Raw genomic sequence first — 72,089 nt, forward strand, 5'->3', positions numbered from 1 at the left:
ACGGCTTAACACATAACTTATTGTCTATAAGTCAATTAGCTGACAAGGGTTATGATGTTATATTCAATCAAAAGTCCTGCCGGGCTGTAAGTCAGATCGATGGCTCTGTTCTGTTTAACAACAAGAGGAAGAACAACATTTATAAGATCAGATTATCTGAGTTGGAGGCTCAGAATGTGAAGTGCCTTCTGTCTGTTAATGAAGAGCAGTGGGTATGGCATAGACGGTTAGGGCATGCCAGTATGAGAAAGATTTCTCAGCTGAGCAAGCTAAGCCTTGTCAGGGGCTTACCCAATCTGAAGTTCGCTTCAGACGCTCTTTGTGAAGCATGTCAGAAAGGCAAATTCACAAAAGTCCCTTTCAAGGCAAAGAATGTTGTCTCAACCTCAAGGCCGTTAGAACTTCTGCATATCGACCTGTTTGGACCAGTGAAAACTGAGTCTATAGGTGGCAAGATATATGGGATGGTTATCGTTGATGACTATAGCCGCTGGACATGGGTAAAGTTTCTAACCCGCAAGGATGAGTCTCATGCTGTGTTCTCTACCTTCATTGCTCAAGTGCAAAACGAGAAGGCTTGTAGGATTGTGCGTGTCAGAAGTGACCATGGTGGAGAGTTTGAGAATGACAAGTTTGAGAGTCTGTTTGATTCCTATGGAATTGCACATGATTTCTCTTGTCCCAGAACTCCTCAACAAAATGGTGTTGTTAAGAGGAAGAACAGAACTCTTCAGGAGATGGCTAGAACCATGCTCCAAGAAACTGGCATGGCTAAGCACTTTTGGGCAGAGGCAGTAAATACAGCATGTTACATTCAGAACAGAATCTCTGTGAGACCAATTCTGAATAAGACTCCTTATGAATTGTGGAAGAACATAAAACCCAACATTTCTTATTTTCATCCTTTTGGCTGTGTTTGTTATGTTCTCAATACTAAGGATAGATTGCATAAATTTGATGCTAAGTCTTCTAAGTGTCTATTACTTGGTTATTCTGATAGATCTAAAGGTTTTAGATTTTATAATACTGATGCTAAGACTATTGAAGAATCTATTCATGTTAGATTTGATGATAAGCTTGACTCTGACCAGTCAAAGCTAGTTGAAAAGTTTGCAGATTTAAGCATTAATGTTTCTGACAAAGGCAAAGCTCCAGAGGAAGTTGAGCCAGAGGAAGATGAACCAGAGGAAGAAGCTGGTCCCTCTAACTCACAAACTCTGAAGAAGAGCAGAATCACTGCAGCTCACCCTAAGGAATTGATTCTGGGCAACAAAGATGAACCAGTCAGAACCAGATCTGCCTTCAGACCCTCTGAAGAGACCTTGCTGAGTCTGAAAGGATTGGTGTCCTTAATTGAACCCAAGTCCATAGATGAAGCTCTTCAGGACAAGGATTGGATTCTGGCCATGGAAGAAGAATTGAATCAATTTTCCAAGAACGATGTTTGGAGCTTAGTGAAAAAGCCTGAGAATGTTCATGTTATTGGAACGAAATGGGTATTCAGAAACAAGCTAAATGAGAAAGGAGATGTAGTCAGAAACAAGGCAAGGCTAGTTGCTCAAGGCTACAGCCAGCAGGAAGGAATAGACTACACTGAAACATTTGCTTCGGTAGCAAGACTGGAGGCAATTAGACTGTTGATCTCCTTCTCAGTAAATCACAACATAGTTCTACATCAGATGGACGTAAAGAGTGCCTTCCTAAATGGTTATATCTCAGAGGAAGTCTATGTTCATCAACCCCCAGGTTTTGAAGATGAAAAGAAACCAGACCATGTGTTCAAATTGAAGAAATCACTCTACGGTCTGAAGCAAGCTCCCAGAGCATGGTATGAGAGACTTAGCTCATTCCTTCTGGAGAATGAGTTTGTAAGGGGTAAAGTAGATACAACTCTTTTTTGCAAGGCTTATAAAGATGATATCTTAATTGTGCAAATTTATGTTGATGATATTATATTTGGTTCTGCTAATCAATCTCTATGCAAAGAATTTTCTGAGATGATGCAGGCTGAATTTGAGATGAGTATGATGGGAGAATTAAAGTACTTTCTGGGAATACAAGTTGATCAAACACCAGAAGGAACATATATCCATCAGAGCAAGTACACTAAAGAACTTCTGAAGAAGTTCAATATGCTGGAATCTACAGTGGCCAAGACTCCAATGCATCCTACATGCATTCTGGAGAAAGAAGATAAAAGTGGTAAAGTATGTCAGAAGCTCTATCGTGGCATGATAGGTTCACTTCTATACTTAACTGCATCTAGGCCAGACATACTATTTAGTGTTCACTTATGTGCTCGTTTCCAATCAGATCCAAGGGAAACCCACTTAACTGCTGTTAAGAGGATCCTAAGGTATCTGAAAGGCACCACTAACCTTGGCTTGATGTATAAGAAGACATCAGAGTATAAGCTTTCAGGTTATTGTGATGCTGATTATGCTGGAGATAGAACAGAGAGAAAAAGTACTTCTGGAAATTGTCAATTTCTGGGAAGCAATCTAGTCTCATGGGCAAGCAAGAGGCAATCAACCATTGCACTATCAACTGCAGAGGCAGAATATATCTCAGCAGCAATATGCAGCACTCAGATGCTCTGGATGAAACATCAGCTGGAGGATTATCAGATCCTTGAGAGCAATATCCCAATCTATTGTGATAACACTGCTGCAATCTCATTGAGTAAGAATCCTATCTTGCATTCAAGGGCAAAGCACATTGAGGTAAAGTATCACTTTATTAGAGATTATGTACAGAAGGGCGTACTTCTTCTGAAGTTTGTTGATACTGACCATCAATGGGCAGATATCTTTACAAAGCCCTTAGCAGAGGATAGATTTAATTTTATTCTGAAAAATCTAAACATGGACTTTTGTCCAGAGTGAAGATGGATCAGAACCTCTGACTATGATACTTCTTGATCAGAAGATGTCTAGTCCAGAAGGTAACTCAATCAGAGTGTGTGTGCCCACTGGTACTGACTCTGAAGCTGAGACAACAACACGTGTGTCAGAATTTCTGATGCATAATTCCTTGTGCCCGTGTGACAGTCTGTTATGATTGCGTGTAGATATGCTTATCTCCTGTGTGTGATTGTGTATTTTACTGTTACTATCTATCTTTAATTTTCAACCGTTGATCTTAAAGTGCTTTTTGAATCAACAACGGTTATTTGATAAAACCCACTATACACACACGTTCTCGTTCACTTCCGGTTTTCACTCTCGCACTCTCTGCTTTTCAAAACCGCCTCTTTCTTGATTTCTCTCTCGATCTCTCTTCATCCTTCAAACTTCATCTTCTACCTCAAACCTTCAACCTCTTCAAAATGGTGAGACAAACCAGAAGATCTACTGCAGATGCACCTCAGTTCCCTCACATGGTAGTTGGTTTGGCAACGGGTCAAAGGGGCTCTGAGAACCCGGCACAAGAACAAGTTCAAGCTCAAGAGCAGATTGTTCCAATTGCAGAACGGGGCTGTGCCGTTCACTGCGTATTTGCTCCTGAGGAACTCCAAGTCCTGGCAGAATGGAGATTCGACCTCGACAACCTGGCTGCAAATGGGTTTGATCTTCGTCCTGAAGTCCAAGCTCAAGGTTGGGGAAACTACTTCAATCGACTTCGAGGACCGGTGTATGAGAAACTGGTAAAGGAATTCTGGAAGCACGCCGACTGCGATGATACTCAGGTGGTCTCTCACATTCTTGGCAGGAAGATCATCATCACTGAGAAGTCATTCGTGAATCTGCTAGGAGTAGAAACTGCTTATGGGTATCGGTTCCAACTGACGGAATCGAAGCTGAAACCCAGCACCAAAGACAAAGTCAACCAGGCCCTGTACACCACTTTCAAACCGGGCAAGACGAGTTACAAAGTGATGGATCTTCACCCCAAACTCAGAATCTGGCACAAGATCCTGCTCAACTGCATCAATCAGAGACCGAAGGGCAGTTCCCCAGATTACATCAACTTCAACCAGAAGGCGATGCTGTTCTTCATTCAAGACAAGGAGAAGATCTGCCTTCCCTACTTCCTGTTCTCCTACTTAAAGGAATGCATCCGGAAGTCTCGCACCACCGCCTCCATCAAGTCTGCAATCAAATATATCCCTTTTGGGAGGCTGCTCTCAGACTTTCTCATTGAAAGCAACTTGGTGCAAGATTTGATCAATGCTGGTTGCACAGAGGATTTGAGCACTGTTCTGGGAATGAACATTGAAGAGAGGCATAGTACCTAGAGGTAGAGGGATTGTGCCAAGAGAGAATGAGAGTGAGAGAGAGTGCTGAATTTCAAGTGTTATTTCATCAAATGAGCCAAAAGTCCCTTACAATTGATAACTACCTCCTATTTATAGAGCTTGAGTACTACCTATTGGGCCAATTGGGCCTCCAAGATCAAGGCCCATCTGAAGTCCAGGGCCCCGCCTCAGGGCGGGATACATGCTGGGCGTTGCCCCTCTAGGGGCTCGCCCAGTCCACTAGTCCACAAGACACCGAGCTCGAGGTACGAGAGCTAAGGGTGTCTTTTAAATGCAATTGGGCCTCCGAGATCAAGGCCCATCTGAAGGCCAGGGCCCCGCCTCAGGGCGGGATACATGCTGGGCGTTGCCACTCTAGGGGCTCGCCCAGTCCACTAGTCCACAAGACACCGAGCTCGAGGTACGAGAGCTAAGGGTGTCTTTTAAATGCTTTTACATATGTCCTACAGTACACCAGAATCTGCACTGCCAACATGGCTTAAGAAAAAAGAGGTAAACTATATCGCCAACACGGCGTGAGCAAAAGGAAACTTGCATTTTCAGTTACCCAGTCCACTGACTTGACGAGCAACCCGAGCTGGCAAGTCCACTAGTCCACAAGCGGCGAGAACGATTACTTCGTATTGGCGATAAGTTGGAGCAGGTGTATGATCGCTCGCCGGCGGGAAAGGTGACAGGCATGGGTCATGTGCCGATCATTCAATCATTGACTGGCGGTGACCCCGGCGAGCGACTGAACTTTGTTGTTGGTGTCACCCGTCAGGCGATGGTGTTTGATCCTTATGGTGGCGAAGCTTTTCGCGCTTTCCCTTATTTTAGAACCCTTTCAAATCTCTATCTGCCTCACGTGGCTGCCCCACGTGATGTGTTGGTTACATCAATTTCCCTCTTTCTCCGGAACCGTCACTTCTCCTTTCATAACCGTCCCATCGTGCGCAGTAACTCCCCATTGCACGCGACCCACCTCCCCAAAACCATCATGACTTCCAACCTTCCACACGCGTCCAACACGCGTCACCCCTCCAGCTTCTCCCCTTCTCCTATAAAAACCCTTCTTCCCCACTGTCATCCCTTTCCGAGACCCCTCTTTACTTCCCTAATCGCTTACCAAACTCCCTCTGTCCACTTCCGCTCCGGAGCCGTCGCTTATCACCCTTTCCGCTACCCACTCTTCACATCCTACTCCGGTGAGTCCCCTTGTCTTTATCTTTACATCGCACACATACTGATCTTTTCCTTTCTTTCACTTCACTGTCTTCAAAAAATGGCTTCAAACCCTACCTCCCCTAATCACTCTTCTTCCTCCTCCGAAAGCGACCCTGACTCCACCGCTGCCGGCGGCCTCCGTTTAGAGGTTCCGGAGATCCCAGCTCACCGACTACAAACCTACGCCACTCTGCCCCTTCCAGTCCAAGTAGCCCCCAAACACGAAGCTATAGATCAACCTTCCATCTTCCAAGATAGCGATCCCATTGTGCAATTCGTGAACTCCCTGGGTGGCTTGTCCAATGACGATGAGTTTAACGCCAAACTCAGGATCTGGGTTTGCAGTCCCGGGGATCGCCCCTGGCTTCACAAGCCAGACGGCGACGTAAAGAGATCCCATTTTTTCTTTGCATACGAATACATGTTTAGCGAGCTTGGAATCAGGCTTCCTTTCTCGCCCTTTGTCCAAACCGTCCTCCGCGACATCAACGCGGCTCCCTGTCAACTTCACCCTAACGCCTGGGCCTTCATTCGATGTTTTGAAATCCTAAGCGCCGCTGTCGGCATCGCCCCATCCCCCACCAGTTTCTTCTACCTTTACGACGTCGACCCCAAGTCCATCAAAAACAAAGGATGGATTTCCTTGAAGGCCCGAGCCGGCCGGAAGTGTTTGCATCCCCACAAAAGTAACGCGAAGTCCTCTTTCGCACGAAAGTACTTCCGTGTGGCGGTTCATCCCGCCTACCCAGAAGCATTCACCCTCAGAGACGGGACCGCCCTCTTTCCTCTTTACTGGACAGAGAAGCCCAACGGGATCACCGATCCTTCAGAGGATTCCTTGTCCGCCAACGATAAAGCCTTTCTTAATCTCCTTGCCCCACTTCCCATCCTTGACTGCACAACAGTCCTTGAGGGCGCTGACCTCTCAAGAACTCCCAAATACTTAGGTTGCCCATAGCTCACTTTTATTATTGACATTTCCTTTCTCGACTCCTATGTTATCACTGATCGTTTTTTTTTATTGTTACAGAAGATATGAATTTCACGAACGCCGAGCTCCTGAAGGCCCGCGAGAGGAGAATGGCTCGCTTTTCCCCAAAATTCAACACTGAGGGCGACGCGAAAAAACGGGGCGGTGCTGAGAACCAAGCCGAGAGCACCAAAGCTCCCAAGAGGAGAAGATTGACCAAAGCCTCCTCCAACGCCGGCACATCCAACCCTGGCGCTCAGCCCACCACTGCTGCTGCGCCTAAAGGCAAAAATGTCGCTGAAGCCTCTGTCGCCGCAGCTACCGAGCCAACCGCCGTACCGGCTTCTTCTCCTGCCTCCGCCGGTGCGACCGCTGCTTCTGCCGCTGAGTCCTCTATTGGCGCCACAGTCGCCTCCGCCGGCGTTAACGCCACAAAAGCTGCTGCATCTTCCGACACTCCTATTGGAGATAAGGAAAAAGAAAATGAAACCCCAAAGTCTCCTCCTCGCCAAGATGCGCCTCCTAGCCCGCCCTCAACACATGATGCGGGCTCCATGCCTTCCCCGCCTCATCAAGGGGAAAAATCCTGTCCCGCCGCTGCCACTACCTCTGAAGCAGCTCAAATTGAACAAGCCCCTGCTCCTGAGGTCGGTTCTTCAAGCTACTATAATATGCTCCCCAACGCCATTGAACCCTCAGAATTATTACTTGCTGGTCTCAATCGTGACGTTATAGAAAAAGAAGTTTTGAGTCAGGGCCTGAATGTCACCAAGGAGGAGACTCTTGCTTGCCTCCTACGCGCTGGGTGCATCTTTGCTCACACGTTTGAGAAGTTCAATGCCGCCAACGTTGAAGCTGAGCGGTTGAAGGCCGAAAGTGCTAAGCATCAAGAAGCCGCCGCTGCTTGGGAAAAACGTTTCGACAAACTGGCGACGCAGGCAGGAAAAGACAAAGTCTATGCCGACAAGATGATTGGCACGGCGGGGATTAAAATCGGCGAGCTGGAGGATCAGCTGGCGCTGATGAAGGAAGAAGCAGATGAGCTTGATGCAAGCCTTCAAGCTTGCAAGAAGGAAAAAGAGCAAGCTGAGAAGGACTTGATCGCCCGAGGCGAGGCGCTGATTGCTAAGGAGTCAGAGCTTGCCATACTGTGCGCTGAGCTGGAGTTAGTGAAAAAGGCGTTGGCAGAGCAAGAGAAAAAGTCTGCGGAGTCCTTGGCCTTGGCGAAATCTGACATGGAGGCGGTGATGCAGGCTACGTCCGAGGAGATCAAGAAAGCGACCGAAACTCATGCCGAGGCCCTCGCCACGAAAGATGCTGAAATTGCTTCCCAACTAGCAAAGATCAAAAGTCTAGAGGACGAGCTGGCGACGGAGAAGGCCAGAGCCATTGAGGCGAGGGAACAAGCCGCTGACATCGCCCTTGACAACCGCGAGCGCGGTTTCTACCTCGCCAAAGACCAGGCCCAACATTTGTACCCGAACTTTGACTTTAGCGCCATGGGAGTAATGAAAGAGATAACCGCCGCAGGACTGGTTGGTCCCGACGATCCTCCCCTGATTGACCAAAACCTCTGGACAGCGACTGAAGAAGAAGAGGAAGAAGAAGAACAGGAGAAAGAAAATAATGAATAATGTAATTTTTAACATTACTTTTATCTTTTACTGTCACCTTGTAGTGTATTTTTCCGCCATTCGTCTATGTTTAAGCAACCTTTCGCCATAGCTTTTTATATCGCCGTTGGATATGTTGTAAGTCATAATGGAATGCTTTCGCCGTACACTACTCGCCTCGCCTTCCCCCCTATTCATTCGCCGACCTTATATCTTGCGCTATTTTTCACGCGTCATATGATTGAATTACGCCTAACGATTTCGTGCGTTAATTTTAACTAGGACTTGTTGCTTGGTATTCCACCACCAAGACTTTAGACGTTTTTTCCCTAATAGGAAGAAACGGCCTCCATTCTCGAGGACTTCGCCCGGGGCTTTGCCCGCTCGGGGCTTACAATGCTTGGATCCCAATGGCCATTTGGGGGTCCCAAGACTTTTGCCTAGTTAACGGCGCTCGTCGTATTCTGGCGAGGCTTACCCAGCACATCGTTTACGGGACCGGCGATCACGTCAGACTTTCCGGAGGGTGATTCCCAGGCGTCAAAGGCCATTTGTGGAATCGCCACAACCTTCAGGGTTCCAGCAAGCCCCTTTGGGGATCAAGCTTGTCCCACTTAGTGATCGCCGTAATTCTTTATGTCGATCGGCAATTCCGATCGTCAGGGAATCCCTGGAATTTTTTTGGACACGAATTTCGTGAATTTTCGTCTTATTTTATTGATTTGTCGTTGCAGTACATTGGACAATTTGAAAAACACTTCGGAAAATCTTAAAGATATCTGGCTCCGGCGATTCCGACTTGTTCACTTTCTCGCCTGCAATCAACTATAAAAGTAGCGCAAGCTATAAGGTCGGCGAATGAATAGGGGGTGGGCTTAATCCAGAAGAAGATTGCTCCTGCTCATGAAGACACATCTTCTGAGATCAGAGGAAGAAGAATGCCTCTGAATGACTACCCTCTGTGGACTCAAGCGGACAATCCTGACGCCATCAGATGCTATATTGAAGACCTCAGGGCTCAAGGATTCGAGATTGACCTTGATGATTTCGTCAGCAGACTACCGCCAGCTCCAGAGTTTCCTTCTCCTCCCAAGAGGAAAGCTCAGAGGAAGATGGTTCTGGAAGAATCCTCTGAAGAATCTGATGTCCCTCTGGTTAAGAAGACAAAGAGAAAGCCTGATGATGGTGATGATAGTGATAGTGAGGATGGTCCTCCAAAGAAGAAGCAGAAAAAGGTCAGAATCATGGTGAAGCCTACTCGGGTGGAACCAGCTGCTGTAGTGGTCAGAAGGACTGAACCTCCTGCCAGAGTGACTCGATCATCAGCACATTCAAGTAAGCCTGCACTTGCTTCTGATGATGATTTGAATTTATTTGATGCACTCCCTATTTCTGCCTTGCTCCAACACTCCTCAAATCCCCTCACTCCTACTCCTGAATCCCAGCCAGCCGAACAAACCACCTCTCCACCACATTCCCCAAGATCTTCCTTCTTTCAACCTTCTCCTACTGAAGCACCCCTCTGGAATTTGCTTCAGAATCAACCCTCTAGGTCAGAAGAACCAACATCTCTCCTCACCATTCCATACGACCCATTATCCTCTGAACCAATCATCCATGAACAACCCGAGCCCAACCAAACAGAACCACAACCCAGAACGTCTGATCACTCTGCTCCCAGAGCATCAGCACGTCCTGCTGCCAGAACCACGGATACAGACTCTTCAACAGCCTTCACACCTGTATCCTTCCCAATCAATGTTATTGACTCTCCTCCCTCCAATACCTCTGAATCAATTAGAAAATTCATGGAGGTTAGAAAAGAAAAGGTATCTGCCTTGGAAGAGTATTACCTTACCTGTCCAAGCCCTAGGAGATATCCTGGCCCTAGACCTGAACGTCTAGTTGACCCAGATGAACCTATCTTGGCCAATCCTATCCAAGAGGCAGATCCCTTAGTTCAACAAGCTCACCCTGTCCCTGACCAACAAGAGCCCATTCAACCAGACCCTGAACCTGAACAATCAGTGTCTAACCAATCCTCGGTTAGATCACCTCACCCTCTGGTTGACACTTCAGACCCTCACCTTGGAACCTCTGAACCCAATGCTCCCATGATTAACATTGGTTCTCCACAAGGTGCCTCTGAAGCCCATAGCAGCAATCACCCAGCCTCTCCTGAACCCAACCTCTCCATAATTCCCTATACTCACCTTCAACCCACATCTCTCTCTGAGTGCATCAATATCTTCTATCATGAAGCCTCTTTGAGGCTCCGCAATGTGCACGGTCAGACTGATCTCAGTGAGAATGCTGAAAATGTGGCTGATGAGTGGAACAATCTGAGCACTTGGCTAGTGGCTCAAGTTCCAATTATGATGCAGCTCCTGCATGCAGAGGGCAGTCAGAGCATTGAGGCTGCAAAGCAAAGGCTTGCTAGGAGGGTGGCTCTTCACGAACTAGAACAGAGAAATAAGCTTCTTGAAGCTATTGAAGAAGCCAAGAGAAAGAAAGAACAAGCAGAAGAAGCTGCACGTCAAGCAGCAGCTCAGGCTGAACAAACCAGACTTGAGGCAGAGCGTCTTGAAGCTGAGGCTGAAGCTCTTAGATGCCAAGCACTTGCACCAGTTGTGTTTACTCCTGCTGCTTCTGCTTCCATTCCAGATCCTCAAGCTGCTCAGAATGTTCCTTCCAGTTCTTCTCAGCCAAGCTCTTCCAGACTCGACATCATGGAACAACGTCTTGACACTCATGAATCCATGCTGATTGAGATGAAGCAAATGATGATGGAACTTCTGAGACGCACTGACAAACCTTAGTTTTTAGGCTCTCTTCTTTTTCTTCTTTTTCGTTAACTTTGTTTTCCTTTTGTTAAACTCTGTTTCTTTTTATTTATTTATTCTCTTTTGTTCGTTTGTGATTATATATGCATATATATCTATATACTTATGTCACATATGTTTGCTAAACTCGTTTTATTCATAATTGTTCTATGTTTACATCATATTTCTTTACATCATATAATCTAGAATGGAGGATCCCTCCTCATTCTTCTGCACTCCTGGCGCTGCTCTGACCTATCCTTCTCCAGACGCTCCAGTACATGCTGGATGTTGCTGAGCCTGATCTTTAGCTCATCCCTCTCCAGAATCTCTTCTGAAGTCTTGAGCTTCTCGTCCAAACTCTCTTTCTCTTCCAGCAGCTTGAGTTCAAGCCGGCTGAGTTCTTGCACCTCCTCCACGAAGGCAAGAAATTCCTTCAGGTCTCTCTCCAACTCTGGACGCAGGTCCTCTTCCAGCAGTGTCCGTGTCAGCTCCGCGATGGTAGTTGCACCCTCTGGATGCCTGATGTTCAGGAACAAGTCCTCTTCAAAGGCCTTCTTCCTCAGCTCTTCTAGTGCTACGTTGTATGATGCCATTCTTTTTTAATGAAACTTGTTCGAGGTGTGAAGCTTACCTTTCTCTTCAACGCTTTATATAGTCTTCACTTTCTCTCTGAAAGTTAATGCTCTTACGGTTTCTCGAGGTTAAGTTCTTGGTAACTGACCCTTCTATTTACTCACTTGACCGGTGGTAAACGTTCATCCCTTGCATTAACTCTTTTTTTTTTTATCTCACCTGACTCTGATTCTTACATCATTTTCATTTTCTTTAAACTTAGACCTTCTCTAAGGGGGAGTCCCTTGTACTTCTAGCTAAGTTTTTCACACCCCAGGCTTTTTGCTTATGACAAAAAGGGGGAGTAAACCCAGTTTTTTGATGTGTAAGATGTGTTAGTGTGATTTATTTTTCTTTTGGAGAATTTAAGAGTTCCACCTTCATGACCATAGATGTGTCACTGGGCAAATACAAGGAATACATTTCACTTCTTCTGAAGTGATTATAAGTTGACTCTGATACCCAAGACTCTGATACCTTGTCCATGACTCTGATCACTTATGCGCTCTGATTATTCGTTTTTCATCTATGTCATAAGTTTTTCACTCTGAACTCTTACATCATTTAGCTCAGAATCTAGACTTTACTAACGTTTTCATCAAGTATTAGATTCAGGGGGAGCTAAGCTCAGAATCAAGCAGTGACTTGAATTCAGAATGAGCAAGATAAACTATTCACATCAGGATAAGTATTATTCTATATCTCTAAACTCTGAGTGAATTCAGTTTAATGTTTAAGAATTGTTCATCAAAAATCTTAGTTTTGTCATCATCAAAAAGGGGGAGATTGTAAGATCAAGTTTTGATCTAGTAGTACAACTCTATGTTTTGATGATTACAAGTTAACCTTTTGATATGAACAATTGTGGTACTCTAACGTGTTTTTCTGAGTGTGCTATTTACAGGCTCTGACCTCAACTCAATCTCACACAAATCAGAAGCACTGTGTATAAAGAGTGACCCAAGCAACGCTTTCGCATTCACCATGTTCAGTATGAACAGTGGAAAAGCTTCAGAAGTTCTGAAGCTATACAAACTCTGATGTGGACTCAGTCGCTAGAAGCTCTGAAGATCCAGAAGTTCTGATAACCAAGAAACACTGAAGGTTCAGATGTTCTGATGGTGTAGAAGACTCTGAAGATCCAGAAGCTGAATAGTGGAAACTCTGAAGTCCAGAAGCAAGAAACTCTGAAGGCCATGTTCTTCCCTCTGAGTTCAGAATCAGAAGATACAATGGTCAGAGGATCTGTGCTTTCCCTCTGACTCTGATCAACCGGCTTCACAAGTTCCAATATGAAGTATTCCCCTGATCAGAAGTCTCCTAGGTTAAAAGGTCAAGTCGCTATCCAAGTACAAAAGCAAGTGTACCTTCCTGACGACCTACCTAACGTTCTCAGCCACAGCAGAAGCTGGATTTTCCAGAACTGCCCTCCAACGGTAGCATTTCCCATGCAACGCTCAACCCTAATCCTTGGAGTATATATAGAGGCTGAAGATTGAAAGAAGCGGCTAGAAGCAATACACACGCGCAAGACATATTCAAAATATTCTAAGCTTTCTTTCATCTGAAATTCATTGTGTTTACTATTAGCTTTTTAGAAGCAAATCTCTTGTAAACAATTCTTTGATAAACAGTTTGTTTAGTTCCTTTAGGAGATCAAGGTTGATCGGATCCTAGAGAAGACTAAGAGAGTGAATCTTAGTGTGAGCTAAGTCAGTGTAATTGTTAGTCACTTGTAGGTTTCAAGTGCAGTTGTAACTCTTACCTGATTAGTGGATTGCCTTCATTCTAAGAAGGAAGAAATCACCTTAACGGGTGGACTGGAGTAGCTTGAGTGATTTATCAAGTGAACCAGGATAAAATTCTTGTGTGCTTTTCTATCTCTTATCTTTAGCACTTAAGTTCTCGAAAGATTTGTCAAAATCTTTAAGGTGGAAGTTTTGTTCTGAAAACGTTATTCAAACCCCCCCTTTCTACCGTTTTTCATACCTTCACTCAGGTCTTTAATTTTCTAAATGATTTAATTGAATCATAAGTTGATCAACAATTTAGCCTAAAATAATGCATGGCGAGTAAAGTATTTATAAAATTAGCATTTGAGGTTACATAATTAGATCATTAAATAAAATGTCAAAGTTTTTGAATTCAAAGATGAAATTATTATATGAGTACTTGGTATGTAATTGGTTTTGGTCAATTTTTTTAATAAAAGTAAAAGCAATTAATAAAAAGTAACTAACAACTCATTTCCTATGACTCTAATTAATACAAAAGGCCGGAGTTATTAATATGAGAAATTCTTGTGTGAATATATTAAAAAGAAAAGAAAACACAAATTGTAATTAGATTTTTTTTTGTGAGCCTAAGGTATCAACCACCGACAACAATGACTAATCTACTCACTACGGGTGCTCGCACTAAATGGTAAACTACTGGCCACAATATTCCTCGCATTCCCATAGATGGGGATCGAACCCTCAACCTCATGATTAAGGGACGAAGTGAGCTAACATTTATGCCACGCCTTATTTGTTTGTAATATGAGTTTTTGAACTGAGTAAGAATTGCTCGAGAAACTACTAGTATAATTTATCTTTGTTGGTGAAAACCAATTTTAATTTTTTCTTCTTCTTTAGCCTTTGTCACAAAGGATGCAATGTGAATAATTTTATTCCCAAGTAATATTTTTGATATTTTCTCTGCCATGTACATCTAAGATTCAATGCTAGAAACCCAAAAACCGATGATTCATCATCTTTTTGTTTCGATGAGTAAAATTAACTAAGGCTACTGAGTCAGAAGATGCTTTATACAGACACACGTCATTTAAACAGTAACACTATGAAAACATGTGTGGTTCTAGTATTCTCCGCATATATTATCTCTATCGTCACTCTTATTTGCTACATTCATTCTCCCTTTCTTCATCTTTCTTTCTTTCTTTCTTCTTTTTCTTTCTTACTGTCTTTCTTTTCTTTTTCTTTCAGCAACTGCTTTCTTATAGGTCAAAGAGGCTCATCAACAATGATCTAAGAAACATGTGGCCCTCGTTGTTGATGGAATTGCATCTTTAAGTCCTCACTAACTGCACAATATTTTAAAAATATTTTCAGGTATGACTAATCTTGTTGTTTATATTTTGCACATTCATTTTTCTATACCAAATGTTGCAGTTTTCTAAATATTTTATGAATGCATGTTCATATTAAGCATATATTGCATAAAAAAATCCTTAGATTTTAAGAAATTTAAGGCTTCAATAGGAAAAGGTAAAGCCAAGTGAGAAAAATACCCCATTTCTAGCATTCCCCACTGATCACCACCCCTCTTTCTTAAGGAATTGAATGCAAACCCTGATTTGGTGTGTCTGTCATCTTCAGATGGTAATGTTGTTGTGGATGATGATCATTACTCTCTCAAGTAAAAAAGTTGTGATTTTGATTCAGAGAATGGCAAGGTGGTTGTGGGAAGGACCGATTCTCACTGCACTAGAATTCTTGGCCTTGTAATTGGGAAAAAGGTCCTTGAAGGGGAAAGTTGAAATGACCCTCAACCGAGAACCCACGAAAACCCAGAATACCACCACCGAGCCTCCTCCTCCATAAAGAACCATCACGAATCGCAACCTCTACCTTATTCTCCCTCTTCTGTTTGAGGCTATTGTACCCACGTAGTTAGGGTTTCTGGATTTGTGGATCTTGATTCTGAGTTTTTTTTCTCACTAATAGTAGATCCTCCGGATCTGCGAAGTGCAACCCCAACCTTCTTCTCTTTGTCTATTGTACCCACAGGTTTGGGGAGCCTGACTTAGTTTTTTTTCTAGAGAGGGAAATGAGAAAGATAAATGGGAAAATAGGTGAAGAGGAGACGATTGAATGTTTTGGGTCGGGAGGGAGATCGAAGGTGTTGACGTTGCCCACGGGTGCGTTGCCGTATTTTTGGCGTGACAAGTGTTATTTGGTTTGGCAGATTTTTTTAGGTTTGAAGATTCTGGGTTGTTTGAGGGTCTGAGTGAACATCGTCTCTTATCTGGGTTTGAATTTATTAGTTTTATCACTTCCACAACAATGATCAAGTTTTAGATAAAGGGGTAATAAGACATAATGTTTCTAGTGTATTTTAGAAAGAATACTGCAAAAATTTCAATAGATTACAAATATATATGTTCGATTGGACTAAATAGCAAAGGAAGCGCATTGAGAAGCAAAGTTTATCATATGAGTCAGGAATGAGAAAGCAAGAAAAATAAAATGGAAATTGGGGCGGTGCATGGTTCTGGTTTAATTGGGTTTTTGGGTTTGAATGTTTCTGAATTTGAAAGAGTTTTGAGGTTTGAATGTTTTCTAGGTCTTACTGAGTTTATGGGTTTGAAAGAGATTTTCTAGTGAGAGCGGGTGAGGTGGTTTCCGCTTGTTAAATCTAATATTTAGAAGGATGAAAAACTGAATTGAGCTATATCACAAGTAAAAATTTCACAACAAGGATTTAAAAAGTGAGATTTTGGGAGGATGAAATATGAACTTTTATTTTTAGGGATGAAAAAAAAGAAATAGGGTATTTTGGCTGGATCGAAAAGTTTCTTAAGCCAAAATTTAATGTGTCTTTTCCATTTGAAAGACCATAAGAAAAATGAAAAAATGGAAGATGATTGATTTTGAACATGCAAAGAGGTTAATTCTCACCAAATCTGTGTCAAAGATGGATTTTTTTCATGTTAAAACTTATCTTGTAAAATTTTATAAAAACTGTATATGAGAAAATATGTGTAAGACTTTGTTATGTTAAATCAGGATTGTAGTTCTTGTTGTTGTCGTCGTCGTCGCCATTGTTGTTGTTGTTGTTGGTTATTATTATTATTATTATTATTGTTATTATAATTATTGTTATTATAATTATTATTTTAGGACTTAACATGAGAAGAGATAATACTCTCAAAAGAATAGACAAGAAAGTTTTCTGAGTTTCAATGTTTAAAGCAAAGGGCTTCAAACATAATTAATGTTATATCAAAAATACTGTCAAACCAATTTTAATGTTTATGAGTTTATTTAAAATCTTAATTATGAACTAATGTCTCGTGCTTTTTCAAGAAAATAAAGATAAACAAAATATTGAAAATTTTGTTTGACAATAAATGCAAACTTCGGTTGATGCCCTTGCCATTAGTATTTATAACTTAATTTTATGTACGTCACTCATTTGACTTATTTTTTCTCTTCATTATTATACGTTATAATTGAAAGAACTACTTTTTATCTTCTAGACTTCTCTCTGACGTGGTTTTGTCGCTTCTATTTACTATGAATAAATGAAAAGAAAGTGAAATCTTTGATGTAAATAAGTAAATATTTGAATAATTGTTTGTTGTACTTAATTTTTAAAATTTTGAAGTCACATACAGAAATTTCTTCCCACATCAGTTATTATATCTCTTTCTTATTATTCTCTCTTTGATTATTAATAGTTTGTTGTCTCCTTTATCCTTATAAAACTATAATTTCAATGAACTAGTTCGTATCTCTCTCCATTTAAATACTGAACAATAGTTGATTAACGAATACATCTATAACTATTATAAGGATGATAAATTTTTATGATAAATAATATTAAAGCTAAACTTAATAGTTATCATTGATTATAAATATCATGCATCTTTGGACACGAAATATTGTTTTTAATGTAAAATTTTATGGAAGATTTTAACTCTAGTTTTTTCAGTTATTTAAGATATCTTATACTCAAGTACACACTTGACATATAGTCTTTTATCCTTCATCATTATAGGCTCTAAAATGTCCAGTTCACTTCTAGTACAATTTTGTTTATAAGAAAATCATTTGTTCTTCTTTTCTTATCTTTTTTTAATATTTTCAGAAAGTCAATCCTGCATGCATCAAGTGATCATGGAAGACCAAATCAGTGAAGATCCCAATGCTGTGAGAATTGTAAGTGCAACCATGTATTACATTTAAGTTTTATTTGCTAAAATTACTCAAGTTTGAAAGGATTCATAGTTGTTCTTTAGTGTTTTTCACCCTTTAGGAACCTATTTATTTATCTTTGGCTTAGTATTAATATGTTATATAACAATTTGTTTTCAGGATTCACTCCTAGGGTTCCCAAATGCAATAAATTATATGCATGTTTCTTCTCATAGCTTCGAGTACTCAATGAATGATTTCGATGATATAGTGGATGATCTAGGTGGTGAGAATGATATATTGAAGACAAATAGAAAACCCAAGACATATACAACATTGGATGATGATATTCGGGAAAAGTTTTTTCATCAACTTCCTTCTAATGATATTAACGCTTCTGTTAATGAAGAACAAAGAATGCAAAGTGAGGAAAATGTTTCAGTTGAGATCGTTCAAACAGTTGAAATTAAATTAGAACAGGGGACAAGAGCTTCATCACAAAACATATCAAATGATCAGATATCAAAAATAGATCACTTGACTGCAAATCGACACGAGGAACTAAACATGTTAAGACAGGTTGCAACAGATGTTTCTCCCAAGTTCACTGCTGGAGAAGGATCTTCAACACAATTACTTGAAGCTTTGACTTTTAGAAGCGAAGAGTGTGTAATGGACCCTATTCTCAGCTCTGGAAACTTGCCAACATCTGCTTTATCATCAATTGGATATCCTTCAAGTCTAGTACTAGCAAGTAATGACCCAGGTTGGGGTTAAATGTGGCAGTCACCAATAGTATTTAAATAGTTATTTTCCTCATATTTTTTACAGTATCTTTTTCAACTAGCGACTGTTAACTTTTCTTAATGTGTTAATCTTTCTTTCACTTACTCATTTTCTCTGGTTTGACCTTTGATTTCGACCAGGACCACTACAACAAGCATGTCATCCTCAACATGGTATGTCAAGCACATTAGATAGATTGGCGATTTTTTAACCCCAAAATCCACCTCAACTCCATCATAGTGCTCCATTTGGTAGTTCCTTGATTCCCCAAACAGCAGAAAACTCACCTATGCAATTTCAAGCGCATTTAGCACCAATAATCCCAGTATTACATGATGCGACTAGTCAATATGCTAGAGGACCAGAAGTGAATTTTCCAGGACAACCTATGAGGCAATTCTTTTTTTTGAATACAACTTCAATGAGAGCAAGCACTTGAGTGTCTCCTATGCTAGGAATGACTCCAACAAGTCATCCAAGACAATTTTTGCCTGCCCCATCTTTATTCGATCTTCGAGACTATGTGAAAACATGGGAGGTAAACTGACTAGCAAGATTCACTATTTGATAAAAGATCAATGTAATGCTATATTAGTCTAATTACTATGAATATTTTCTTTTATGCTTCTAGGGATCTTTAGCTGGAAAGATTCAACCCAATCGTGTATCTATCATTAAAGCAAAGGTATGTTAAAATCTTCCTCGACCTAAAATGTATGTTATTGAGAATTATACATTTTATTCATCTGGAAATATTGACAACAAAATATCTGAGCTTTCCCCTCTTTCTCCCCATGAAATAGGCCTTCATGAAAGAGACATCATCCTTGATGCAAGTGAATCCTCTATTGCCCAATCCTTAATTTTCAAGCAAAACTCTAGGTTTAAATAGCATAAATAAACACTCATGACTCGAACACTCGTGATTATCCACTTTTACTACTTTACGCAGATATACCCTTCAAAGGTTAGGTAGATTAAAGATAAGTCTCCTTTTTTCAGGGAAGGTCTTAAATCATACAAAGAGGTAAAAGAATTTTATGGAATAAAACAGTCTATTTTAATCAATATTATACTTTTCTCATTCTAGTAATATTTAAATGCAGCATTTCTAGTGGACCCATAGATTACATGTTCTTCAACACCATTTCCAAGTCCAACAAACTTTATGAGCATCTGTTAAGGAAAAAATTGGTGAGCCATAATATATATGATTCTGTATTTGAATATAAATACATTCATTTTGGCATGAGCGGAGAGTCAACCCAAGAATTCATAGGCACAAAGATATAAAAATATGACAAGTTTCACTTTTCCTTTATATTCTCCTTATACTCGTTATAGTTTTAATAGACTTCCATGTTGACGTGTGGATTTTATTTGCAATGTCAAGGATGATCAATGGATTGGGGTTGGTTTTGGGAATGGGTTGGAGTTGTTGTTATTGTTTTAGTGCAGTTTTTTGTTGAGCGTTTTTTTTTTTTTTCTGGTTTTGTTGCAGTTGTGTCTGCATTTTTCTTTTCCTTGTCAAGTCTTCTCTTTTTTTTTTTTTTTTATGTTTCTTTCTTTGTATTGGGTTGAAGTACCCCTTGTACTTCTTTTTCATTGCAATCATGGCTTATCTAAAAAAAACAAGGATGATCAATGGTCAATTTTTACTTTGTTTATATGATAATATTTTTTAGAGGCAAATGTTAGTTTTTAGTAATGTTAGTAAATTAGTCATCCTCAGGGTTTGAACCCTAGAGTCTTCACCCTTCATCACACCCAAAACTTATGTCTATATCTCTTACCACTTGAGCTAACCTTCGGGGACATATGGTAATATTTCTTATGTTGGATCTTCATGTGAAGTGTGTGAAAATTGATTTCTCACATCAGTCATTGATTTTGTCCACAACGGAGAGAGAAAAATTCTTTTTGGGATCAGTTTATTCTGGGGTGAGTGTGATATCAATATTAATTCTTTCACATTATTAGTTTTCATTTAGGTTGTCTTTTGAACTTGCGTGTGAGAATTTGAAGTAATATTTTTTTCAATACTTGAAATTTGACTAATCAATAAATGACAGGAGACAATATTTGTGGAGCCTCTTTAATCATGTCTTTAGTAGCTGAAGCAAACCCGTGCCAAATAAACATCAAGTTGAGAGAGCTGATTTAACCAAAAGGGCGTGTAAGCTAAGGAGAGGACTAGTCTTGAGATCTTGCACTTTTCTTTTCTTTAAGATTTTAGTTGATGAAGTTTGAACAAGTATAAGACAACCACAAACCAGATTTTCATAGGTCTTATTTTCCTAAAAACATCTAATTATGAAGATATATTCAAAGTTTATGAATGCGTAGGTTGATATTTCTTGCATTGTGTGTCACAATCTTGATTGAAAATTTTCCAACCATTTCTAGTTATGCCTCTATCATTTATGTAAATGAAGTTTTTGTAAATTAATTGCTTGTGTAATAAATCTTTGATAGACTCTAATTTTTTTGGTTATAAAACACTGATATTACTTTTCCATCTTTTTTAAAATATAATCTTCAAGATATATATGTTAATGTATGATTGAGCATAGTTAAACTATATTACAATAATAATGATTGCAAAGATTTCAACAATTCGTTTTTATTTTGTCTTCCGTTCATGGAAATGATTGGAAAAATCTATATTTCTTGGTTTTTAAACAATGATACTTCTTTTCCACTTTTTAAAACATAAGTTTCGTGAAATGTGAATGGGTGGAGAATTGAGCGTATTTAGGTAATAATAATTGAAAGTTTTTGAAAAATTTATGCTCGTTTAGAAAATATCTTTGACATGTTTAGTCTTTCCTGGTTTTAGAATAATGATACTTTTCCATTTTTTAATACCAAAGCTGAAATATATATATACTTTTTGAGATACACTTTTTAGGTAATAATATATATATATATATATATATATATATATATATAAAATTTAGTAGTTTTTCCTCATTTGAAATACACTTTTTAAGATACAATCCGAAAAATTGAAGATCAGATTATGTAAGGTATGATCATAGACAAAGAGTCTCAAACTCTGAAGGTTTGGTCGCTAAAAAGAACGGTTATTACCCTAATCCCGATTTTAAACTTCCTTCTCTGTGCATGGATCTTTGTCATTCTTATATCTTTTGATTATAATCACAGTTAGACTCATTGTTAAAAACTACCACTCAAGCAATTCATGTATTACTGATTATCCACCACCACGCCCAAGCTTTTATGACATTTGAGTTCAAAAATCACCTCTACTTTAATGATTTGAAGTTAGTACGCGATCTTTTAATGTATCTAATAAATAAAATGCGTCATACATTATTTATTAGATACATTAAGTGAACCCAAACTAACTTGTAATCATTATAGGCGGAGGTGGTTCTAGAACTCGAATGTTAGTAAAGCTTGGTTCTAGTTGTGGAAAATTAGTAATACAATAATGTTTGGATTTTTTTTACAATGAGGCTCACAATTATTATAACCAGTTGATAGAAGAATGGTGAAGGTCTATGCACAGAGAATTAAGTTCGTAAGCATACCTAGAGCGAAAAACCTTCTTTTCAATGACCATACCTTCAGAGTTTGAGACCCTATGTTCATGTCTCCCATTTGTAGAGTTTGATATTCACTTACACCCTCTAGGGATCTTATATATATATATATATATATATATATATATATATATATATATATATATAGGGATATATTGAAATGTAATAACAAATAAAGTAACAACATTTTAGTCATTGCTATGCAAACCAAACACGCCGATAATGCCAAAATAAAACAATGAAGGTTATAGGTCTAACTAAAGGGTTTTAGTTGGTAAAATACAGAGACTTGAAATTCTTCTATGTTTAAAAGTTGAGGTCTTAAAATTGGCCCAAAACCCTGAAACTGACCTGAACCCTAAAGTTGGCAGATAAACCCAAAATTCTAAAATTGACTCTAAACCCGACTTCAACCTTTTAATCGGGCGAAAAACTTAAAATCGTCCCAAAACCCTACAATCAACACTAAATGAGACTTGAACCCTAAAATTGGTCAAAAAAATTTAAAATCGGCTGAACCCCTAATTTTGGGGGTTTTGGCCGTTCTTAGAGTTTTCCATTTGATCGTAGGGTTCATGCTGAGTTTAGGGACCTGTTTTAGGGTCTTAGGTCGATTTTATGGTTTGGGTCGGGTTTAGGTTTTTTCGGCTGATTTTAGGATATAGGTCAGACAAGTTTTTAGCTATTTTAGGGTTTTGCGACCCATTTTAGGGTCATGGCAAGTTTGGGGGGATTTTAGGGTTTTGGGTTGATTTTAAGGTTTTTCATCTGATTTCAAGGTTCATGTCGAGTCTAGGGTCAATTTTATGATTTTTGGCCGATTTGGGGTTTGAGGCTGATTTTATAGTTTTCGACCTATCTCTCTTCTCTCTCCACCTCTTTCCACCTCAATATGAGATGTGAACAAAACAATATTCTTTTTGTAATCTAATAGGATTATCAAGAGGATGATGAAGATGAAGAGACGAGTGTCATCCAGGAGAAAGCCAATCAACTTCAGTTTCTGAGGCAGCAAGCAGTTGATACAAGTATTTGAAAGATCAACACCGGAGGCTTCTTACCCAGAATATTTTGAGTACAATGACAATTCTTGAGTACAGTCTAAAAAATTGTCATAATAGCTAACTAACCCAAGGTGTGAATGAGCTAGCGAGTTAGTTACGAAGTTAGTAGAGTACGTAAGAGGGAACGTGAAAATTATATTTCTGTTTTATTAAAAAGAATGAGATTAGATTCTCTCAAATTTTGGGACCAGTATATTTGATTTACCTATTCTTTATTGTTCTATTCAATAGGTTGAGCCTGAGCATTTTGTTTTGAAAATGCAGGGTGGTCAACTGGAAAAACATATTGATGCTACATTGGGAAGTGCGAACATGGATTTCTATGGCTGTGCAAGAATAGCTGGAAGGTAGTTATATTGTCATATATCTACTTGAGAAACAATTTGATATATAACTCTAACTTGAGAAATAGATTAAAAAATAACAAAAGGGCCGGAAGAGTATGGAAGGTAGAGTCATATTGCCACAAATAGATTATAGTGTAGTCTAGTGGTTAGAGTTAAAAACAGAAATGGCCTAATAGAGTATTGGCATGTCATCAAAGACGGCTCAACTAAGTTATTACGAGTTATGTGTCAGTGTGTCTGCTATCACCTCCATGTTTTTAAGAACTTGTACTTAATTTGTCGGCATATTTTGCCAACGAGGATGCTTCTTTTACTAGTCACTGAAGATTTTTGAGAGCTGTAAGTATGGATTTGAGTGCAGTGTTATCAAATCGATCGCGATCGCGGACCATCGCAGTGGAACCTGGTGTGCTTATTACTTTTGTTTCACTGCCTTAGGGTGGGAATGATTTGAAGATGATACGGTCCAGGTACTACCATTCCCTCTTGTATGTTTTTGAAATCACACAAACTCTTAATTTGTCGGCGTGTAAACGCATGCCTTGTTATTTGGTAGAAGCAACTAGCTATGAGCCTGTTTGGCTTGCAAACTTCATAATCACTTTCGGTACTGTTAAACCAGTTTTAGTCCAAGTATTTGTATTGCTAGAGAATAGATCTGGATCAATTCTTAGAACAACTTCTTTTAGAAAATGGACCTGCTTAAAAACTAGTTTTAAAACCGAATATGGCTAAAATCTGGTTTTAAAATCAATTTAAAGCTGGGTTTTGAACCAAATCCTGTTATAAAACCGGTTTTTAACCATATCTATTTTTCAAAACTGCTTTGTAACCATAACTGCATTTTAAAAGTGGTTTGGATCGTAAATCCAAATCCTAAAACTGGTTATAAAATGGATATGGTTTGGTTATTTTAATAACCAAACCATGAACACCCCTATATATACCTAGATAAGCATGAACCATAATAAGGTTATAGGATATTGTGGGGATAGAGATTGTGGATCTGAGAAAATGGGTTACGACATGGAGGTGCAGAGGAAGGTTTCAGTGGTGGAGTGGCGCTGTTTCTGTGGACATAGTTAGGTCGGGATGATTTTGTGCATTGGAATGAGGTAGAATGAATCACACTGAGGATGAAAATAGTGTGATTTCAGTCTTCAGAAACGTATGTGATCGGGAGGATCACGGGAGCTGGGGGCAGCCAAGAGAAGGGGTGGAACCGGTGCGCTGGAAGGGCAGAACAGACCCGGGAGGGGCTCCTGCAAGGGACTCCAATGCCAAAGTAAGTAGGGGAATCGAGTAAGGGGGTTGCCCCCTTTATATACACGTTGGAGTATTAGGGTTGGAGCCATGCAACGTCATGCATGGCCCGTACCGGTGGGTTGAGGGCCGTTGGATCCTCCTGCTCCCTCTGCGGTTTGCAGTGATCCAACGACTTAGATTGCCTAGGGGCCCACCATCCAACCACCCTAGTTCCGTAGGGTGGTTAGCCTAGGTCAACCCCTAGGTGGTGGGGTCCATGCCCCAGAGGCAGGAGAGTGGCGTCTGGCTCGTGGTCAGGGCCCGGATATCCTTCCCCGGTCATCCCACTTGGGTCCACTCGGGTGGCAATGAACGGGCGTGTTCCACCCGTCCCAGAACAGTAGCCCCCCCAGCTCTAGTCCACTGAAGTAGTGGGCTAGGAGCTTTAGGTTAGGTTCACTTGAACGTCCTTACGTCATTCAGGTCAGTTCCTTCCAGCCCTTACCGGAACAGTTGCCCCCCAGCTCTGCCTCACTGTATGGGTGAGGCGTGAGATTCAGGATTTGTCCGGACGGGTGTAGGAAACGGTCGGAGCTCAGGACGACCCGGCACATTGGTGCCGAGTGAGGGTAACCGATCGGGGCGGTCCCGAATTCCAAACGTTACGTAACAGTAACATGAAGCGACGTTTTGGCAGCGCCATTAATGCGTCTGACAAGAAGTGGCACGCGTTACGTCGTTTCGTTCCCCTTGCTGACGTGGCGGAAGCTGATTGGCCGATGGTTTTCCCGCCTCCCCTAGCGTCATCATTACAGACGTAGGGTTTGGTGAAGCGTCGCTTCCCATTCTTGATTTCCCTTATAAAAAGGGGAGAAGGAGCTTCATTTGCGTTTTTTTTTCTCCTTCTGCACCTCAAGTTCTCATCTTTTCTTCCTTCGGGGCTCTTTATTCCGACGTCGTAAGGCGCCAAAAACTTGTTGGTAAATCCGCAAGTGTACGAATCCACCCGGTTTTAAATATCGAACCACAGGGATTGTGAGTGACTAAATTCAGTTTAAGCTTTGAGTATGAAGGTTTGTATTATTTTATAAGAGATATGTTGAAGTAGTAATAAGGAAAAGGAAAAATAAAAAGACAATTTAGAAAATAACATGCTTTGGGTTCTTGTTCAACTAGTCAATTCAAGTACATCATTCTAAGCACATGTTCTCATGGATCTCTCCTTGATGATATAGCCTAGTTACTCACTTATTGATTCCTCACATAAGCAATTCTCTCATACTAAAAGCTAAGCCCAATTCCTTGTGTACTTAGTCATTTATATGAGGTTTTAGATCAAGCAAATTCAGGCCATCAAACCCCAACCCTTCCTCTATTCCTAGTAGCAAGTATAGAAGGGGTAATCCCAAATCGGTTCCCTAATCTATAACAAACTTCCGTTCTGATTATAGAATAGTATAAAGCAAGCATGCATACAAGCTTAGATTGAAATTCAGAAAATGGAATTCAAGGGAAGAAGAAGAACATGTGGGAAAGAACTTAAGATTATAACTCAAATATAAAAAGTCTTACAAAGAAATCCAAAGCAAAAGAAGAGAGATTAGCCAAGAACCTGAATTACAAGCTTGGGAACCCTCTCACACTCTCCTAGATGCTCCTCTACCTCTGAGTTTATGTAAAAATGAAAGTAGTATCAAAGATTACAAAAGAAAATGACTAAAATCCTATTTATAGGCAAAATCCGAGTCTGGGCTGTTCTGGGCGCTCAGGCGCCAATTCAGAGCGCCTGAGCGCCAATTGCATGCCCAAAACATGCTTTCTGGAGCTAATTGGCGCCTAGGCGCCCATTCCCAGCGCCTAGGCGCTTAAGCTCGCCTAAAAAGGACTTTTTGGCTTCTGAAACTCCTCTTTTCAATCCTCTTTAAGTTCTTCATCAATTCCATGCTTCTTGGCCTTCTTTCTCCTTCAGTTTCTGCTCTCCAAACCTAACCAACAAGTCAAGGAAGATTCTAGAAGCTCCAAGAGCTCATTAGCACAAGAGGTCCTTCATAAAACACAACAAAACCATGCAAGTCCTAAACTTTACTTAAAATGCAAGAAAACTACCTATAAAACTACTAAATTACCAAAACAAAATAAAGACTAAAGAAAAGAATAAAAATGCATGAGAATGCATGAAACACTACATGAGACACAAGAAAAAGACTCAAAACCTACAAGTAAAAACCATAAAAACATCATATAAACCCGGGTCATCACACCACTATACTCAACGACAGCTCGCCCTCGAGCGTCACTAAGATTAGCTTGCCCTCAAGCACAAAGAATTACTCCCAACACACATGCCAAAAGAGGGATACTGTTTTAGAAAACCGGGGGATCAAGTGAATGTAGTTAGTTCCAAGAGAAAAATTCAACAATCAACTTCATGCTACTCTTAGATAAAGAAGAATTAGAGTCCACTATGAGAAGCATTTAGAGCTAACATCCTAGCATGAGACAATTGTTTAGTGCACTGAGCACACAAGCAAGTTCATAGGTTCTGAGAATCATTTCCTCAAGAGCAACTAAAGTTGACAATGCATTATCGAATGAGACTTCAAAAGGGTTATGATGTTGGCTAGGTAAAGCACGAGGTAGGTGGTCCCTAAGGAAGACTAAGGCTGCACAAAATTTGAGTGTGGTCCTTCATGAAAAACAGAGCTTAAAGCAATTGATACTTAGCACACAAGTCTCTCAACCCCCTTTTGTTTCAGAATTTTTTCTTTTTTTTTGGAACTCCACCCATTCCACGGAGCTCATTTTTTCCTTTTGACTTTTTTTCAATTTTTTCTTTGGGGCAAGAGACAATTGCATTTTTTTATAAACTAGCTCCATTAAGAGTTAAGAACCACAACTCCCCATTGAATCCAACCAATCATCCATCCCAAATAACAAAGGTAACAAAGAAATCTCCATAAGGCTCAAAAGGGTCAACTAGGGACAAAGATGTTATAAAACAATTTCTGAAGTACAAGAAAACCTACCAGTCTCAAGAATGCAAGTCTCCTAAAGCTACACTCAAGGAGGCATAAAATGAAACACAGAACCAAGAAGTGCAAGTGAGTCAGGATCCTCCAGGGAAATTATATAGTGAAGGGTCAAAGATGGACCCTTGTGGACTCAAATCAACTATATCCTCAAGACAACACTTAAAAGACCGAAGTCTCGTCCTCTCTTTCCCAAACATACAATCACTCCCCAAAAGAAAGCACAAAGTATCCACTTAAAAACATTTTCAAAACCAGCGTCATGTGAGTGAGCAAGACTTGGGAACATGTCATTTGAGTAAAGGGTAAAAAGACCAAGGTATGAAAGACTCTATAAAAATAAAATGCATGATAAAAAAGTTAAACAAAATCTATAAAAGAAAAATATGCTAAAAATGCATGGACTAAAATTCAGAGTAAGAAAAAAACCTCCTTCCAAGTGATTGAGTGCTTCCAAGTGTTCTCCTATGGTCTTTCAAATGCTGGAAAACAAGGTGCTCAAGTGCTAATTGCCACCGCTCGAGCGCCATTGTATCCTTTTTATTTCCTGGAAAAAAAACAGAAGAAACAAAACGTAAAACAGAAAAAAAAACATGGGTTGTCTCCCATTCAGCCCTAAGTTATAGTCTTAGGTAGACTATACTTCAAACTCATAACTCAAACCAAAAATCACAAACAATCCCCGGCAACGGCGCCAAAAACTTGTTGGTAAATCCGCAAGTGTACGAATCCACCCGGTTTTAAATATCGAACCACAGGGATTGTGAGTGACTAAATTCAGTTTAAGCTTTGAGTATGAAGGTTTGTATTATTGAATAAGAGATATGTTGAAGTAGTAATAAGGAAAAGGAAAAATAAAAAGACAATTCAGAAAATAACATGCTTTGGGTTCTTGTTCAACTAGTCAATTCAAGTACATCATTCTAAGCACATGTTCTCATGGATCTCTCCTTGATGATATAGCCTCACATAAGCAATTCTCTCATACTAAAAGCTAAGCCCAATTCCTTGTGTACTTAGTCATTTATATGAGGTTTTAGATCATGCAAATTCAGGCCATCAAACCCCAACCCTTCCTATATTCCTAGTAGCAAGTATAGAAGGGGTAATCCCAAATCGGTTCCCTAATCTATAACAAACTTCCGTTCTGATTATAGAATAGTATAAAGCAAGCATGCATACAAGCTTAGATTGAAATTCAGAAAATGGAATTCAAGGGAAGAAGAAGAACATGTGGGAAAGAACTTAAGATTATAACTCAAATATAAAAAGTCTTACAAAGAAATCCAAAGCAAAAGAAGAGAGATTAGCCAAGCATGGCTAAGAACCTGAATTACAAGCTTGGGAACCCTCTCACACTCTCCTAGATGCTCCTCTACCTCTGAGTTTATGTAAAAATGAAAGTAGTATCAAAGATTACAAAAGAAAATGACTAAAATCCTATTTATAGGCAAAATTCCCGAGTCTGGGCTGTTCTGGGCGCTCAGGCGCCAATTCAGAGCGCCTGAGCGCCAATTGCATGCCCAAAACATGCTTTCTGGAGCTAATTGGCGCCTAGGCGCCCATTCCCAGCGCCTAGGCGCTTAAGCTCGCCTAAAAAGGACTTTTTGGCTTCTGAAACTCCTCTTTTCAATCCTTTTTAAGTTCTTCATCAATTCCATGCTTCTTGGCCTTCTTTCTCCTTCAGTTTCTGCTCTCCAAACCTAACCAACAAGTCAAGGAAGATTCTAGAAGCTCCAAGAGCTCATTAGCACAAGAGGTCCTTCATAAAACACAACAAAACCATGCAAGTCCTAAACTTTACTTAAAATGCAAGAAAACTACCTATAAAACTACTAAATTACCAAAACAAAATAAAGACTAAAGAAAAGAATAAAAATGCATGAGAATGCATGAAACACTACATGAGACACAAGAAAAGACTCAAAACCTACAAGGAAAAACCATAAAAACATCATATAAACCCGGGTCATCAGCTTTCCAGGCGGTCGTTCCTGATTTCCCGGTGGTCGTCCTTTTCAGTTTCTTGGTAAGTTCTTCTCGACTTCTTCTGCCTTTTATTTTCCTCTCCTTCTCCTCCTAGCTCCGTTCTCTAGGGGTTCTTAGGGTGCGTCTTTTCGGGTGGGGCGGTCCGTGGGCCGGTCCTCCGGCGCAGGGTTTGCTCTCCCTGCCGGGGACAAAGGCGGATCCTAGTGGTTTTTCCCTTTGAGTCGTGGTCAATAACTTGAAATATTGAAACGACGTTTTCCCTTGCGCAGGTTTAAGTATGACCGGAGCTGAAAAGAAAAAGGGTAAAGCGGTCGGGGTGGCTCCAAGCCGAAGATGAGAAAAGACGCTCCGAAACGGAAGAAGATCGATCGAAAGAAGTGGCCTCACTTGGAGGGTGAGCGGGCGCCATTGGACGACTGGTGCAGGGAGATATTGAAGATCGAGTCCTGCTACGCTAATGAGGACGAGGGGCACTTCCGGAGACAGTATTACCTGTCTGAGAAGCAGATCGGCCCTGGGCATGACGTTTTTGCCCCTGGCGCGAAGGAGAGGCTCTCGCAGACCCCCCCGTTCGGCATCTACATGCATATTTATACGATGAAGAAAGTGAAGGTGCGGATGCCGCTAACCGACTTTCAGGTCGCGGTGCTGCGGCATATGATGGTGGCGCCCTCCCAACTCCAACCGGGGGGTTGGGGTTTTGTGCGCGGTTATGAGACCGCTTGCGCGCTTTTTGGGAAGGAGCCGTCCCTGCCCCTCTTCTTCCATCTCTTCGCGGTCGCCCACACCCAAGGTCATGGTGGTTACGACATGGTGACGCTGAGGACGGTGTTCCCGATATTCAAAGCTTTTGCAGACTCATATAAAGATTTCAAGGATCAGTTCTACTGGGTGGCGCCGACCTCACCGCCTCCTTTCTGGTGGTTCGAGCCGGGGCCGACTTGCGGAATGCGGCCGCGGTTCCCACTGGCCTGGAACGCGACCCATTATAGAGAAAAGGTGACCTCATTCAGCATTCTGACGAGGGCGCCCTATCGGAGACCGACTTGGAATTCAAGCGGTTGTTGATGGGCGCCGTCCGTTACATCATGGAGGGGGACAAGAAGGTCCCGGTTCGTCCCCTTCGCTGTTATGATCTGTGTTCTTACAGCGTTCGAAGGAACGCTAAGTTACTACGTAAGTTATTTACTTGTGATACATTTCTCCGTTTCTTTTTCCTATCTCGAGTGCTAATGTTGTTTTCATATCTGGGCAGGCGGCCTGGCGGACATTGACAGGACCTTGTTGGACGCGCTGCGAGTTGAAGACAGACAGTCCACGGATGAGGAGGTGGACCAAGAGACCGATGCTGCCCAGGGGGAAGAGGGGGGTGCTGAAAATCAGCCCCAGCCCGACCCGGAGGATGGGGGCGGGGCTGAAGTTGGGGGACCTCTGGGTCGGCGAAGAAGGTTTCTCTGGAGGCCGATCACGGGTCCGATCCCGTTCAGGGGGAAGGGCAATCGGTTTCCGAGGAAAAGGATACTCGGGGCCCGGCCTCAAAGAAGCGCAGAGTGGAGGGCCATCAGGACCATGCCGATGGCGAAGGGCAGGGCTCCGAGTCGGAGCGGGCAGAGCCCGTCACCGTGGTAGCCCCCCCCCCACAAGGCTTTCGATTTGGGGTCCTAGGGCCGGCAACTGTCGGGAGCACCTGGAGCAGATCAACGATCTAGTGCTGATGGAGAACGACCAAAAATACTTGGGTGGTCGGGAGCCTGCTGGGCTCCTTAATTATGTTCTCCGGGCCTCACTGAAGACTGCTTCCGCTGTCAGGTATCTCCAGTTGTCGACCATTTCTGAACTGGAGGAGCTCAGGGAGAAAACTGAGAAGGACGACCAGCTGATATCCTCCATGAGCAAGGAGTTGGAAGAGGGGTGCTCCGCGATCGAAGAGCTAAGCAAAGCGCTGGACAACATGAAGCTCGAGAATGAGCAGCTGAAGAAGAAGGTCCAGGACGGCGATGCGGTTCGTCAAGATTTGGAGGCGCGGCTGAAGGTTGCGGAGGGGAATGTTGAGACTGGTGCGGCTCGCTTGAAGGAGGCCGAGGCCGCTTGGTTGAAGGAGCGAGAACAGAGTTCGGCCGTGAAGAAAGAGCTTGAGAACAGGGTATCCTCTCTAAAGGCTGACAAGAAGAAATTGGCGGCCACCGTGTCAAAGATCAACAAGGCCTCTTTTAACAATGCGGTGAGCCAGCTTGCGGTTGTCAACCCGGGTTTGGAGACGGCTCCAGTCGGATATCGAAAGGTGGTCTCTGGGGGACGGATCGGGACTGTGGATTCCCAAGGGAGATTTACCCCGACCTTCCCGGAGGAGCAGGCACCCTGAGGGGATTGTAATTTCATTTTGTTTCTAGTCTTTTTTTTTGTTCAAGTGTTTGGAGCCGCTCTGGGCTATTGTAACCGTTTGTAATGACAACTCCTAATATTAATGAATAGATTGTTCGGTTTGTTTTACTTCCAACCAATGTTATTTGACTTACCCAGTTGGGTCTTGTGATTGTCCCGGTAGGACTTTTTAATTTTGGCGTTTCGCGTGGTCTTGTAGTTATTGTGCCCCGAGGGCTTTTAGATTCCAGGCGCGTGGGTATTTTCGTGCCCGATGGGTCTTTCGATTTGTTGTGCCCGGTGGGTCTTTTTATTCGGTGCCCGGTGGGTCTTTTTATTTTGTGCCCGGTGGGTCTTTTTAACTCGTTGCCCGGTGGGTCTTTTGAATTTCCTCGATCGGCACCCATGCGAAAATAACTTTAACAAAACGCTCCCTCTTGATTCATTAAATAATGCAAGTGTGCCCTTCGGTTACAAGAGGAGGACTGGAAGCAGTTCCTTGATTCTAGACTTAAGAATATAAAAGAAAAAACAAAAACCGGGTTTTAAACATTCATTTGGCCAAGCTAGCTGTAGTAGCGGTTCAAGTTGGTGGCGTTCCAAGTGCGGGGGATCTCTTCCCCAGAGAGCTTTTCCAACTTGTAGGCGCCGGTGCCGGTTGCTTCAGTTACTCTGTATGGGCCTTCCCAGTTGGCGGCCAATTTCCCTCGCTCGGTCCCTCGGGCTCCGATGCTGGCGTTGCGGAGGACTAAGTCCCCAGGTAGGAACGTGCGGTGGACGACCTTCTTGTTGTAGCGGATGGCTGCATGCTGCTTCGCGATCAGTTCCCTGCAGTTAGCGACGACTCTCCTTTCGGCGAGAAGGTCCAGGTCTTCATTGATGAGCTGGGCGTTCTGCTCCGGGTCGTAGCCCATGGTACGAGCGCTCAGCTCTCCAATCTCCGCTGGGATAACCGCCTCGGTGCCGAAAGTTAGGCGAAACGGGCTCTCCCCAGTCGTGGAGTGCGGAGTTGTGCGGTATGCCCATAGGACATGATCGAGCTGCTCTGCCCAATTGCCCTTGGCGTCGTCCAGTCTTTTCTTGAGTCCTCTAAGGATTACTCGGTTTGCCGCTTCAGCTTGTCAGTTCGTCTGGGGGTGTTCCACAGAGGTGAAGTGGTGCTTGATGTGAAGTCTGTCCACGAGCTCCTTGAATCCTTTGGAGGTAAATTGTGTGCCATTGTCGGTAATCAGGACTCCAGGTACCCCGAACCGGCTGATGATGTTCTTGTAAAAGAAACGTTGTATGCGGGCTGAAGTGATAGTTGCAAGGGGCTCTGCCTCAATCCACTTGGTGAAGTAGTCTACCACGACCACCAGGTGCTTCAGCTGTCCCGGGGCGGTTTCAAAGGGTCCCAAGAGGTCCATTCCCCATTGGTGGAAAGGCCAAGGGGAGACCATATTCGAGAGTTGTTCGGGTGGAGCTAAGCGATGGTCGGCATGCTTCTGGCACGGGTCACAGTGTTTGACGTGGTCGGCAGCGTCTTTCTCCAGGGTGGGCCAGTAATAGCCGGCCCGGAGGACCTTTCTTGCCAGAGAACGCCCGCCGGGGTGGTGGCCACAGCTGCCCTCATGGATCTCTGCGAGCACATACTCTGCTCGTTCCTTTGACAAGCACTTGAGGAGCGGAGTGGAAAATCCTCTCTTAAAGAGGTCACCGTTTACGATGGTGTACCAGGAAGCACTTCTAGTTAGCTTCTTTGCCTCCAACTTGTCGGGTGGTAGCCAGCCCGTTGTGAGGTTCTTAACAATTGGGGCCCTCCAATCGTTGTCTGCGCCAATGCTCAAGGTGTTGACTCCAGCGGGACGGTCGGGGTTTGAGACGTAAGGGTGGGCATGGGTGCCCTGAATGACTGTCCTGTTCAGGCCGGGTTTCCCGGTGCTAGCCAGCTTTGCTAGGGTATCCGCGTGGTCGTTTTGAGCTCTCGGGACGTGGCGGAATTCTACCTTACGGAAGGTTGCAGCCAGCCGTTTTAGATGGGAGAGGTATTGTTCCAGAATTGGGTCCTTGGCCTGTGCTTCGCCGTTAGCCTGGGAGACCACTAGTAACAAGTCGCAGCAGAAAAGTATGTCCTGCGCCCCCAGGTCTCGCGCCGTCACCAGACCGGCTATGCAAGCTTCATATTCAGCTTGGTTGTTAGTGGCTGGGAAATTAAAGCGCAGCGACTGTTCTACGACCATCCCTGAGTTACTTTGGAGGACGATCCCTGCGCCGCCCCCCTCTTTGTTGCTCGAGCCATCCACATGGACGACCCAGGAGATTTCTGCTGGTGGGTCTTCATCGCTCGTGAGTTCCACCAGGAAGTCTGCTAGGACTTGCGCTTTGATCGCACGTCTGGGTTCGTAGCGAATGTCATGCTCAGATAACTCGATCGACCAACCCACCATTCGCCCGACTAGATCTGGCTTATGGAGGACTTGTTTGACCGGTTGATCCGTGCGGACAATGATGCTATGAGATTGGAAGTACCTTCTGAGCCGTCTGACAGTGGTTAGGAGGGCGAGTGCAACTTTCTCGAGCATCTGATATCTGAGCTCAGCTCCCTTGAGCAAGCGACTGACGAAGTAAACCGGAAGTTGGACTCCCGCCTCCTCTCTTACCAGTACGGAGCTCACAGCCTTGTCTCGAACAGCTAAGTATAAGTACAGGGGCTCCCCTGGCTTTGGACTTGACAGGATCGGTGGAGAGGTGAGAATCTCTTTCAGCCGGGAGAAAGCCTGTTCAGCCTCTTCCGACCAGGTAAAGTTCGCTCCTTTCTTTAGTAAGGCATAGAGTGGTAGGGCTCTTAGGGCGGCCTTGGGTAGAAATCTTCCGATTGCTGTCATCCGTCCCGCCAATTACTGGACTTCCTTGACCGTCCTAGGGCTTTTCATTTCTACAATAGCCTGGCACTTCTCGGGGTTTAGTTCAATCCCATGGCTTGTGAGCATATATCCCAAGAACTTCCCGCTCTTGACTCCGAAGGTACATTTTTCGGGGTTGAGGCGCATATTGTGTTTCCTCAACTGTTCGAACACCACTGCCAGATCGGCTGCATGGTCGCCTCCCTTTGGTGTTTTCACGATGATGTCATCAATGTAGACTTCGACTGACTTCCCAATAAGCGCCCCGAAGATTCTGGTCATCATTCGTTGGTAGGTGGCCACCGCATTTTTCAGGCCGAATGGGAGCATAGTGTAGCAGTACGTCCCCCGATTGGTGATAAAAGCGGTATTTTCTTCGTCGTATCTGTTCATCGGAATCTGGTTGTACCCAGAATACGCGTCCATGAGGGACAAATATTCGTACCCCGAGGAGTTGTCCACCAGGGCATCGATGCTTGGGAGGGGGAAAGGATCCTTAAGGCAGGCCTTGTTCAGATCCGTGTAATCAACGCACATCCTCCACTTCCCATTGGATTTTTTCACCAGAACCACGTTCGAAAGCCAAGTAGTGTACTTGACTTCGCGAATGATCCCGACCTTCAGAAGTTCCGTCGTCTGTTCCCTGATCACTTCTTGCTTCTCCGCGCTCATCTGTCTCTTCTTCTGGGCCACTGGCTTGAAATTTCGGTCCACTGAAAGCTTGTGACTGCAGAATGTTGGGTCGATGCCCGACATATTCGCGGACGACCAGGAAAATAAGTGCCCATAACTCTTCAGGAGGGCCTCCAGTCGGTTTGAGAGATCCTGAGGGAGATCTCGTGCCAGCTTGGTGGTTTGCTCGGGGCCACGACCGACCTGAATAGGTCGTGCCTCCCCATCCGGCTTAAGACGCTGATCCTCTCTGGATTGGTCCACCCGCGGGTCGATGTCGGTCAAGCATGCTCCTGCTCGGAGGTGGAAGCTTTCGACTCTTTTCCCGTCGTCGGGCTCTTTCCTCTTGCGATCCTCTCGCGCCAATCTGCAGCTGGAGTTGTAGCACCCCCTGACCATGGTTAAGTTTCCGCGTACGGAAACCGCCCTTCCGGCCCATGGGTACTTCAACATCAGGTGGTGGGTGGAGACGATGGCCCGGTAGACATTGAGGCTTGGTCTGCCGATTATGGCGTTGTAGGCTGTTGGGCATTTCACCACCAAGAACCGGGCCTTGACAGTCCTGCAAACATCAAGGTCTCCTAGGGAGAGGTATGCATCAAAATATCCTAATGGCAGAACTCTGTCCCCAGTGAACCCGATCAAGTCGTGGTCATAGGGGATCAGGTCTTTTACAGATAAGCCTAAGGTTTTATAAGCATCATAAAACATTATGTCAGCAGAACTACCTGTATCAATGAGTACCCGTCGTACCTTACCGTTTGCGATGAGGGCCTCCACGACAATCGGGTCGTCCTCCTCGCCGGTGTCTGTGCGGTAGTCGTCTTCTGTGAAGGTGATGGGTACTTTCTGCTGTGGTGGCCGGAGGGAGCTAGGACGCGGCCGTCCAGCTGCTGACATGATGACCCGAGTGCTCCTCTTCCGACTGTTGGTTGATGGTCCGCCGGCGGCCCATCCTCCAGCAATCGATCCGACACTGACCAGATTGGTCCCGTGGCGCCTTCGTACGTCATCGTGGTCCCGCCGATCTGGAGATCGACGCCGATCCGGACTCCTACGACGGTCGGGGCTCCTGCGTCGGTCGGGACTACGGCGATGACGGGGGCTCCTTGCTCGAGTGGGTGTGCGGGCTCGGTTCCTGGGAGGGGTTCGGGCACGGGGGCTCGGTTCCTGGGAGGGGTTCGGGCACGGGCCCTGGGCGGGGTGGGTGACCTTCTGGGAGGTGGTGAACGTGGACGAGGGAGGTCGCCCGAGGAGAGGGCGACGTACTTTGACAATCTCCCGACTCTGATTAGTTCTTCTACCCTGTCTTTCAGGTTCAGGCATTCGTCCGTGTTATGACCGGGACTGTCATGAAATTCGCAAAACCTTTTGGAATCCAGCTTATCCCCCCGCGTGAGAAGTGGGGGGGGGGGTTTGTCCCTGAGGTCGGTGGAAGCTCTCTCCCGCAAGATGCGTGAGAGGGAAGAGTTAAGGGGGGTGTAACTATCGAACTTCTTCCGTTTCTGCTTTTTCTCATCCTGGCTCTTCCGTCGAGGCTCGCGATCGCGCTTAGTCTCGCCGGGGTCTCGGGTTTTTTCAGAGGGCTTATGGCCTGGGTTTTGATTGGTGGACCTCAATGTCGCCGCTTCCTCCATGTTAATATATTTCTCTGACCGGTTTTGAAATTCCTCCAGTGTCCCGACTTTCTTTCCGTCCAAAGAAGTTAAAAAAGGGCCTGGTCTGAGCGCCTGTCGTACCAAGATCAGGCGGACTTGGGGGAGGAGGTCCGGAATGTCTCCCGCTTCTTTGTTGAAGCGGTTAAGGAAAGCCTTCAGGGATTCCTTCTCGCCCTTCTTGATTAGGGCCAGTGTTTCTTCTGACTTCGGAATGTTTCTCACCGAGGAATACTGGGCTAAGAAGCTTGACATGACTCCTTTCTAGTTGTGAATGGAGTTGTTGGGGAGGTTTTGGAACCAATTCATTGGGCCTTTCCCCAAGCTCATCGGAAAGCAGCGGCAGTAGATCGGGTCAGTAGCCTCGGCGTACTGCATGGCTCCCACGAAAAAGTTGATGTGCTCCGTCGGGTCGGAGTCACCTTCGTAGAGTTTCATGTTAGGTCTTGACCATCCCGGGGGAAAAGGGGTCGCCATGATGTCTGGAGAGAGGGGGCCGTTGATAGTCTGCGGTAGGGCAACCAGAGTGCCATGCGGGCGGACCGGATCCCGGAGCGGCTCCCTGGTGGAAATCGGGCTCCTCCGCCCGGAGTAACTCCTGCGCGGGGAGTGGTACCTGCGGTGATGGGAGGGTTGATTCACGGCTCTTTCTGTGGTTTGTTCTTGGCCATGGTCGTTTTGGTAGTTCGAGGGGGGTGGTGGTCTTCTTCCCGTCTCCCCCTCTTGAGAGAACGTCGGATCTTGTCTCGGGCGTTCTTCCAGTTCCTCCAATTGATGGAGGCGTGCTCGGAGGGCGCGGATCTCGGCCCGAGTGTTGCGGGCCTGGACATTGCGTTCCTGCCCCACGTCCGGAGGGTGCTCCTCCTCCATCGCCCTGACTCGGGCCTCAAGTCTGCACAGTGCATCGTGCGCTGCGTGGGGGGTGAGGATCCCTCGTTCCGGGGATCGTCCCCGAGGCGGAGTTGGTGGAGTAGTCCTCTGGGGTTGGGGGGAGTGTTGGCGGTTCGCGGACTCGTCCAGAGTTTCTACGTGGCCCTCGGGAGTTCGGTTTAAACGGCGAGAGGTTTGTCGTGTCTCTACCATCGCGTGTTGCTGCTGCTCTTGTCTCTGACGGCACGTGGTGAAGGAAAAGTTTACTCGATCCCCACAGACGGCGCCAAATGATCGGGAGGATCACGGGAGCTGGGGGCAGCCAAGAGAAGGGGTGGAACCGGTGCGCTGGAAGGGCAGAACAGACCCGGGAGGGGCTCCTGCATGGGACTCCAATGCCAAACTAAGTAGGGGAATCGAGTAAGGGGGTAGCAAAGTGAAGAGATTAACGTACCTTAGAGTGAGTGAGTTGCCCCCTTTATATACACGTTGGAGTATTAGGGTTGGAGCCATGCAACGTCATGCATGGCCCGTACCGGTGGGTTGAGGGCCGTTGGATCCTCCTGCTCCCTCTGCGGTTTGCAGTGATCCAACGGCTTAGATTGCCTAGGGGCCCACCATCCAACCACCCTAGTTCCGTAGGGTGGTTAGCCTAGGTCAACCCCTAGGTGGTGGGGTCCATGCCCCAGAGGCAGGAGAGTGGCGTCTGGCTCGTGGTCAGGGCCCGGATATCCTTCCCCGGTCGTCCCACTTGGGTCCACTCGGGTGGCAATGAACGGGCGTGTTCCACCCGTCCCAGAACAGTATGCATGGGTAAAACCGTAAAAGAAAATAAATAAAGAATTCCAGACGCACCAATTACTTGTTACTAACATAATTTGGGATGATACTAAAGTTCAGTAACAACAAAATGAAAAAAAAAAGACTTACAAATACGAAACAATTTAAGATAACGTTTACAAAACTACAAAACAGGACAGAAGCATGTGTCGTACTATCTGTGTGCTTTTGGCATGTAGAACTAATCCATTGAAGATGACTTTGACATCTCAAGCTCCTTGACAACTTGCTTCATGGTAGGGCGAGAATATGGGCTCTCAGTCAAGCAGGAACTTGCTGTCCTTGCAATTGACACCAATTCGTTAGCAAAAGTTATTCTGGGATCTGAGAGACGTGGGTCTAACTTATCCATCAATTGAGTGGGATCAAGTGTTGATGATAGCAAGGATGAAGTCATGAAGATAACTCTTCTCCAGGGTGCTTTCCATAAATCACTTCCAATGCTAATACTCCAAAACTATAGACATCACATTTCTCATTTACTTCCATTGTGTAGGCAAGTTATGGGACAAATAAGATGTACAAAAAAATTAGGAAAACAAACATGGGAATAGATGCAGATAATTACGAAACAATTATATATTTGAACAGATTAAAGAAATGGAATTAACCTGGAGTAGCGTATCCAAAGGTGCCTGCAAATGTGGTCCAATTAGTTGAATCAGGATTCAGAAGCTTAGTTGTTCCAATGTCTGAGATATGAGCCAAGTATTCTGAATCCAAAAGAATATTCTTGTTTGATATATCTCAATGATCGTTAGGTGGTGAGCAATCACGTACGGTGCATGTAGCATAAAGCACTGGCTACATCTTTAATGACATTCACCCTCTTATTCCACTCAAACGCACCTGCTTGTTCACCATCTTTCAAAACCATATCCACACTACCTTTCTGCTCCCGCTGCACTTGATCTAACTCTCCAAGATCAGATGCTTCTACCCAGAGCACCATAAATTGTCGTTCGCGAACCAGCCCTATGACACTGGTTCGCTCAGCATCAAGTTTGTCCTCGGGTTGAAGAGAAGTGGTTGTGGTTGTGGCGGTGGGCTAGTGGCGGCTGAGAATGATAAATAGAATGAGAGAGTGTGGCGGCTAGGGTTAGGATTGGTGTAACATCCCGATCTGACGACTGGCCTCACGCTAACAACATTAGCTTTATCAACGCGTTTTGTCCTCACTTACGCACTTCTCGGGAAAACTTCCCAGGGGTCACTCTCCTAAACTGTATAATCCCATACCTATATAGTTTCAGAATACCTCTTGTTCGGGTGTGAGATCGGTTCATTCACGTGTCTTTCCACCTAGAAGTCTGTCAAGAGCCGCTCCTTGTCTGTGCCTCACTGCACCGGCAATCACTCCTCGCCCTCGTCGGCTCCGAGTATCATAGGTCCACCAGCTTCCGCTTGGTTCGTCCCTGAACCACACCGTACTAGAAGAGGTCGGCTCTGATACCATTTGTAACATCCCGACTTGACGACTGGTCTCACGGTAACAACACGAGTCTTTTCAGTGCGCTTCCTGTGACACATCCCTCACATGTTTACTTCTCTTGCCCACCTCCTCATTACCATTTGCCACATACACTCCTTCATTGACTTCGAAACCCTTGGATGAAACCCGAGGTAATTTACCCTCTCTAACACACTCTTCACCATCAAAATTTGGAATCGGTCGATCGGTCTCACACCTAAAAACTAACCCAATTGTCACGTCAGCACCCACATCATTGTGGCTGACCCCACCACTTTTAAACCCAAAGCACATTGCAAATCATAGCTCCCCACCCCTCTAACATAGGGAAATTCAAAATCTCGTTAGCTCCAACTGTCTCTGATGAGCAATATTTTACCCATTTTATATAGCCTTAATTTTTCATTATTAATGATTATTCGTAATTAATTGACCTTGCTTGACAGAGATTTCTATTATTTGGTCTAATTACGTTTATTCTTATTTTCAGGTTTTATTTGACATCAAGGGCATTTTGGAGAATTGCGGAATGAAGATTTGATTGTGCTGGAGTGAAGATTGTATTTTAGGAAATATTAGGATTTAATTTCGGAATAAATTAAGTTTGATATCTTTCAGATTCAAACTTATTTAGGTTGTTATTTTAAAACTCTATCTTTAGGATTTATTGTTATCTTTTAGGATTTGATTAGGATTTGTGATCTCAGCTCTTATTCAAGGGTTTGTGCTGAGAGAAACGATTACCTTTTTGCCTTCTACTTATTATTCAATATAATTTCGAATTTCAGTTATATTAGAGCTCTGCTAGGGTTTTATGCTTTTAATCCCTATTCTCTTCTCCAATATAATTGTTGAATTCGCCCCATCCATGGAAGGCTAATTCCCTTCGAACGAATTCCTTTGCAAAGTATATCGCGCTCTTGAGGTATAGTGCTTAATAGAATTCACCTGATTAGTTTTCTTCATCTCTAATTCTGGCTTAGGTTTGCTTAATTCCTTTTGTTCACGAAATAGAAGATGATGTATGTTCGCTTAGTTCATATTAGGGCGTAAACGATTCTTAATCGCTTAGTTTAGGAATCTGTGAATTAGTTATCGCTTAGTTAATTAATTCTCACGAACTAGGAAACTAATAACAAGAATTGATCTTTAGATACCCGTGATTGAGCAGCGATATACTGAACAAAGGGATTCGTCCGTCTTTACTTATCATATTAATCTGTTTTTACTTTCTGCTAATCTTTTGAACTGAATCACAAACCCCCCCCCCCCAGTGTGTGTGCGTTGTGCGTTCTTAATACTGAATCTTTGTTGAAACGATAATCCTTGGGAAACGACCTAGGAGTCACTTCCTAGTTACTACAGTTTTCTTAATTAATTATTTGTGTCGGGTACGACCTCGATCAAATTTGGCGCCGTTGCCGGGGACTGTCGTCTTTACCAAAGGTTCAATAGAGTTAGTATTAGTAGTATTAGTATTATTAGTAGTAGTATTAACAAGTTCGATCTCTGACGCAGGTACTGGATTTGTTGGTGAAGGTAAGGATTAGTGATTCTTGAAGGATAATTAGGCTGTAACTTTAAACGGCCATATCTTTTGCTCCAAAACTCGGAATTCAACATATTATATATGCTTTTGGGGTAGAAAAAAATTTCCAATTCATCTGTGACCGCTACGCCGTGAGATCGATTCTTAAAAACGCAAAAAGTGGCCTTCCGCCAAAAGTTTTTTAGGGTTTTGAAAAAAAAAAAAATTCAAGTGATTCTTATTCTTATTCTATTTGGGATACTTAGTGTTGCATGACTAGGGCTAATCCTGGGTTTTTGCATCCATTTATTTCTGAAATAGATAGAGAATTTCATAGGTTAATTAGAGCACATAGAGCTTTTGTAACTGATCCTTATTTAAGTGATTCTGATTCTGACCTTGATTTTGATTCTGAATTTGTTGCAGTTTCTGAAAACATGGCTGAAGAAGGACCGCGAGAGAGAACACTAAGGGAGCTGGCTGCACCTGATTTCACCTACGAAAGCTTGTGTATCCAGTATCCTGAGGATGTACCATGTGTACTCAAAACTGGACTAATCCATTTATTGCCTAAGTTTGGTGGTCTTGCAGGTGAAGATCCTCATATGCACATCAAGGAGTTCCGTACTGTCATATCCACCATGAAGCCTCCTGAAGTTGACAAAGATCATATCTGTTTGAAGGCTTTTCCTCATTCCCTTCAGGGAACTGCAAAGACTTGGCTGTATAACCTGCCTCCTTCATCCATTGCAAGCTGGGACGACCTGAAAAGAAAGTTTCTTTAGAAGTTCTTCCCTGCCTCTAGGACAACTTCAATCAGAAAAGACATCTCAGGAATCAGGCAGCTACATGGAGAGACTCTACATGAATACTGGGAAAGATTCAAGACACTATGTGTGAGCTGCCCCCATCACCAGATTTCCGAGCAGCTCCTAGTTCAGTATTTCTATGAGGGTTTGCTCAACATGGAGAGACATCTCATTGATGCTGCTTGTGGAGAGGCATTGAATGACATGACTCCTACTGAAGCCAGGCAGTTGTTTGAGAAGATGGCTGCTAATTCTCAGCAGTTTCAAACAAGGAGTAATGATGCTGTTAAAACTGTTAATGAGATTGGGACAGATCCAAGGATGGACAAGCTTGAGAAGAGGATGGAAACCATTGCCAGCTTAGTTACTCAATTGGCCATGAACCAGAATAAACCTTCACAACAGGCAAAGGTTTGTGGCATTTGCACTAAAGACCATAATACTGATGTTTGTCCTTCTCTGCAGGAACCTACAGATGAGAATCCTGAAGCATATGCTGCCAACATTTTCAATAATCGACCTCAGCAAAATTATGATCTGTCATCTAACAGATATAACCCTGGCTGGAGAAATCATCCAAATCTTAGATGGTCTGATCAGTCACAACCTGCCCAAGCACCGTTTCAGAATAATGCTAGACCATATGTTCCTCCTCCAATGCAACAATAGGCTAACAACCCTGCTGCACCGCAATCTAAAGAATCTTCATTGGAGGATATGTTGAAGCAGATGACAGCCCAAAACATGCAGTTCCAACAAGACACCAGATCCTCCATTCAGAATCTGACCAACCAGATAGGACAGATGGCTACTTCAATAAACCAGCTACAATCCCAGAATTCTGATAAGCTGCCCTCTCAGACGGTGGTCAATCCAAGAAATGTGAGCGCCATCACCTTACGGTCGGGGAAGCAAATTGATGCAGATCATGGACCAGAGCCAGAGCCAGAGCCAGAGCCTGAACCTGAAAAGGAGACAGAGACCACTGCCACAAGAACCTTCCAAGTACAACTACCTTCCATTCCTCTTCCATTCCCTCCGAAAGCTATGCCAAGCAAGAAGAAGGAAGAGGTAGATAAAGGAATCTTGGAGATATTCAAGAAAGTGGAGGTGAACATACCTCTACTTGATGCACTCAAGCAAATTCCAAGATATGCAAAGTTTCTGAAAGAATTATGCACTCAGAAAAGGATGCTGAAAGGAAATGAAAGAGATCGCATGGGGAGAAACGTTTCTGCAATCATAGGTAAAGCTGGTAAACCTGCTCTTGTTTCTGATGTTCCTGAAAAGTGTGAGGATCCAGGTACGTTTTCTGTTCCTTGGGGAGACCATTTTTAAAGACAGCCCGAACCAAGATAGATGTTTATGCTGGTACACTGACTATGGAATTCGGTGATATTGTGGTTAGGATAAACATTTTTGATGCTATGAAACATCCACCTGAAGACTATTATGTGTTTCATATTGATTTGCTTGATGAACTGCTTGATGATATGCTTGATGAACATGAATCTGATTTCCTACATGATTCTGATTTTCCTTCACTAAGAGGGTCATACACTTGTCATACATGTACTGCTACTGAAATGTGTGATTCTTGCATTGATCAATTTTTGGACACTGTTGTTGTTGACTCAGATGTTAAGAAATCTGATTGCACTAACCCAGTTGTTGAAGTGCAGGCTGTAGAAACTGTATCTGCTAGTTTGGTTCCATTTGTTTTGCAGGCACCCGTATTGGAGCTTAAGCCCTTACCAGATAACCTCAAGTATGCTTACTTGGAGGATGATAAGAAGCTCCCTGTCATTGTTTCCTCAACCCTTCATGAAAATCAAGAGGAAAAGTTGCTGCAAGTACTAAAGAAGCACAAGAAAGCTATTGGTTGGACCTTAGCTGACATTCCTGGGATTAGTCCATCCATGTGCATGCATAGAATACTCTTGGAAGAAGGAGCGAAGCCAGTAAGACAACCACAAAGGAGACTCAACCCAGTGATACTTGATGTTGTGAAGAAGGAGATCACCAAGCTGCTACAAGCTGGAATTATATATCCGATCTCTGACAGCCCTTGGGTGAGCCCAGTTCAAGTGGTCCATAAGAAGACAGGACTTACCGTAGTGGAGAATGAGAGGAACCAGCTTATCCCCACTCGAGTGCAAAACAGTTGGAGAGTCTGCATTGATTATAGGAGGCTCAATCAAGCAACTAGAAAGGATCACTTTCCTTTGCCCTTCATTGATCAAATGCTTGAGCGCTTAGCAGGTAAAAGTCACTACTATTTTCTTGATGGTTTTTCTGGGTACTTTCAAATTCACATTGCTCCTGAGGACCAAGAAAAGACCACATTCACTTGTCCCTTTGGCACTTTTTCCTATAGAAGGATGCCCTTTGGCCTATGCAATGCCCCTGGTACATTCCAGCGGTGCATGGTAAGTATTTTTAGTGATTTCTTAGAGAGTTACATCGAGGTATTTATGGATGATTTCACTGTTTACGGATCTTCATTTGATACATGTTTAGATAATCTGGATAAAGTTTTGCATAGGTGCATTGAAACTAACCTTGTTTTGAATTATGAGAAGTGTCATTTTATGGTAGAGCAAGACATAGTTCTAGGTCATGTGATTTCTAACAAAGGTATAGAGGTGGATCCAACCAAGATAGATGTTATTTCACATTTGCCTTACCCCTCCTGCGTGCGAGAGGTGCGTTCTTTTCTTGGCCATGCAGGTTTTTATCGCAGGTTCATTCAGGATTTCAGCAAGAAAGCCCTTCCTCTCTCTAACTTGCTGCAAAAGGACGTGGCGTTTGATTTTGATGAGAAATGCAGAGAGGCGTTTGATTGCCTAAAGAAAGCCTTGACCACCACTCCTATCATTCAGGCACCTGATTGGACAGCCCCTTTTGAGCTCATGTGTGATGCCTCTAATTACGCATTGGGTGTTGTCCTTGCTCAAAAAGTGAATAAGTTACCTAGGGTAATATATTATGCTTCCAGGACTTTAGATTCTACACAAGCGAATTACACAACCACTGAAAAATAACTTCTAGCTATTGTGTTTGCTCTAGATAAATTCAGATCATATTTGCTAGGTTCTATGATTATTGTTTATACTGACCATGCAGCTCTAAAGTTCCTGTTGAAGAAGGCTGAATCAAAACCTAGGTTGATCCGATGGATGCTCTTGCTCCAAGAGTTTGACTTGGAGATTAGAGATAGAAGTGGAGCACAGAATTTGGTGGTCGATCACTTGAGTCGGATAGAGAGGGATGCTGATACTTTACCCATTAGAGATGACTTTCCGGATGAGCGACTCTTTAATATTTCAGTTTCTTTTCCAGCACCCTGGTTTGCTAATATTGTTAATTATTTAGCTGCTTCTGTTTTCCCTCCATTTTCATCTCGAGCTCAGATTGCTAAGCTTAAGAGTGATGCTAAATATTATTGTTGGGATGACCCCTATTTGTTGAAGTTTTGTACTGACCGGGTTATTAGGAGGTGCATTCCAGATCATGAGATTGAATCAGTCCTTCAGTTTTGCCATGCTTTTGCAGTGGGCTGTCACTTTGGACCCCAAAGGACAGCACACAAGGTGCTTGATTCTGGATTTTACTGGCCCACCATCTTCAAAGATGCGTCAAGGATTTGCAGCACTTGTGAGCCATGTCAGAGAGCAGGCGGTACCATTTCTTGGAGAAAAGAGATACCTCAACAGCCCATGCTATTTTGTGAGGTCTTTGATGTCTGGGGTATCGATTTTATGGTTCCTTTTCCTGTTTCTTTTGGTTTTTATTATATTTTGCTTGCTGTTGATTATGTTTCTAAATGGGTGGAAGCTAAGGCCACCCGGACTAATGATTCTTGAGTTGTTGTGGATTTTGTTAGGTCTAACATCTTTTGCAGGTTTGGCATTCCTAGAGCAATCATTAGTGACCAAGGCACCCATTTCTGCAATAGGTCCATGCAAGCTCTTCTCAAGAAATATGGGGTTGTTCATAGAATTTCCACACCATACCATCCTCAAACAAATGGGCAAGCTGAGAATTCCAACAGAGAGATAAAGAGGATCTTGGAGAAGACTGTCCAGCCTAACAGGAAGGATTGGAGCAATAGACTTGAGGATGCTCTTTGGGCCCATCGTACTGCTTACAAAGCACCCATCGGAATGTCCCCTTACCGCGTTGTCTTTGGTAAGGCATGTCATCTTCCAGTTGAGATAGAGCATAGGGCTTATTGGGCTGTGAAGACTTGCAACTTGGCTCTTGATCAAGCTGGTGGCGAAAGGAAGCTTCAATTCAGTGAGTTAAATGAGATCCGCTTGGAAGCCTATGAGAACTCTAAGTTCTACAAAGAGAAGACCAAAATATTCCATGATAGCTTGATTTCCAGAAAAGACTTTTTGGTTGGACAACAAGTGTTGTTTTATAACTCTAGGCTTGGCCTAATGAGCGGTAAGCTTCGTTCTAAGTGGATTGGTCCTTTTGTTGTTACTAATGTGTTTCCTTATGGTACTGTAGAGATCAAAAGTGAATCCACAGATAAGAGCTTCAAAGTTAATGGTCATCGCCTCAAGCATTTCCTCACTGATCCTTCTCTTGTGGATGCTTCCAAGGACGATGTTTCCTTGGTTGTTTCCACCCTCCTCCCGCCATGAATCAGGGAGTTTTCTTTCTCCTTCTTTACTTTTATTGCACTTGTTCAATTCCATATTTGTTATGCTTCATTGGGACAATGTGTAGTTTAAGTGTGGGGGGGAGATTAGCTTAGGTAGAATAAATTAGATGAATAAATTGATGCATGCTTCTCTTTGAATTCTTAGGTCTTGTTTAGATTATGGGCATTTTCTTTCTTTGAATTGAGTCATGATATCTTGTGATGTGAATCCATGCGTTCTTGTGTGTCAAGTTACTTTTGAAAATTGAGGGGTTGAAACAATTATGATAGACTTAATTCCCCTGTGAGAGTTTTGAGCCTTAACTGTAGGTGGTCAAATGTATGTCATCTCTAATCTTTATCTTGTGTGATTGCACTCTTGAATACTTGCACTCTAGAACTTGACTTGACGCTTGTTTCTATTTGATACTCACATGCATATATTGAGGTGATTTTAGGCATTTTCTTCTTTTAATTAATAAGCCACTAGCCATATAAGCCTACCTTGAATGAATTATCCTTTGATAGCCACTTTGAGCCTTTTTACCCTTCTTTTCTTTAGCTCATTACAAGCTTATAAGTGAAAAACCATGATTGACCTAATCTTAGGGAATTTTGGAGCTTTGGAATTGTTTTGGGAGTAAGTACTAAGTGGGTAAGGGTGCATTGTTCTTTAATTCTTCCAATTCTTGGTTATGCTTAGTTGGTTGTTGTAAATAGTATGGTGGTGCTGTTTTTTCTTACTAGTTCAGTTAAAAAAAAATAATAATAAAAAAAACGAAAAAAAAAGAAAAAAAAAAAGAAAAGAAAAAAAAAAGAAGGCCAAAGAGGAAAAAATGAATGAAAGGATGAAGGATGAAAAGTTCAAGTGTGGAATTGGAGGAAGAATTGCAAATCTTATGCTATGAAATTGGGTTGATTTTGACTTACTTCTTACTTATTCCCCATTGCTCCTCTATTTCTTAAGGTTTTAGCTACTTATCCCATATTCTATCCTACCTTGTCCTTGGCCCATTACAACCTTTAAAAGTCTTTTTTGATCTTTATGTGCATGTGTTTTTGATTGTTGATGTTAGCGTCTTGTCAAGCCTATGGTAGTGTTTGTTCTCATGAAGTGCCTTGAGCGTAAACACAAACCTTAAACACTTGAGTGTAAACACTTTGAGAGCATAACTTGTGAGGTTCTATCATCTTTGTTCTCACCTTTTGGTTTGATTGGTTACTTTACATGCTTGGATGTTTGGATGATATTCATGGATTTCTTGTCTCTTTGATTCTTCACTTGATTTTGCCCATTTCTCTACATTACCTAGGATTCATTGTTAAGTATGTGATCTTTTAGGTCATTGCATGATTCACTTCTAGTTTCAAATTGGTTTTCATGTTCTTAATTCTTTATTTTGCCCAGGAGTGCAAAAGGCTAAGTGTGGGGGTATTTGATGAGCAATATTTTACCCATTTTATATAGCCTTAATTTGTCATTATTAATGATTATTCGTAATTAATTGACCTTGCTTGACAGAGATTTCTATTATTTGGTCTAATTACGTTTATTCTTATTTTCAGGTTTTATTTGACATCAAGGGCATTTTGGAGAATTGCGGAATGAAGATTTGATTGTGCTGGAGTGAAGATTGTATTTTAGGAAATATTAGGATTTAATTTCGGAATAAATTAAGTTTGATATCTTTCAGATTCAAACTTATTTAGGTTGTTATTTTAAAACTCTATCTTTAGGATTTATTGTTATCTTTTAGGATTTGATTAGGATTTGTGATCTCAGCTCTTATTTAAGGGTTTGTGCTGAGAGAAACGATTACCTTTTTGCCTTCTGCTTATTATTCAATATAATTTCGAATTTCAGTTATATTAGAGCTCTGCTAGGGTTTTATGCTTTTAATCCCTATTCTCTTCTCCAATATAATTGTTGAATTCGCCCCATCCATGGAAGGCTAATTCCCTTCGAACGCATTCCTTTGCAAAGTATATCGCGCTCTTGAGGTATAGTGCTTAATAGAATTCACCTGATTAGTTTTCTTCATCTCTAATTCTGGCTTAGGTTTGCTTAATTCCTTTTGTTCACGAAATAGAAGATGATGTATGTTCGCTTAGTTCATATTAGGGCGTAAACGATTCTTAATCGCTTAGTTTAGGAATCTGTGAATTAGTTATCGCTTAGTTAATTAATTCTCACGAACTAGGAAACTAATAACAAGAATTGATCTTTAGATACCCGTGATTGAGCAGCGATATACTGAACAAAGGGATTCGTCCGTCTTTACTTATCATATTAATCTGTTTTTACTTTCTGCTAATCTTTTGAACTGAATCACAAACCCCCCCCCCCCAGTGTGTGTGCGTTGTTCGTTCTTAATACTGAATCTTTGTTGAAACAATAATCCTTGGGAAACGACCTAGGAGTCACTTCCTAGTTACTACAGTTTTCTTAATTAATTATTTGTATCGGGTACGGCCTCGATCAGTTTCCAAAATTCCTAGAGTTAGAATCGAATCCTTGCGGGCCCCTGCAATCACGACAGATTTGTGGAATACCTCTGCCCTAGGGTTGTCATACATCAACCCCGTCACACTAGTGTCATAAGGCACCAAACCATCACTACAACCAGCTAAGCCGCCAACATCGTCACCAGTACTCGATTCACCAGCTGATCCCCCATCTTCTTCTCTGATACCTCCGTCTCATCATCACCATTTCGCGTTGAATGAAAACAGCATGGCCCTAACTCTCGTTGCATCGGTTCCTCAATCAACTGAATCACATAATTCAAATCGTTAATCTGATCATTCACCTCCTTAGAAAGCAAACCAGGCACCGCCGTGCTCACCTTCAAGCGCACAAATTTAACTAATGAGAAAGCTTATGTTGAATCATCCACATCGATTATACTCCTGAAAGACCGCAACTCATAATCGAAACACTCCTTCCTCTACAGGTTCAACGGAAGACGATAACACCTCACCCAACAAATCCTCGCCTCAGGCACAGATGATTCCTAATTCCAAGGCTCAACGGAAAGAAAGGCCTATTCGACCCACTCCTTAGCCCTCTGAAGAATAGCATCCAAGTCCTCATTCTCTAGAGCCGAAATCAACACAAGATCCCCCCCCCCCAAGTACCTCAGGTTCGCCGCCACCAGTCCTTCCACCAGAAATGCATCCTTCAAAGTCTCCACCATCCCAACATCTCTCACCTTGCCCACCCTACTATGTGCGAGCCAGCCGTCAACTTCCCCATCGACCCACAAACCCTCCCCCGAAGTCAAAACACGCTCCACCACCCATCTCTCTCCTTTCCCAGTTAACCCCTCCTTGCCCTTAGTCGATCTGCCAAAGAATATGTTTAGGTTGGCTGTCGCGCACCACCGTCGCATAAGAAACATCCTTCTTTCTCATCCCCTGGTTCTGGCTCAAAGGATCTCTCCCATCCAAGTTGTTCGCTAAAGCCACCTTTGAGACCTTCGAAACCTTAGCAAATCTCGGTATGCTCACATGAAATTTTCGATCACCCATGATGATCTTATCCAACTGCCTTTCAAGCCTCCCAACATCCAGCACATCCAAGAAACAGACAAACCCAAAACGCCTTCCAACCCTATCCTTCTTCCTTGGAACGAAAACCTCCCACACCCTCCCCCACCGTTGAAACTCATGCCACAGATCCTTCTCCCCAAAAGAGTCTGAGAAGTTAGAGACAAAGAACAAAGTGGCATTTGATCGCCTCTCGTACCGTCGCCGCCCCGCCTCCTGATCACGCTCCTCTCCCTCTTGCTCACTCACTCATTTTCCCCCCTAATTAATTGCATAAAATATGGTGGTGGTAAAAGTCATAAATTATAAAGGACTATTTAGCCAACATTTATGAACAATACAACCTTGAAGACCTAGCGAAGATGCTACAACCATTACTTACCTTGGATTTTTGTTTGACGACAATTACTTTTGTACTATTGTTACCAGGCAGTCACACTACTTAATAAGGTTTTAATGAGGCCTCTTCCTTAGATCCTTCTTCTAAGGAGGGGGAGGGGGAGGGGGTGAGTTACTATTAGCATTTTTTCTGTTCTTTGTAATTTCTTCTCTTATTTCTTCACTTGTATTGGGTTGAAGTACCCCTTGTACTTCTCTTCAATATATTTAATTCATTGCCTATAAAAAAGCGTTACTTGAATATATGTCAAGCGAGTATGTGGTTTAGGTTTAATCCACGCTCACGATGATATGTACATTCATGCATCCAACTCATGAATGAATACGACACAATTTTGAACTGTCTATCTCATTTTGCATGGTTTTTAATTTTTATCTCTACCACCTTGTTTTTTTTTTTACATTTATCTCTACCATCTAATTTTTATAGTTTTGGTCTCTATTTTTAAAAATAATATAAATTTTCATTTTCATTTTATAATTAATATTTACTTCAACTCATATATGATATATAGCTAGCACTTAAAAGAATTTGTATCAGAAAATGTGAAACAATTACTTTTCATAGAATGATTTTTTATTTATTTATAAAAATAGCTAGTTAGAAATTAATCTAGTTCTTTCTCCTCTAGTGGGTACTCAAATTATTGTTTCCTCTTCTCTTGGGCTAGAGACTCTTCGGTTGAAAGATTTTCTAGCCGTTCCTTAGTTCATCTTTTTATTTGTTGTTAATTTTTCGATGCACAAAAACAAAGATCTACGTTAGAACAATAACACGAATACATAACAAAGTAGAGAGAAACACGCAAAAACCTTAATCACGCAGTTCAGTTAAATTGCCTACGTATGCGACTATTGAGCAACTATAGTTCCGTTTATTGATTCGTCCTGAAAGTAATAATTAGGGTTAAAATAGACATTTGTCAATGGTGTGAGTCGCATCTTGTCAATTGATCTATGTGGAAAATTGCAATTACTCGAAGTTTTTTGTTTGTTTTTTATGTATCCACAACAAATTGTTATGAGACTAGAGTAAATCTTTCTAAATAAATCACTTTTTATAAGCATCACTTGAGAGATTAAACCATATGTATAGTAAATATTTTAAGAAGTTCAACTATTATGCTTAGTTTGATAATTATTCAATTCGAAGTTATACTTAGATTTTGGACGGTACTAAAACAAATGTTACACGCATTTAGTCGAACTTTTTTTTTCCGAAATATTCATTTAATTCCTTAGTTTGCTGCGTGTACATGGTGCATCATGTTTTACGTAAGAGGAAGACCAAGTCAAATGTGACCTACGAATTGTAACATTGTACCGAGTCTATAAATGGAGACTACTTCCTGTTTCAAATTTAAAGTCATCTTGACTCATGAGGCACCATGTACATTCATGACAGTGGCAGAAATTTAGAGTCATGTCAAATCAATTTCTTTTGGTCCTTAGAAAAGTCCACGAGTATTTTATTATCTCTTAGAAAGTTAGAATACTCTCATAAGAAATTTATTATTGCAATTTTAAAAAGTTTAAAACTTAATTATTGAATTGATAACATATTATTTTCAAGTCTGTTAAGTTTAACTTTTAATTTTAAAAGATTATCTAAGTTCCTTTTATATTAGGATCATCTTTCTCTCTATTTCAAGTACCCATCTTGAACTTTCAAATCTTGATTCTTGAGACATACCGTGTAACAACATAGTAAATTACTTGAAACACAAACTCTACAACCACTTAACCACTTCATCATGGGGAACCACAACCGCCCCATAGCCTGTTCCACGCCCTCGAATACCACCATAGTGGCCATCTCTCCATCAACTATGCCGCTAAGTTAACTTTGTGACTGAAACACTAATTCTGTCACTACAGATTGGTCCAACTCCACCTCGTAACCATCGGAGTCAACATCCCTTATGCTGATCAAATTGAGTCACATTTAGTGTTGCCGAAACCCCAACCGTACTGCCATCGAGCCCAACCACCAATTCACCTCCCTTTTCGTGGTACCGGAGCCACCACGTGAAGACCCATTGCGTTGTCAATGAAAGAAGATGAAATCGTGAAATTGAAGCGTAGAGAAAAAGAGAAGATTAAACCTTTCATTGTTTTTTGGATCTTCGACGTTAACCAAACTGACAAACTCATATCTGCGTCGTCATCAAACCCAACCATCAAGCCAACACGACGAGACCCATCGCGTCGTCAACGATAGAAGATAAAGTCGAGAATTTAAAGAGTAAAGAAAGTGAAAGAGAGAAGACAAGAATGACGAGATCTGGAGATCGTGGCCGATGAACGAAGAACAAGAAGATTTTGACCGTCGAGAATTATTGAGGACAGAGAGAGCGAGATCATGGCCTGTGAATGAAGAGAGTGGTGGTATAGGTTCCGACGCTTAGAGCATTTTGGTGATGCAGAGGGGTTGGAATTTTGAAAACTATTACTTACAAATAATGGCAATCCTATTAATATTTAAATTTTTAAAGAAAATATAAATATAAATATATGAATGCTGACACAACATGTATGTTTTCTATTGGTACACATCATTTGGATTACCCATTAACTTAAGGTACGGCATAAGAAAATATAATAAACTAAAAACTTAACTATATTTAAAGTGAGAGTATTATACTCTTCATATATATTAATAATTAACATGAGAAGGTGAAAAAGTTTCCCCCGTGATAGTATCACGACCCTATAAGTAGTGAGCACCGGACAGCAGCAAACAACCAACAAAATTAAGTTCTTGCTCTCCAATCTAATTAACCATGTCCACTGTTAGCTTTTCACAATTTTCTATTGCCTTTCTTCTGTTCTTATCTACAACAACATTCCATAGTGGCATGTTCTGTACTAGTACAAATCTGCAGCTTCGTTGCAATGAGAGGGATCGTTCTTCACTGCTGCAATTCAAGCGTGGTGTCATAGACAGTTCCAACAAGCTCTCCTCTTGGTCCAATGAAGAAGATTGTTGTGCATGGAAAGGAGTTCATTGTGACAACATCACAGGCAGAGTCACAAGACTTGATCTAAATCAACAATACTTGCAAGGTGAAATTAACCTCTCCTTGTTTGATATTGAGTTCCTGAGCTACTTGGACTTGAGCATAAATTTCTTTAGTGGCATAACTCTTCCACCTACCTTCAACCAATCTAGTAAACCTGCTAACTTCTCTAATATTCAGTACCTGGACTTATCCTTCAATGATGATTTTCACATGGACAATCTTCACTGGCTTTCAAAACTTTCTTCCTTGAAATTTCTCAACCTCAGCGAAATTAACCTTGTAAATGAAACAAGCTGGCTTCAGTCCATGTCAATGCATCCTTCACTGTTAGAGCTAAGATTGGCAAGCTGTCAATTGACCAATATCAACCCATCCATCAAGTTTGTGAATTTTACTTCACTTGTGACTCTTGATCTCTCTGGAAATTCATTTCATTCTAGTTTACCTTATTGGTTGTTTAATCTCAGCAGTGATATCGCTCATGTTGACCTTAGCTTCAATTTTCTACAAGGTCAAATACCCAAGAGCTTGCTAAGTCTTGGGAAGCTTAAATCTTTAAGGTTGCATAACAATGAACTCAATGGATCCATTCCAGATTGGTTAGGGAAGCATGAAAATTTACAAAATCTGTTTCTATCTGAGAACTTGTTTCATGGCTCTATCCCTTCATCTCTAGGAAATCTCTCAACCTTGGTTGACTTGGGAATCAGCTCAGATTCCTTGAGTGGTAATCTTCCAACCAGTCTTGGACAACTCTTCAATTTGAAGAGTTTAAACATTGGAGGCAAATCCTTGTCAGGCGTTCTTTCTGAACAACATTTTTCCAATCTACACAATTTGGAGTCACTCATCTTGACTTCACCTTTTGCATTTGAGTTGGATCCTGAATGGATTCCTCCCTTTCAATTGGAAGTAGTAGGTTTGATCAATACAATCCTAGGTCCAAATTTTCCAGCTTGGATATATACCCAAAAGTCACTAGACTCTCTTGAAGTTTCTAAATCAACTATTACATCCATAAATGGAGACACATTTTGGAGATTTGTAGCTAATATTACCCATGTCAACATTGCCGACAACTTAATCAGTTCAGACTTGACAAACATCACCCTGAGCTCCAAGTTTTTATTTATGGTCAACAATAATTTCACTGGAAGGCTCCCACATATTTCTGCAAATGTCATCTATTTGGATTTGTCCCACAATTCTTTCTTTGGACCCATTTCCCCTATGTTTTGCCACAAATTGGGTAGGGAAAATAGCTTGGATTATTTGGACATATCATTCAATCTCTTATCTGGAGCTGTTCCTGATTGTTGGCAGTATTGGAGAGGTTTGTCTTTCCTTTTCATGGAGAGCAACAATCTAACTGGTGAACTCCCTCCATCCATGGGCTCATTTATTGATCTCATTGCACTGGATTTACACAACAACAGCTTATCTGGCAATTTTTCAGTGGATCTATCAAACACAACAAACTTGCAATTCATCAACATTGGAGAAAACAATTTCTCTGGAACTGTACCAGTGAAGCTTCCACATAGCATGGAAGTGATGCTTTTGAGATCAAACCAGTTTGAAGGTAACATTCCACCAGAGCTGTGCACTCTCTCTTCACTGTTACAATTGGATCTTTTCCATAACAAACTTTCAGGGCATATTCCTCCATGCATAAGCAACATTACCGGCATGGGTGGAGCGAAAAAAACGAGCCATTTTCCATTTGAATTCAATGTGCATAACAAAGGCCTTGAGTTAGAGTATACAGATTATGGACTATGGCGAAATCTTGACCTTTCAGCTAACAACTTATCAGGGGAAATCCCCCCAGAAGTTTTCAACCTTGTTCAGTTGAAGTCCTTGAACTTGTCTCGAAATCATTTAACAGGAAAGATACCAAGAGAGATTGGACACATGAAAAACTTGGAATCTCTTGATCTGTCCAGCAACAAACTCTTTGGAGAAATTCCTGTTACAATGTCTACCTTGTCTTTCTTGGAATTCTTGAATCTTTCAAACAATGGATTGGTTGGACAAATCCCAATAGGGACTCAGCTTCAGAGTTTTGATGCCTCCTGCTATGCTGGAAATCCTAAACTTTGTGGAATTCCTCTGCCAAAAAGCTGCATAGAAGGAGAAGGAGACAATGGTGATGATGATGAATCAAAGCAACATGGAGGAAACAATGATGATAATGCTTTTCAAAATTCACTCTACCTTGGTTTGGGTGTTGGTTTTGCTGTGGGATTTTGGGGGGCTTGTGGTTCTCTATTCTTAAACAGGGCTTGGAGGCATGCATATTTTCGATTCCTTAATCATGTTGTAGACCAACTTCATGTGTTTGTGGCCCTCAAATTAAAGCTTAACCGATTTAGTGGATCACCAAGAAGGCAAGAACTTCCAACTGATCAAGTAAGTAAAAATATAATTATGTTCTTTGTCGGTACTTTTATTAGAAAATGATCTATATCTTCTTTTCATGTGATATGTCACCACCATATTACACATGATGATCATCCGCCCATTTTAGTATGTGTTTGAATTTCCGTATAACTTAATGTCAAATTTGGTGAAATTCTACTTCTTGATTTATGTACTGGGGTTTGTGTTTTTTTGTTTTGTTTGAGTCACCAATCACTAAAACATTGTTAATGAGTTGATAATGTGAACCGTATTATATCTTCTTTTTCTTTAATTTTTTGGAATAATTTATTTAGGCTTTTGAAGTATGGTTTTGCAGTTAAAAATGGAAGTATGCAGTTTGTTTTTCCTTCTATAGTCTCATTTGACTAATTTTGCAGACCTTCACAGAGCGCTTCTCAAGTAATTAAGAGTGCATCCCATATTTTTATGGAAAGCTTGAAGATTCAAAGCATTGGTATTTAGTCTGGGACTATATTCAAAATAAAAGATAGAATGAGACCTTTGTCAAGTTGCAGTGGCATTTATGATCTATATTAGTTCTGAATTTAATATAATATAGATTTTGGACCTGTTAAGGAAAGTGTGTAAACATTCCATATTTCATGTACTGGCCATGTGAATAATAGGATATGTCTTTTTCTTTGGTTAAATTGTTAGGCTACTCTTTTTGTCACAGAGGAACAATACATTAGCAAATTCAGACAGATCGAAACGGGATGACACTGGAATGAGGCAGATTTCAAACATAAAAAAAAGAAAGATCCTTTATAGGCAGCTTGGTTTAGCCAATCTATCTATATATATTAGAAAAGAACAACTTCTAGCCTGACGTGTCGCTCTCACAGGCCAAGTTAGTGACGTGTCGCTCCCAGATTAATTCTCACATAATATTTTACATGTAAGCTCTTTCTCCTTGGCCCCACTTGCCACATGTGCCCTGATTTTTCCTTACCTTATTTCTCCTTAATAAAAAAATACATTTTTAAATTTTAGATTTGATTAGGATTTAGGTTTTTTTTATTTCTTGATTTTATCTTAATTTATTTTTGATTTATTTTTAGAGTATTAATTAACTTTTGTGGTATTTTTATTGAATTTTCGGATTTTTAATTAATTCCGGATTTTATGAGTTTTTATTGTGATTTTCTAGATTTTGATAGTTTTTATCTATTTTTATTTAGTACATTTTTAAATTTTAGATATGATTAGGATTTATGTTGTTTATTTCTGTATTTTATCTTAATTTATATTATTATTTATTTTTAGAGTATTAATCATTTTTTATGGTATTTTTATTGAATTTTCGGATTTTTAATTAATTTCGGATTTTATGAGTTTTTATTGTGATTTGCTAGATTTTGATAGTTTTTATCTATATTTATTTAATACATTTTTAAATTTTATATCAATATATATATTACTCCCTCCGTCCCTAATTATAAGCTAACATTGAGACTTTTTTTGTGTCACTAAATATAAGCTAACCTTGCAAAAGTTAATATTTCTTTCCATATTCACCCTTGCATTTATTGGTAGTGGAGCACCACCATTAGTAGTACAATGATGAAAAAGTGTTATCATAAATAGGGGTAAACATAGAAAGTTGTACATTTTTTTTGAAAACCAATGCATCAATTAAGGCTTTCTTAATAAGTGTGATTTTTACAACTTTAGCTTATAATTAGGGACGGAGGGAGTAGAAAAGAAGAACTTCTATTAGGCAGATTTAGTGACGTGTCATTTTCACGTTAATTCTCATGAAAAAAAATTCCACGTGTCATTTTCAAGTTAATTTGCATAAAGAAATACATTTATAAATTTTAGATTTGATTAGAATTTAGGTTGTTTATTTCTTGATTTTATCTTAATTTATTTTTGATTTATTTTTAGAGTATTAATTAATTTTTATGGTATTTGTGTCATTTTCACGTTAATTCTCAGAAAAAAAATTCCACGTGTCATTTTCAGGTTAATTTGCATAAAGAAATACATTTATAAATTTTAGATTTGATTAGAATTTAGGTCGTTTATTTCTTTATTTTATCTTAATTTATTTTTAGAGTATTAATTAATTTTTATGGTATTTTTATTGAATTTTCGGATTTTTAATTAATTCAAAATTTTATGAGTTTTTATTGTGATTTGCTAGATTTTGATAGTTTTTATCTATATTTATTTAGTACCTTTTTAAATTTTAGATTTGATTAGGATTTAAGTTGTTTATTTCAGGATTTTATCTTAATTTATCTTATTATTTAATTTTAGAGTATTAGTTAATTTTTATGGTATTTTTATTGAATTTTCGGATTTTTAATTAATTCAAGATTTTATGAGTTTTTATTGTGATTTCTAGATTTTTGTAGTTTTTATCTATCCTTATTTAGTAGCTTTTTAAATTTTAGATTTGATTTAAAAGATTTGTCCTAATTATCTAAGATTTACCTAGATTACTCCTTACTAAATTTATTTCATCATGATTTAAATAGATTATTAATATCTGAAATTTTTTTTCATAAAATTTTAAAAGATTAAAAATACCTTAAAAATTAATTAATAAAAACTACCAAATCACAATAAAAAATCATAAAATCCTTAATTAAATAAAAATTCGAAAATTAAATAAAAATAAAATAAAATTTAATTAATACTCTAAAAATAAACTTTTTTTACGTAAAAATTTATTTCCATAACAAATCTTGAAACCATGTTTTCAAATTTAATTTTAAATTTGAGAAAATTTTCATAAAATATTAAAATCTTAAAAGATTTGGCTTAATTATCTAAGATTTACCTAAATTGCTCCTTACTAATACTGCATCAGTCATCTCCTCCCCTACATGTCTCTACTGTGAACCGGTTGACATGGAGGAAAAATGAGGAAGATTACTCGAGTATGCAACTTGCTTAATGTGGTGTTGATAATTGTGTAAGTTGATAATTGTGTAAGTGTTTGACATAAATGTTTATGCTTCGCTTCCTAAAGGTTTTTTTGTTGCTGAATTTGATTGACCTAATTAGTGAGCACTATATTTGGTAGTGTTGATTCAATTCCTAAAAGCATATATTTGTTCATTGTTCCCTATTTTGTGATTGTTTTGTTTAATTTCATATATGCTTTAGTATTTGTTGGTGGTCTCTAGGTTGCTTCCATATCTCTTAAATAAACTAATGTTGTGATGTTTTCTCTTATGCAACCCTTATTCTGAATGTTCTTAATCGGCCAATTGATAGCAGACTTACATGCTTTTATCCTTCCCATTGCAAGTTTATTTAATTGCATCATTGTCTTCCAGTTTTGGCTGTCAAAACTTCATCTACAATGTCAGCATCATGAAGGCAGAGAAACTCTTTCAGAAGAAGGGACGTCCAACAAATTTGACCCAGGATCCCAATTAAAGAAATGAGATTTAGGTAAGATACTTATTCATATGATTGCTTTCAATTCTAGATTTTGCTATTTTTCTTATTAATTAATAGCTTTTTTTTGTTGTCAATTGTAAATCGCTTTTAGACATAGCTATAGTCTCTTTTATTTTGTTTTACTATCTCAATACTGGAAGCTTTTTTTTTAATTAGTACATGGGTTAAAATTCTAAATTTGCTTAACTAAAGGTCTGATTCTATTTGATTTTCAGGCAGTTTCCTATTTGGCTCAAGAATGTTTGGGGTTATGGTCCGGGAACTGCATCTTTATACCTGTCACATCCATGGGTATTAGTTGTACTCATAGCTGCATCTTTACAACTCATAAGTTACATTTAGTTTGGCTTCATAACTTATACTTGAACTTTAACACAGTTAATGAGCTGAATGAAAAGGGAATGTGGATAAGGAGAATGAATCATATAAAATTTCCTTATTTTCATTCACCAATTTATGGCCTTTGTTCTTGCTATCTCATTTCTTGCTGATAAATTTATAACTACTGATTTGTGTTGATTTTAGATCTTAGAATTATTAATCTGATCAAATAAATAACTTTTCTAGCATGTGGTTCATTATACTTTTCGTCTCCATTTTTTTACTGCAATTCTTGATCTGATGTGGAATGGGGTTAGGATATAAGATTGGTGGCAGAATGAACAGTTCTTGGTTCATATAATGAGGATAGGGACTTTGCTGAGCTCTATGGACATCACTTCTCATCCCAATTTTAGGTAAGGGAAGAAATTAATTATAGTCTTCATACATTCTGATTGCTTAGTATAAAAAGATTATTAACTCTTATCCGGGTTTTATGGACTTGCATGTCTGCTGCTGACATTTTTTTTTGGTAATTCAATTGTTTTCCACTACCTAAACATTATTTCGAAAGAAGAGAATAATATATAAATAACAATAGAGTCATTACACCACGGCATCAAAAGCTAAACTAGAGAACAAACGGCACAAAACTGCCAGCAAAAGAAAGGAAAGTGCCAATAAGGCAAAGACTACTAGCTACTAGGAACTGAAATGAAAACAGAATGTAGCAGATCCCCAACAGCATAGCAGCAATGATTTTCAGAAAACGAGTGCACCGAAACCTTGGATAAAATGCCCTATATTCCACTTCAGATCACCTCACTAAAACAGATAAAAAATGCATCAAACCAAAGCCATATTGCAACATCAGACATAAACCTGATTGCTTGTAATAATGTCTCAATGTAGCAGCTCCCAAACTGTAAAGTGGCAAAGAAATACATGAAATCTGCACCAAAAAACTTGGACCAAATGCCATATATTTCACTTCAGATCACCAACTCTGTACAGCCCAATAACCGAAAAGAAAACCGGTAAAAAATGCCTCAGACAGAAACCAGATTGTATTCAGACAGAAAGCCAGTGAGAAACCAGCTAGTCAATGATTGTATTCAGTTCCTCAACATAGCCCAGATTTCAGTTTGTCTAGAGCACCCTGTCTTAGCAAGATAATCAGCCAAATGATTTGATTCTCTTCCAAGGCCTATTAACCTTGTTATTGACCCATCCTACAGCTAGTGCAGAATCACTCTCTATTAAGATGTGCCTCAACTGAAATTGGTGACAAAAAATGAGAGCATGAAGGATTGCTTTCACTTCAGCCTCATAAGCCCAAAGGTCCCCAGTAGCTTTAGAAAAAATACCTCTGGTTTGGCGTTCTGAATCCTTAAGAATGCCTCCAATGCCACTCCTTCCCGGCATACCATGTGAGGAGCCATCGACATTGAATTTAAGAGACCCCGCGGGTGGTGGAGTCCAATGATTGCTGCGACTTCTAATCTTTGGAGGTTTCAATCTAATCTCCACAAAATTCAGTAGGAAATCGCTGCAACTGTACGGGCACTCCCGCCACCAAGCTTTAATCCACCAAGCAATCCGAGAAATGTGCAGGTCCCATAACTGAAGAATGATGAACCGTTGTCTCTTTACCACACCAGTGACCACAAAAGAGTTCCTTTTCCACAGTGTTAATAATCCTCCAGCTGCTCCAATTGCAAAGACAGCTTCACATTCCATGTCCATTGATCTGGACCATTCTTGGATTTCCCTTTCTCTGACTGAGTTCAATTTAGATTCCTGAATTAATAAAACTTCTGGTCTGAGTTTGCTGACGGCTTGCTTCACCACCTTTCTCTTCAAGGACCTTCCTAGTCCTCTCACATTCCAGGTCACCCAAGCCCTTGACATATTGACCCTGGAAACGGACCCACACCTCTGATTAGTGTCTAGCAGCAATTTGAGAGGCGATCCCTTTCATCACCTCCACATCACTACAATCATATATCAAGCCGAGTCTCTTTCCCATCAACATAGCACTCTTAGCTCTTGTCATAATCCCCTGTGGCTGCTGAAATTCAATAGGGAGCACCATCAATTGGTTATCTGCCGCAGGAAGAGGGGGAGGAGAAGGCGCGAGGATGGGTGTTGTCGCCACATGGGCCAGTTTCCCTTTCTTCTTAGAGCTCCCTTTTGGTCGTCCCCTGGGTCTAGGAGAATGCGTGGATGGAGTCAAAGGTATCTGAGAAGTGGGTAACAAAGGAAAGTTGTCAATCTCTTGTGCATCTGCAGGAGTCTTCTCAAAATCTGACTAAATTCGGCTTGACCCGTATTTCTCCACCCAACACGAAAGGTTTGTGTTTGTGTGTGCTTCTGTAGCCAAATTTTCCATTTGGGGCAGCTTCTCGGGTTGGGCCTGGGCAAGTGGCCTCCAATCCAAAAAAGCATTATCAATACCTCTTATCAAAAAATAGTGGTCCCCATTCGAATTACCCTGTACCCTTAACAACCTCGTTGACTCTAAAATGTCTCTTTCACAAGAGTAGAGAAAGTCAAGACAGAGGCTATACATAACATCCCACCTTCCCAACATTTCCACTTCAAGAAAAGTACAGCCCTGTTTTTCCAAAAAGATGTGGTTCATTCTCTTATTCCAAGTTATCTCCCAAACTTCCTCCTCAGATGAGAATGGTGCCAAATTTCTATCTAGTCTCGTGATCTCTTCAGCCTCGTCACTTATTGGTTGGCATAGAAGTGTGTCAGAGGTCATGTTCACAGCCCCTGTTTCTGTAACCCTAGGATCTCCATCAATTTCTTCCGCCTCCATGGTTGTGTCATCACCCTCTGCCGTTTCTGCAACCCAAGAAACTCCTTCAGCCGCTTCAGCAATCGTCTCTGAATTTTCTGTTCGAGAAGGGGATGTAAACCCCGATTCCTCTGCCGTTTCAAAGGGCGGATCACTAGGCTTATAACTTGAGTCCATCTCCAGTGCCACTTTAACCACCGTTTCATCAATTTTCACGTTAATGGAGCAGTTTTCAAAGGTGGGAGCTGATGAAATTATAAGCATTCTTGCTTTATCATATCGAAGGTGCTGTTCTGTTTCTTCATCTATGCACACAAAAGTGCCAAATAACCCTGCGATGTTAGAAAAGAACTCAACATTCCATGCCACTAGTGGTACCTTATGAACTGTCACCCAGATATAGTGTCTGGTTGGAATCGAATTTGTTGGTGAAGCTTCACCAATCCACTCAAATTTGTGGGCTAGAAAATCACCTCCTTTCCGTAAAAACGACAGCATCTCCTCTCTGTTAATGAATTCCAACACAACTTCCTTAGCACCCAAGGATTTAATTTTCGTTTGAGACCAACCTTTGGATATTAAGAAATTTTGTAAAGCACCCACGTTACGCACTCCTCTGATAGAAGCCACTGCCATTCTCCCTAGTCGATCATGATCCTCCTTCTTTGTGCTATAGCAACATGAATAATCATTTATTACTGGGACCGCATGCTCTGTTTTGCGTCTCCATTTTCGTTTTCCATGTTGCCTAGTAATTAAATTGGGAGTAATCGGCTCAGGGTGGTTCTTTCGAGCAAATGTCGAAACAGGGTTGTGTTTGCCTGCATAAGGAACTCTCGCCATCTCCACCGAAAGTATAACCCCATATCATAGAACCGAACAAAACCAAATTTCGTTTTCCTACCCTGTTTAATGGTGCGTTGGACAAAAATCCCAGCCAATCTCCCCCATCTGCTAAAAGCTAACTTCACCTGATTATATGTTGTTTCCACCGACAGACCATCGACAAACAGTGTGAAGGTGGATTGTTCACGATTCCTTGCATATTGATATTTAACACTGCTGCGAGGTCTAAACTCTCTGTCAGAAGCATTCCTCCTTGACGGTTCCGCCGCAAAATCCTGTCTCCATGCTTCCTTGCCTCTGGTTGTATCCACTCGCAGCCTTTGTTTAGCTAGAGAGAAGTTGGAGCCCTTCTCTCTAGGAGCCATTTATTGAATTATGCTATACATCAACTAAAACATTATTTCATTGTTCCTCTCAATCTGTTTTGTCCATCTCACATGTGCAATGTAAGCTCTTGCTTGGTTTGCAATTTGGTTTTGTATTTTTTTCTATAACAGATGCATCATCTTGCACAATTTAAGATCATTCCCAATGTTGTAGAGTAAAAGAAAGACATTGATGCTCACAACTACCAAAGAAGCATGACGATGATTGATGATATGTGATGAATTTGCAAGAAATGGAGCATGAGTTCTACACCAAGAATAGTATAAAATGTGTTATTCTAAATACAGTTGGTGACTACTATACAGCTCTAAAGGATCACACTTCTTGATAAATGGTGGAAAAAAAGAGCATGTAAAGATCAATGTTTGTTGTAATGATGTTTCAAAGTGTTGCCACCTATGTATAAGTAAATCCTTCTCCTATTTTGACATGTGTTACACTGAAAATTTTAAAATCTTCTTTTTAACTTTAGAGATTTTTTTATGCATATGTAACGTGACATATTCTTTTATATAAAAAGTATCATTATATTTTTTTTAAACAATCATATACTCTAAACTAATTGATTGATATTGTGTTAAATTACAAATAAAATCAAATGAGATACCAACCGAATGCATTCAGTTATAAATGGAGAGGAGAAATTTCTGCACCAAAATTTTATTACCAAAACAAATCTATGTTGGCTAATTTAAAAATTTTAAATATGAGAAACTTTTTCATAAAATATTAAAATCTTCTTTTCAACTTTAGAGATTTCTTTATGTATATGTAACGTGAGATTTTATTTTATATAAAAAGTATCACTATATTTTTTTAAACAATCATTATATTCTAAACCAATTGATTGATATTATGTTAAATTTCAAATAAAATCAAATGGGATACCAACTGAATGCATTCAGTTATAAATGGAGAGGAGAAATTTCTGCGCCTAAAATTTATTGCCAAAACAAATCTATGTTGGCTAATTTGAAATCTATGCAAAATTATTTTTGTCGGTTTAAGGTTCGTAAATTTTGTACAAAATCTGATATATTGCTATTTTATGACTTCAAATAAACAAAATGATGTCATATTTTATGATTTATCTTTCACAACCCTAATTTGTGCTACTATCACATTCTTTTTTCCCATGATTAATATGTGTTTATCATCTGCTTTATTATAATTGTTCTTACATTCTTAGTATGTTAAATTTTTTATAATTTAAAATATGATCGATGTATCAAATACAATAGACACATTTTTTTTTTCATGATTAATATGTGTTTATCATCTGCTTCATTAAGATTTTTCTTACATTTTTAGTATCATAAATTTTTTTATAATTTAAAATATGATCGATGTATCAAATACAATAAACATATTCCCCCGTGCAACGCACGGGTAAAAAGAACACTAGTGCACTTTTAAATAGATGAAATGTTTCTAATTTATATCTGAAATCTTTTAGTTATATAATAATAGAAAAATAAAAATATGATACATATAAATATTATTATAGATTAATACTAGTTTTTTGAAATTATTGTGTTTAATCATTTTAACCATCAAAAATTATATATGTTTTTAAAATTTAGCAGTTATTTATTAATAATATATCATTATAAAATAAAATATTTATTCCTTTTTTCTTCAAAGTTGTAGACAATTTTTGTAATATATATATATATATATATATATATATATAATATAATATGTTTCGTTGAGTTAACTTTTTGGCTAAAAAGCACTTTTGGCCCCTGATGTTTCAAGTTTGTGCAAATTCTGCCCCTACTCTTTTTTTGTCGATGTTTCTACCCTTCATGTTTTCAAACAGTGCACCGTCTACCTCTCCGTCAGTCAGACGTTAAAAAACTAACGGAATGAGCTGATTTGACTTTTTTTAAAATATTTTTTGGACCTGCCACGTGGAAATTACAAGTGAAATTGGAAAAATTGGGCATGAGAGATTCAAACTCAAGAACTATAAGTAGAAAAACATGCATTTAACCAGTTCAGTTACATACATAATTGATATATACATCAAACAAATTTAATTTAGATCATTTCTTTGATCATCATCATCAACTTCATATACTCCTCTTCATCTCTCCAATCCACTCAGGAACCTCTCATGAGAAAGCCTAACTGACGGAGGGGTAGACGGTGCACTGTTTGAAAACATGAGGGGTATTAACGTCGACAAAATAGAGTAGGGGCAGGATTTGCACAAACTTAAAACATCAGGGGTCAAAAGTGTTTTTTAACCTAATTTTTTAGGCTTAAATATATTTTAGGTCCCTGACATTTTAAGAGGAATTAAATTGGATCTCTGACTTTTAAATTTTTTGAATGTTATCCACGATAATTTTTTTTAGTCAAATTAAGGACAATTGATGACACATTGGATCTCTGACTTGAAGATCAATGTGTTGTGAACGACATATCAAATATTCAGCCCGATCCAAAAATTAACGAGTTTGTAGTCAGTTTACAAAAATGGTCAAATATCTAAGCTTGGTTTTTACAAATTTTATCAAATCTTTTTACATTGGAAGAAATTAAGACTTCAAGGGAGGATGATTTAGAGATATTGGGGCTCTGCTATGGAAAGGATTTCACTGTTTTAGTCTAGTCCGATAAGCAAGGTTCGTGAGGTGATGGCACTTTGGTCTTAGAGAGTCTTTGTGTGAATGATGTGTGTTGTTTGTTTGCTTGAATTATTTTATGCTTCTATGCATATTTGTTGCATGATGATGACATGATATGATATTGATGATATTGTTTGGTTGTTGATTATGAGATATATGATATGTGATGAGATGCATGTTGTGCTATTATGATATATGTTCTATGAGTTATATGCTATGAGATATATGTCATGATGTTGCGTGCTTGACTATGACTTGCATGAGATATAAGATGCGGTTGCATGACATGTGCATAAAAGCAAATGAGGTTTGAAGTTGTGAAGGTTCAAACCAGACCGTGGTGACAATTAAGGTTCGGAGCCATGAAGGTTCGACTAGTCAGAGCTGTGCATGTTCGATAAGAGTGTGAGTTAGTCCAAGAGATGAGATGTTCATGAAGAAGTGTCATATCAATGGCAGGTTACTGGTATGGAGACTAGCGAAATGGGTATCCATGTGATTGTCCCGCCTCCCATGCTTGGTTGTTGGCATATATCTAGATTTTTGTTGAGAGTCTACATATAGCCTGAAATATGATCTAACTTGATTGGATCTAACCGATATTTTTTAGAACATGATATATGTGCTTATTTTATATGCTAAACATGCTTATGATATTGTTTGAAAACATGATTTGTGTGCTTATTTTATATGCTAAACATGCTTATGATATTAGAGCTTTTGTTGTAGTTCTGTGATAACATGCTAAGTAGGATAGTAATACCTATGTTGTGTTTATGATTATATTGTTTGGAACTATGTTGTATTGTCATGTTTTTCCCCCTTGGTCAATTATTTTTGAAAGTTGACCCTCTATGTTTTTTGTGTTGTGTGACCGCTTAACACCAAGGTCTTAGCAATCATGATGTGGTACGTGAATCAGATCGCGACGAGCGTGGACTACGAGCTTCTTGAAGGAGGTTCACCTCAGCATGGACGATCGATGATGCTATGGAAAATAGGGGTTTTCCTAAGTAGTGTTTTTGGATAGAGAGTGAATCAACTTAGTGTATTACTTTTGCATGAGTTTCGTAATTGTTTTTTAATTAAGTCTCTCGTATGTAGCCCTCTGTGGTGGCACAGTGAGCAAGTTGAATTTGAAATTATTTATAGCTGATTTTGAACTATGGCTTTAATGGCCTTGGTTTTTGAACATTTTATTTATTTAATGAGGTTTCATTAATGACTATCAAATGCATTCGCAAAAAAATTGGGGGTTTCTGGTTACTAGTGACCCTCGAGAAATCAGGTTATTTCATGAATCTTGTTTTATGTGATTGAGTGAAAAAGACACAATCTACAATGCGTCAGTTGAAAACAACTTCTGGGTAGGTCACTTAAAAAATTGTGTTTAATGAAAATAATATTCTTTAGTGATTTTACTTCTTCAAAATACCCTCCTTAAAACCTAGAAAAAAATCCCCACAACGGCTTCTCGAGCGAGCATTTCAGCCATGGCCCTCCCTCACTTCTGACCCGAAACCTTCTCCGACAATGTGAATGTTATTTTTCTTTCTTTATTTTTTTTTTCACTTTTTCACTATGTGTCTACGTGAGTGCTTTTATTTTATTTTTTGAAAACTAAACTGAAATTATTGAATCAAACGCTTGGTGGGAACAACCTTACCCACCTAAGTAGTCAACGTTCAAGGGCCTCTGAGATGCAACTAAGTAACACAAGAAAGGGGGGTTTGAATTGTATACTTGAAATTTACGTTTTAAAACTTTGGTTTATGAAAAGAATATAAGTTCTTTTAATAAAACGTTAAGTATGACTTTCGTAAACAATTTAGTGCAGCGGTAATAAGTTAGCAAAGCAGAGCGATCAGCACACAGAGATTTATACTGGTTCACCCTAAACGATTGAGCTACGTCCAGGACTTGGCCACCACCAAGATTTTCACTAGCAAGTAACAAGGACTTCTCCAATACAAGTATTCGACAGGACTTCTCCAACAAGTATTATCACGGACTCCTCCAAGTATTCTACAGGACTCCTCCTACAAGTATTGGTCAGGACTTCTCCAATAATCTTAAAAAGATTAAGTCACTCTACATAATTTCTCTTCGTTCAAGAGTAGTGGTAGAGAATTTATGGTACTGGAACTCTAAGTGTTTGGGTTCAGATATGACTTTAGATCACTTAAGAGTTCTGAAACTAAGTGAGAAGAGAATAAAAATATTTGACTCTTTTAAGGTACGAGGTTCTCTCTTTCACTTGCAGAAGTAAAGGCTTGTGTTTGACACTTAGGAATTTCTACTTGAGCTTAGAAGTTTGGAATGAATGCTTGAATACTTGTTTTCTCAGAATTAATTCTCTTGTTCTTCAAATCTTCAATAGTGTGTCTTAAATACTCGCTTGCTAGTGTTGTAGCCGTTGTGAGACAAAATCCAACCGTTGATTTAGCCGTTGTGAAGTGAAATCAAACCGTTGATTCAAATGGCTTTGATTGGTGGCTTCATTTAATGCGGACTCAGAAGCAAGTCTATCCTTTAGCCATAAAGATGATGTTTGTCAGCTAGTAGGTAGTGATAGACTTTGGGATACTTTTCAGACATGAGACAATTTGGAAATTTGATGTTGACGGCTTGTACTTTTCCCTTGTTGGTCAATGTGCCTTTAGCTGAAGCAATTTGTCTTCACGTGATCTGGTTTGAATATAAGTCAATTGGTTGCCTTTTTATTTGAATGTTGGGCAACTAGTTGCAATCAAACTTTAACTTTGGAGCTCAAAATTTGTCTTCAATAAATCTGACTGATGACGTGGCATTGAACGGTCAGAGACTTGGATCTTGAGTAAGAGTCAGTTCGCCTCACAGAACTGTCTTGCAACTTCTGAAGTTTTTTCCTATTTGGCTTTTTCCTTTTTGAAGTGATGGAATGTTGAAGCATATGACATTTTCTTGAGTTTCTCCTGAAATTAAAATGTTATAGTGAGTTTAATTTCCAGCGAAACTTCTTCTATAAAATTGTTATAATCAAAATAAGATTTTAAAAACGTTATGATGTGTTTGAACTTAACAATCAACGTGAGTACTTTTAGCTTTATAGAAGTCAAGTAAAAAATGTTACTATATCTCCATCAATTAGTATGGTAGTGGGAGACGAGAGAGAATAAGTAGTTTGTGAGTTGGGGTATAGTTAACCCGAAATATTACCAAGAACCGAGATTACGTCGAAGGTAGGAATTCGTGGAAGACCTAAATAGGTCAAGGCCATTAGATGGATTTTTTGGATTCCTATAAACAAATTGACTAAGTGTTCATATTAGGCCGAAGTTCCAAGTCAATGTTTGAAGTCTCATTTTTCCAAGAGTCAACGAAAATCCTAAACATCCTGTGAAGAATGACCATATTTTGAGTCGAAGACATGGAAACCGCACCTAAGGAGTGTTTACACGATTCAAAGGCAAGGAAGCAACTGTTGAGTGGTTTTCATGCTGAATGATACGTGTGAAGATCTTATAACTTAGATGTTTATAATTAGTTTAGAATTCCCTCTATAAATAGTAGTAAGTACAATGTAACAGGAGTCCACAAATTACTACTCGAAGCAACTCCCTTAATAGTTGTACCTCCATCCTATTCAAGTGACATATAAGAGTACACATTGTGTGAACCACCTTTTCAATTCTATGCGATTTTTCTTTTCATTTTCATTTGATTTTCCTTTTGATCTTTGTTTTTCTTTTTATTTACTAATTTTCTTCACTTATCCAACACTATTTACACTTAAACACTTCGTAAAACATGAACATTTTCACTAAAAAGAACCCAAAGATACAGATCCAATACCCAAATTACCCTGTGGATTCTCTTATTTTTTTACCAAAAAACCGAATAAACAAGTATGTATGTGGTGTTTTATGTGAATGAGAATGAATAAATTTTAAAAAAATCTCAGGCTTCCGCAATATGTGAGGGAGGCAGTGGGCGATGAAAGAGAATAAGTAGTTTGAGAAGTGAGGTGCGTATGAGGTATCTTAATAAATGAGTAGAAAGAGCGGAGTCTACGATGAGTCATTTGAAAAATTGTGTCATGCTTTTGTAACCCTTGAGTGCGGAAGTTGAAGATGATGTAATGGGAGATGAGAAATAATAAAACGGAGTGAGAAAAGACGGAGGTGATGTGTTTGAGGTCTTTAATGTGAATGAGTGAGAAAAGACAGAGTCTATGATGAATTGATTAAAACAATTCCCCACAGCAAGTCACGAAAAATTTGTATTTAGTGATAGTAATTTCCTTAAGGGCTCGTTTGGCACGCCGTATTAGGCATGATAGTATAAGCTTATACAATACATTATAAGTTTATCCATTGTTTGGTGATGACATTGTATTGTATAAGCTTATCCATCAAAGTCCCCTTATACGTTAAAATGATGTATTATTTAATCCATCATGTGAGTGATGGATAAGGCATGATAAGGTTGTGACGTATAAGTCACCATTGTAAGATCAAGTTTTGATCTAGTAGTACAACTCTATGTTTTGATGATTACAAGTTAACCTTTTGATATGAACAATTGTGGTACTCTAACGTGTTTTTCTGAGTGTGCTATTTGCAGGTTCTGACCTCAACTCAATCTCACACAAATCAGAAGCACTGTGTATAAAGAGTGACCCAAGCAACGCTTTCGCATTCACCATGTTCAGTATGAACAGTGGAAAAGCTTCAGAAGTTCTGTAGCTATACAAACTCTGATGTGGACTCAGTCGCTAGAAGCTCTGAAGATCCAGAAGTTCTGATAACCAAGAAACACTGAAGGTTCAGATGTTCTGATGGTGTAGAAGACTCTGAAGATCCAGAAGCTGAATAGTGGAAACTCTGAAGTCCAGAAGCAAGAAACTCTGAAGGCCATGTTCTTCCCTCTGAGTTCAGAATCAGAAGATACAATGGTCAGAGGATCTGTGCTTTCCCTCTGACTCTGATCAACCGGCTTCACAAGTTCCAATACGAAGCATTCCTCTGATCAGAAGTCTCCTAGGTTTAAAGGTCGCGTCGCTATCCAAGTACAAAAGCAACTGTACCTTCCTGACGACCTACCTAACGTTCTCAGCCACA

The 72,089-nt window shown here is 40.5% G+C and overlaps 2 protein-coding genes and 1 pseudogene across 3 annotated transcripts; 1 reads left to right on the forward strand and 2 right to left on the reverse strand.

Moving 5' to 3' along the window:
• Positions 1 to 32,916: 32,916 nt before the first annotated feature.
• LOC130724759 (uncharacterized) lies at positions 32,917 to 34,659 on the reverse strand. The gene has a single exon (XM_057576043.1). It carries the CDS (start codon positions 34,657 to 34,659, stop codon positions 32,917 to 32,919), a length of 1,743 nt encoding a protein of 580 aa, XP_057432026.1.
• Positions 34,660 to 38,399: 3,740 nt separating this feature from the next.
• On the reverse strand, positions 38,400 to 39,666 carry LOC130724760 (MDIS1-interacting receptor like kinase 2-like; annotated as a pseudogene).
• Positions 39,667 to 53,846: 14,180 nt separating this feature from the next.
• LOC130724462 (receptor-like protein EIX2) lies at positions 53,847 to 64,758 on the forward strand. 2 transcript variants are annotated; one of them, XM_057575691.1, is made up of 3 exons: positions 53,847 to 56,559; positions 59,865 to 59,982; positions 60,207 to 64,758. In XM_057575691.1, the coding sequence occupies exons 1-2, from the start codon at positions 53,908 to 53,910 to the stop codon at positions 59,973 to 59,975; spliced, it is 2,763 nt and encodes a 920-aa protein (XP_057431674.1). In that variant the 5' UTR covers positions 53,847 to 53,907; the 3' UTR covers positions 59,976 to 59,982; positions 60,207 to 64,758. The 2 variants fall into 2 exon arrangements, with proteins under 2 accessions (XP_057431674.1, XP_057431675.1); XM_057575692.1 differs by lacking the exons at positions 59,865 to 59,982; positions 60,207 to 64,758 and adding an exon at positions 56,949 to 57,221 and having other exon boundaries at positions 53,848 to 56,559.
• Positions 64,759 to 72,089: the final 7,331 nt, after the last annotated feature.

Source organism: Lotus japonicus, chromosome 6 (genome assembly GCF_012489685.1).
Source record: "Lotus japonicus ecotype B-129 chromosome 6, LjGifu_v1.2".
NCBI lineage: Eukaryota > Viridiplantae > Streptophyta > Magnoliopsida > Fabales > Fabaceae > Lotus > Lotus japonicus.

Coding starts and splice junctions, on each gene's coding strand:
- LOC130724759 (XM_057576043.1), bottom strand. CDS start 34,659: ATGACAGCAATCGGAAGATTTCTACCCAAGGCCGCCCTAAGAGCCCTA.
- LOC130724462 (XM_057575691.1), top strand. CDS start 53,908: ATGTCCACTGTTAGCTTTTCACAATTTTCTATTGCCTTTCTTCTGTTC. Junction 56,560..59,864: donor AAGAACTTCCAACTGATCAA/GTAAGTAAAAAT, acceptor ATTGTCTTCCAG/TTTTGGCTGTCAAAACTTCA.